Source organism: Nicotiana tomentosiformis, chromosome 5 (genome assembly GCF_000390325.3).
Source record: "Nicotiana tomentosiformis chromosome 5, ASM39032v3, whole genome shotgun sequence".
Taxonomy (NCBI): Eukaryota; Viridiplantae; Streptophyta; class Magnoliopsida; order Solanales; family Solanaceae; genus Nicotiana; species Nicotiana tomentosiformis.
Genome location: NC_090816.1, coordinates 14,147,487 through 14,219,575, shown reverse-complemented (window position 1 = coordinate 14,219,575; position 72,089 = coordinate 14,147,487). Strand labels below are relative to the sequence as shown.

At 40.3% G+C, this 72,089-nt stretch overlaps 2 protein-coding genes across 3 annotated transcripts; both read right to left on the bottom strand.

Annotated features, from left to right (window-relative positions):
* Window positions 1–41,534: 41,534 nt before the first annotated feature.
* Window positions 41,535–46,292, bottom strand: LOC104098105 (uncharacterized). 2 transcript variants are annotated; one of them, XM_009604765.3, is made up of 7 exons: window positions 45,979–46,198; window positions 44,936–45,021; window positions 44,532–44,675; window positions 44,316–44,424; window positions 43,469–43,592; window positions 42,877–43,192; window positions 41,535–41,805 (listed from the first exon to the last, which is right to left on the bottom strand). In XM_009604765.3, exons 1-7 carry the CDS (start codon window positions 46,100–46,102, stop codon window positions 41,701–41,703), a joined length of 1,008 nt encoding a protein of 335 aa, XP_009603060.1. In that variant the 5' UTR covers window positions 46,103–46,198; the 3' UTR covers window positions 41,535–41,700. The 2 variants fall into 2 exon arrangements, with proteins under 2 accessions (XP_009603060.1, XP_070058109.1); XM_070202008.1 differs by lacking the exon at window positions 44,532–44,675 and having other exon boundaries at window positions 45,979–46,292.
* Window positions 46,293–46,915: 623 nt separating this feature from the next.
* LOC104098106 (uncharacterized) lies at window positions 46,916–50,330 on the bottom strand. The gene is made up of 3 exons (XM_009604767.4): window positions 50,037–50,330; window positions 49,729–49,894; window positions 46,916–47,553 (listed from the first exon to the last, which is right to left on the bottom strand). The coding sequence occupies exons 2-3, from the start codon at window positions 49,858–49,860 to the stop codon at window positions 47,104–47,106; spliced, it is 582 nt and encodes a 193-aa protein (XP_009603062.1). The 5' UTR covers window positions 49,861–49,894; window positions 50,037–50,330; the 3' UTR covers window positions 46,916–47,103.
* Between the last annotated feature and the right edge of the window lie 21,759 nt (window positions 50,331–72,089).

Below are 72,089 nucleotides of genomic sequence, written 5' to 3'. Positions count from 1 at the left end.
GAGAAGAGGTTTCTTACTTTCTTTAAGCAACCTACAGTTGAGATGCATCATATTGCTTCATTTAACTTATTAATGATCAGTTTCTTCGACAATTACATATGATAATTTATAAAATATGCATGTATACGGGTAAAACCGAGGGTAATGAGTACCCCAATTTTTCGGTGAGGCTTAGCGAAGCAAGGACATGACTGCAGGGAATCAGAATCAAAGCTAGGAGCCTCTCACATCAAGGCCCAAGCAAAACACCTGCCATCGGAGCCATCGAGACCACGCCCTCGGGTCCTGTTCGAATTTCAAGACCTCGGAGAGCATTACCGAACGACCATATACGATTAACAAAGGGTCGTGATATTCGTATCTAACCAGATATCACGGCATGAATCTCGGTCCGTATCAGCGATAGATCAGTGATTAACGAAAAGGAAGATTTTACCTTTTTTAGAATTGCACTTAGGTTAAAGCTCCCTTATTATATAAAGGGGAAGCTGATTATTCATTAAACACATGGTAACACGCATACCAAGACAATATATATTTGTTTTCTCTGTTCCTAAAAGTTATTCAAAGTTCTTACTTTTGTTCATAAGTTCTTCATAAGTGTTGGCTCGGAACTGAAGGCATGTGTCATGACCCGAAATCTCACCTATCGTGATGGCGCCTATCTCAATACTAGGCAAGCCGAAAATCTCAATAAATCACCATATCTTTTAAATTTAAAAATAAAATAATTAAATTCAGCGAAAGAAATCTCACAATTTCAAATATAACACTCCCAAAATCTGGTGTCACTTAGTACATGAGCATCTAAATGAATACAAAGTCTGACTGATAAATATCACTGTCTGAAATATAGAACAGTACAATAAATAAATAGGAAGGGAATCAAGTCTGCGATCGTCAAGCAGCTACCTTGATAGTCTCCAACAAAAATAACTCTGAATTCTAGCATTCGTCGTATCCGGGAGCACCTGGATCTGCACACAAGGTACACACTGTAGTATGAGTAAAACTAACTCAATAAGTAACAAGACTAACCTCTGGGATGAAAGCAATGACGAGCTCTGCAGGTACAGTCCAATATAAATAATAGTACAAAATGTAGGCATGCTTTCAAATTTAACAGTTATACTCAGTACAATTGAAATAGATCAAAACTACATGATATGAGGAATATGACATCTCAGTAGAAAGACCTCATGTAAATACTGATCATAAATTATCCGGTCACTCGGTACTGTTTATGGCCAATCCAGCCCAGGGTGTTCCAACCCGTATATTAATACACATCGACTGAGAGTCAGTCACCCAGTACCGTATAAGGTCAATCCAGCCCTGGGGTAATTAATCCCCAAATGCAAATGATACGGCCAAGATCCATATCCAGGTAAATTCATTACAATATAAATAAGTAAGGCAAGTCCATACCCTGGGAAAAATCCATCCCAAATATATATATATAATCAGTAAGTAATGCAAGTCCATGCCTTGGGCAACTCGAAACAATATACTTCTGAGAACTCCCAGTCTCTAAATTCATCAAACATATGAATCATCGTAACTGATCCCAACTCCAACACTAGAATATCTTCCATTCACGATATTCCCATGAGGAATACTTTCATAATTCTTTCGTGCCACATAGAAATAATTTGAATATTAGCAGTCTATCAACCAGGTGAGTACTGCAATAACAATGACATCCGTAAATCAAAACACAATGTGCCTTTTGAAATGCACACCCTTCTCAGGGATTACCGAGCAGTTATAACATTCATCTAAATATATAGCCGATTCTGGCAATATACAAATTTCGAAAAATTTTCAATCGACACATATACATTTTTGAATCCATTAGAACTCTTTCGAAAGTCACCCACTATGCTCAAATCTAAATTGCACCGCCCAAACGGGCCGAAAGGCATAAGCCCCATTATCACAACAACCCCTAAAGAAGTAACCATGTCGTAACACCACCAATCAAATTCATACTTCGTGCGCACTACGTTCTTCAAAATAACAATTTAATCATTTCATGATTTTTGTATTTATATAAAGTGCCATGTAACCCGCACTCAGGAATTTCCTTACTCGAGTCATCCTCGATCTCCATCTCTGCGAGTCATAACTGATCCATAAGTATGTCTCCGACCAAAACTAAAATTTAACACATAACCATAAAATTAAATTGTCAATAGCAGGCTCCCCCGCTTGGCTCAAAATCATAGAACAAAACATTCCATAACTCACAATATCCATACTCTATTACTGCCATAATACTGCAGTCAGTTCAACAAAAATTCTTCACAAGCTTAGGTAACACAAAACCATAGAATACTTCAATTCATCTGCTAAGCTCGCCTTCATTCTCGTGACGGTCAAGTCAACTTTCTCAACTAATCCAAACTCAAATATCAACACATATACCCCGCTGGGAGAAAATAAACTCTCTATTCATATCATAAGGAACACACCTATATAGATTATTATGCAAGAGATAACCCACCTGCTTAGTCTCAAATTGCCATCTTGTTATACCCTTTCGCAGCCACAATTACTATGAAATCACTTAATCTTTCTGAGTCCAAACTCATTAACCAGACACGAGAATTTAGTTTTCCCGAAAATTTAACAACGTGAAAGATCTTTTAAAATATTCACACTCGCGATTGTACGTCACATCATGAAAATAAAACACCCCATGGACTTCCTTTAAATTTCAAGGACACACTTCTCGTCACATTCAAATCATCTTAGCACATCCCGCAGTTACATCATACTCATCACAAAGCCATTCCACCGCTCATCGAGCCACAAATTCCACTCGTAGGGACATTACCAGACATATGAGTCCAAATATATAGGTTACAACTGAAGCTACCGAGCCTAAGTTGCGGTCTAAACCTGGCCTCAAGTCCTCCAAACTAGCCCATCACTAGAACACGGAATACACATCTCAAACATCGTTCATGGAATCACAAGCCAGCGATGCACAACTGATACTGAGCGCTCATATACGCATACGAATGCGTGGAAGGAATTTAAAGAGTTATGTTTCAAGCTAAATTAATTTTGCACGATAGAATACAAGAAAGTGAAATTTTCCTAAGGGTTCGGCATCCTCTCGAAGATAAGTATAGACGTCTCCGTACCGATCTGCAAGACTCTACTAAACCTGCTAATGACTGGTGAGACCTATGTTACCTAGAGCTCCGATACCAACTTGTCACGACCCAAAATCTCACCTGTCGTGATGGCGCCTATCTCAATACTAGGAAAGTCAAAAATTTCAATAAACCACCATATCATTTAAATTTGAAAACAAAATAATTAAATTCAGCGGAAGAAATCTCATAATTTCAAATATAACACTCCCAAAACCCGGTGTCACTGAGTACATGAGCATCTAAATGAATACAAAGTCTGACTGATAAATATCACTGTCTGAAATATAGAACAGTACAATAACTAAACAGGAAGGGAATTAAGTCTGCGATCGTCAAGCAGATACCTTGATAGTCTCCAACAGAAATAACTCTGAATTCTAGTAACCGTCGTATCCGGGAGCACCTGGATCTGCACATGAGGTGCAGAGTGTAGTATGAGTACAAGTAACTCAATAAGTAACAAGACTAACCTCTGGGCTGAAAGCAATGACGAGCTCTGCAGGTACAGTCCAGTATAAATAATGGTACGAAATGTAGGCATGCTTTCAAATTTAACATTTAAACTCAGTACAATTGAAATAGATCAATACTGCATGATATGAGAAATATGACATTTTAGTAGAAAGACCTCATATAAAAACTAGTCACAAATTATCCGGTCACTCGGTACTGTTTATGGCCAATCCATCCCAGGGTGTTCCAACCCGTATATAAATACACATCTACTGACAGTCAGTCACCCAATACCGTATAAGGCCAATCCAGCCCTGGGGTAATTTATCCCCATATGCAAATGATGTAGACAAGATCCATGTCCAGGTAAATTCATTACAACCTAAATAAGTAAGGCAAGTCCATGCCCTAGGAAACATCTATCCCATATATATATATATATAATCAGTAAGTAAGGCAAGTCTATGCCTTGGGAAGTCCATCCCGAATAAATATGATCATCTACGCTCACTGGGGTGTACAGACTCCGTAGGGGCTCCTTCAACCCAAGCGTAATACAAAGCCAATGTGGCCTACTGCAGGCGGGCAGTCCCGATCCGTATAATAACAAAGCCTATAAGGCCTGCTGTAGGCTGGCAGCCCCGATCCAGAACAATAATAATGTATAAAGTCATTATGGCCTGCTGAGTTGCGCAGCTCAATCCCATAAATATCCTCATAATGGACAATTATTACTGAGTGTGAAATGTATATTTTTGAACAATTAATTCAACAGCAACACGACCCCATGGGTCCCAAAAATATTGGCACGTAGCCTAAACATGATCTTCAATAAAAGCCTCAGCTCAATTTCCCTAACACGTGAAAAATGTTCAGATAATAACATGATTCTTTAGTTTTACTACTTCACAGGATTTATTCAAGACCCATTTGCCGTGGTGCACATCTACATGTTCGTCACCTATCGTGTGTGTCACCTCCTAACATTTCATATCATACCAAATTCGGGGATTCATACCCTCAGAACCAAGTTTAGGAGTGTTACTTACCTCAAACTGTATAATTCTTTATTCCATTATGCCCTTTCCACGAGAATTGGTCTCCAAAAGTCTCGTATCTAGTCACAATCAATTCGATTTAGTCAATACCAATTATTGCAATAATTTCATACGTAAATATTAATTTTCCAATAAAAATCTGAAATTAACTCAAAATTCGCCTGTGGGGACCACGTCTCAGAACCCGAAAAAATTTATAAAATATGAACGCCCATCCAACCACGAGTCTAACCATATAAATTTCACCAAATTCCGACATCAACTCGACCCTCAAATCTTAAGTTAAACTTTTTGAAGATTTCTACCATTTTCAACTCAATCTTTACCCATTTGAACTCAACAATCTTTCCACAAACCTTATTGGTATGTATAAATAATACTATTATACCCAAGAATCATACTCTTAATCACCCATCTTTACCCAAACTCGAAATGGAAGACTAGGGGTTAGAACCTTACCTATTGGGTGAAGATCTTGTGATATTTCCTTGTTGGATTTCAAAGTTTGAACAAGATATTGATGAACAAAGCACTTGAGCTTCTTCCTCTCTCTAGAACACTCTCCCTTCTCTCTAAAAAATGTCACATATTTGCTCCAAAATGAGTCGCAAAGCCTATTTATCAAAATGGGTTCGGGTTATGAAAATAGAAAAATTAACCCTCCGAAAGTAGGTCTGCGATCGCATAATGGACCGTAGAATGGGTATGCGGGTCGTAAAATGCAATGCAAAATTGATGCCCAGAAATGGGCTTCACTGGACAGGTCTGCGACCATTTTGCGGTCGCATAACTACTTCTGCGATCGCAGAATTGATCGCAGAATCGCACTTTTCCAGACTTTGGTAATTTGGTCATAACGTCTTGTAGAAATGTCCAAATGACGAACAGTTTGAAGCGTTAGAAACTAGACTCAAAGATCTTTCATTTTATAGGTAGATCATCACATAACAATATATATATATATATATATATATATATATATATATATATATATATATATATATATATATATATATATATATATATGCAGATATTCTCGTTCAAAGTTGGGTCTTGTGCAAACTCACTTGAAACTTTAGTCTATTATGAAATTTCCAACTTCCGCATTCGATGCTGAAACCTATCGAATCAAGTCTGATTGACCTCAAATTATGCACACAAGTCATAAATGACATAACATACCTATTCAAATTTCTGGAATCGGATTCCGACCCCGATATCAAAAAAAGTCAACCCCCTAGTTAAACTTTTCAAAAATTCAACTTTCGCCATTTCAAGCTTAATTCTACTATGGACCTCCAAATAATTTTTCGGACACGCTCCTAAGTCCAAAATAATCATACAGAGCTATTGAAATCATCAGACTTCAATTCCGAGGTCGCTTACACATAAGTGAATATACAGTCAACTTTTCCAACTTAAATTTTCAATTATGAGACTAAGTGTCTCAGTTCACTCTGAAATCCTTCCGGACCCGAACCAAAAAACCCGATAAGTTATAAATCAACTGTAAGGCATAAATTGAACAGTAAATAGGGGAACGGGGTTGTGATACTCAAAATTACCGGTCGGGTCATTACATCAGGCTTCTTGTTATGCTTTCAACCGAGTCCGAACCCACTATGATCATTGGTTTGGCTATTTATTCTATCTTTTATTTGCTTATCTAACATCATTAATCATTTATATTGAATTAAATCATATATTCTTAAAACCGCATATAAATTAAATTTTTATCCATTTTTAAGGGTAAACAGTTTGGCGCCCACCGTGGGGCTAAGGATAATAGTGGTAGTTTGATACAAGTTTCCATAACACACTATATTTTACACTTATTCTTTAAGATTTAGATTTCAGATCTAACTAAGATTGTCAAACTCTCAGTCTGCTCACTTGGACGTTGACGCTGAGTCTGGCCATCATGGCGAAAACAACAATATGGTACTTAGCAACGAGGTGCCCCCTAATGATCCTAACGGAGTCCCAGTTGCAGAACTAATCGATGCCAACTCACATATGGCCATCGATGACAATCTGCGGACCGACCCCGAGAACAGCGTTCGCGAAGGAGAACAGCCAACGACTCGAGGTACGCCCGAAGGTGAAGGTGATGGGATCAATCTGCGGGTGATCTTCGAAATGTTACATGCCCAATATGCGGCGATAGCATAGCTACAATATAAAAGCCGCACCCCTAGCAGAGTTGAGCCCGAACCATCCCGTGAAAACACCTGAAGAAGTCAGCAAGTCACAGAAAGTTTGGATGAAGCTGAGTCCGAGACCAACCCCGAGATAATAAAAATTCTTGAGGAACTGACAAAACGGGTGGAATTGAGAGAGAAGAAAATTGAGGCAAACGACAAAAAGATGGAGACCTATAACTCCAGGGTTGATCAAATCCCAGGAGCGCCCCCGATATTAAAAGGTCTAGACTCCATGCAATTTGTCCAAAAACCTTTCCCTCCGAGCGCGGCACCGAAGCCAATCCCGAAGAAGTTCTGTATGCCTAATATTCTGAAGTATAATGAAACATTGGATCCTAACAAGCTTGTGACCTTCTACACGTGTGCCATCAAGGGAAACGACTTAGAAGATGACAAAATCGAGTCGGTTTTGCTGAAAAAGTTCAGAGAAACCTTGTCAAAAGAAGCAATGATATGGTATCACAACTTGCCCCCATATTATATTGATTCGTTTGCAATGCTTGCAGATGCCTTTGTAAAAGCACACGTCGGGGCTATCATGGTCGAGACCAGAAAACCAGACCTTTGCAAAGAAAAAGAAAGAGATGAATAAATACTCAGGGAAATCGTATTAAGGTTTCAAATGGAACGAATGGACTTGCGTCTAGTTGCGGATGATTGGACCATTCAAGTTCACTAAAGTACTCAATCCCCGAAGCTCCTTAGCTTCACAACAGTTGAAATAGAATATTGATAGAATACCCAGCGATAACTTAGGCCGACGTCTATAACAGGTACCAGACAAAAATTAGAGTCGAGGACGATCAGCTCGGGGCCCCCTCCGGGTCAGTTTATTCCGTCAGAACTAATGATAGATCTAAAATAGTCGTCGATCGTGAACCAAGACCAAACAGAGACCGGTATCAACCGTATAACGGAGATCGAAGGGGTAACGAATTTGGGCGTAAACTTGTGAGAAATGAATAAAGGAGCGATCGAGGCCACAGCAAAAATGATTTTGACAGGCCACTCGGGGCCAGGGAGGCACCAAGGTTATCAGAATACAACTTCAATGTCGATGCTGCCAGCATCGTATCTGCTATCGGACGCATCAAAGACACTAAGTGACCTCGACCATTGCAGTCCGACCTTACCCAGAGATATCCTAACTTAATGTGTAAGTATGTGCATCACTCATGGCCATAGAACCGAGGACTGCCGATAGTTAAGGGAATAAGTCGCACGGTTATTCAACAACGGACATCTCTGGGAATTTCTAAGTGATCGAGCCAAAAGTCACTTTAGGAATAGGTACTCCAACAAACAGACCAAACAAGAGGAACCTCAGCATGTCATCAACATGATTATTGGTGTAGTCGACGTCCCACAGGGACGAACGCTAAAGCACACCAAGGTGTCCATCACAAGGGAAAAATGAACCCGAGATCACATACCGGAGGGACCATCACATTCAATGATGAGAGCGTTGAGGGCAGCATGTAACCGCATAATGATGCACTGGTAATATCTGTACTCATAAATAAATCTCGGGTTAAGCGTGTGTTAAATATCATCAGATCGAGGGTCGTAGAGTAGTTGGGTCTACAAGACAAAATAGTGCTTGTTGTCCGGGTTTTAAACGGATTCAATATGGCATGCGAAACTACTAAATGGCAGATAACCCTACAGGTGAACACTGCCAGGACCATTCAGGAAACAAAGTTTTATGTGATTGAAGGGGATATAAGATATAATGCTCTATTTGGAAGGCCATGGATTCACATCATGAGGGCAGTGCCCTCGACACTACAGCAGGCACTGAAGTTCCCCACACCGGGAGGGATCAAAACGGTTTACGGAGAGCGATCGGACATAAAATAAATGTTCGCAGTCGACGATATGATCCCGATGCCCTCACTCTCAACGTCAAAGAACACGAGCCGGTTAGGAAGGAAGAAACTAAATAGTAATCACCGATACCAGCCACGACCAAACCGGAAAAGCAAGAAGCATGTGAGGATGATGATTATGGGATCCCTAGGTCGTTCATCGCCCCTGATGATTCCGATGACAAAAAATCAATGGTCGAAGAGCTGGAGCGAGTCATATTGGTCGAACACTTGCCCGATCGGAAGGTATACCTGGGCACGGGGTTAACTCCCGAGCTCAGAAAAAAACTCATTGAATTCCTTATAGCTAACATGGATTGTTTCGCTTGGTCCCATCTTGATTTGACAGGGATCCCGCCAAAAATAACCACTCATAAGCTGAGCTTGGATCCGAAGTTCCACCCGGTTAAACAGAAGAGTAGGCCTCCATTCGAAGTCAAGCATGCCTTCATCAAAGATAAGGTATCCAAGCTCCTTAAAATAGGTTCCATTCGGGAAGTTAATTACCCAGATTGGTTAGCTAACATAGTGGTAGTGCCTAAAAGGGGGAATGAGTTAAGAATGTGTGTAGATTACAAAGACTTGAACATGGAGTGCCCTAAGGACTCTTTTCCTTTGCCTAACATATATTGCATGATCGATGCGACGTCCGGGCACGAGATACTCAGCTTTCTCGATGCCTACTCCGGGTACAACCAAATCCGGATGGACCCGGGCGATCAAGAAAAAACTTCCTTTATCACTAAATTCAGCACCTTTTGTTATAACGTAATGTTATTCGGACTAAAAAATGTTGGTCCTACCGAGGGATTGAGATCAATCCCGATTAAATCAAGGCTATAGAAGACATCACCGTGGTGGACAATGTCAAGGCCGTTCAGAGGCTAACCAAGCGCATAGTCGCCCTGGGTCGGTTCATATCGAGGTCTTCCGATAAGAGCCGTTGGTTTTTCTCATTATTAAAGAAGAAGAATAACTTTTCTCGGACCCCAGAATGCCAACAAGCTTTGGAAGATCTCAAATGGTACCTTTCGAGTCCACCCTTGCTCCATACTCTGAAGGCGGATGAGTAGTTGTACCTGTACTTAGCGGTATCCGAGGTAGCGATAAGTGGAGTCCTAGTCCGGGAAGAGGAAGTTATGTAATTTCCTATCTATTACGTTAGTAGAACTCTACGCGAGGCTGAAACAAGGTATCCTCACCTGGAAAAATTGGCGCTCGCGTTGCTAAGCGCCTCCAGAAAATTAAAGTCATATTTTCAATGCCACACCATATACGTCGTAACTTCTTACCCACTAAGGAACATAATGCACAAACCCGAGTTCTCGGGTCAGTTGGCCAAATCGGCCATAGAAATTAGCGGGTGCGATATTGAATATCAAGCAGACTTCGTGGCCGACTTTACGACGACCTTAATACCCAAAGTCAAAAAGGAATTGTTGTTAACCTTGGGGACTTCCTCAATAATCTGGACCCTCTTTACGAACGTGTTGCGACCAAACACACTCACGCAAGTATACGTGATCGTCAAGTAATAGAGTGGTGAGTAAAGTATCGTTCCCACGAAGACTTATGATTCACTTTTGACTAATTCAAACTTAAATAGCTTATCGATTCAAGAGATTTCTTACAAAATAGATAATTTTCTAATTTACTAGCTAAAAACTATCAAGTAATGAAATACTAGAAATCAACCACAACACTTAAATAGTTTTGAATAACAATCAATAAGAGATAATATTCCAGGGTCACGAGATATCTAACAATCATGTTGCATTCTTAGCTTAAAATAACTAATTGATTTATCTGGATTGTTGATTGACAGGGTTGATATTACTCATAAGAATCTGTCGAGTCCTTACTCGCCTATTCAAGCTAACTTAATACCTATATGTCTATGGAATTGAGATTAACAAGAACGCATTTACAATTTCTGTATTGCAACCGAACAAGGCAATTAGGTATATGTCTATCCTAATTGCGAATCCGTTCCCCGATGCCCGAGTTTAAGAACTTGCTCTATTTAATTTTATATGCAATCTAGAATTCCCACTTTCGAGTTCAACCCTAGATTCGTAGATAGTATTTCACTGTTAGCTACTCAGCAAAATAGTTAAAATAGAATTAAATAAACAACCCAATATGATAAAATCAACTTCGTCAAATTAAACTTCAAACGTTAACATTCATGTATACCCATGACCCTAGAACAATAGGGTTTTTAGCCACTCATGTTCATACAATCATCAAAAATAATATTTTCAAACATAAAATCAATGAGTACTAGGAAAAGGATGGAAGAATTGATCAAATCCTTGCTTCCAAGTGTTTGGCGCCTCCTCCTTCTCTCTTAATCCAGTCTTCTCCCTCAAAAATAGGTTTAGGTTGGCTTTTATATGAGTTGGGGGAGTCTAGGGGTCGAAATAACCGAGTCTTAGTCGAAAAAGGACACTTTCCCGTCTTGAGAGTCCAGGGCAGCGTGGGGCGCTGGCCCTGGCGCTCAAATATTTTGGCTGCTGTAAATTGCGCCACGCTGGCTGTGGCCCTCAAATCTCACTTTTTGCGTTTTGTCCCGATTTCGCTCCAATTCGCGCCCTTTCATCCCAAATTGCATCCGAATGATCCCTACACATAGAAATACCAAAATTTAGCACAAATAATCATATTAAACATCTCAAATCGTCGAGACATGAGCAAAATGTGAGGCGATATATATCAAAATATGCATACATTAAGCCGATTATCAACACCCCACACTTAGACTCTTGCTCGTCCTCGAGCAATGGAACTATATTAACACCCCCAAAACATACTTAGCACTATGAAAGAGGACTTCACAATTAATTCAATCAAACACCCTACCTTTTGACTATGATCGATGTCGGCAATTAAGCATGAACACATAAATTTCACATTCTTCCCGTTTTTAAATAGCCCAAGTATACTCAATGTTATTCAACCAACTCAATCAACTCAAGCAACCTCTCCACAACCACCTTACCTCAAGAGATGACTCGTTACCACTAAGCATATTCAACTCATGCACTCACCCAACACAAGAAAGTGTACAACATCACCAATCCGTCATGAGATCAAGTGCCCTCACCACAAGCAAAAGAGTGAATATCAAAGTAGTCCACAAATTTAAATATGTCATTGAACATAAATTAAGGACATCATACAATTTGAACAGCATTCACTCACTCTCGCAAAGAATTCATGTGCATCCCGTAGTCGTACCATAAGCTTGCCGGTAGTGTACATCTCTACTAATCTAAGCTAGCTAAATCTAGGATCAATTAGGACTTTAAGGTTGTAGTGTAGGCTAAGGGACGGGTAGGATACATTTAGGAATAGTGACTAACCCCCCTAAGCACTTTAATACACTACACTCACAATTCAAGCATAATTTCTTCTCAACCCATTCACTTGTCATACACCATAACTAACATAGCACTCTTTTCCATCAAGCACCTCTATGGTTTCACTAGCACGAGTGAGAAGGATTAGGAGATGTGTCTTTCTACATTAGTTGAACTTTTGTTTGCTCTTTCTTGTAATTTTTTTTTTTTTGATAAACTCCATACATTGAAGTTCATAAGCTAGTGACCTTTATTCACAATTTTAGTGCACCTTAAGGGCCCTTCCATGGTTCCACTCGAAATCCACTTCCTAATCTCTCACCTTACTTATTTTAGCGACTAAATGCCTTAGGAAGTAAAGGTTCAACAATCTCAAATTAAGAACAACTAGGAGTACGACTTGTAATGTGGTTGCCAAGAAAATGGTCTATAGGCTCAAAGGGGCTAGCAATGGGAAAATTTTATTTGTCAGTGACAAGCACCTTTATAGTCAAGAAAGAAACGCCTATGTCATCTCCTAGACTAGCACAACTTAATGATTTCGCGTAGATTAACACACGGGGCAAGTTTTAGACTACACAGGATAGCACAGAATATCAACAATCCTTACACACACATGGCACTTGACTCACTCAAGACGGTTCTGTGTGACTCTCAGGTCAAGCAAGCATATCAAGTTGAGAATTTTTAAGCAACAATGCACTAGGTGACATACAAGTCAATCAGCTGAGAAAAAGGCATCAAAGAGTAGGCTACTTAATCTACTTGGGCATTACAATTCAAATCATATATGCAGGAAGACAGAGCGCATGCTCTAACTTAACTTGCCAACACCAAACATATCAAAAGGTATCTCCCTTATCCTACTCAAAAGCAAATAAAACAAAATACCCGGTTTGAGCTACACCCTTAGAAAAGAACCAGAGTCCAAAGAAAACCCAAAGGATACTACCTAACTATCAAAAATAAAACAAAAGAAAATCTTTTTGGTATTTTTAATCGGACTTTAATCCCTCAAGAAAATTATTCAACAGATCAATCGTCGGGAAAAGTCCAAGTTTTTGTTAATTTTTTTTTTTTTTTATGTAATCTAGCTAATTAGACTATGTTAGTCTTAACTAAGATAAAAGGTGATAAAAGAGAAAAATAATTAACACTAAAAAAAAATTATACAAGTCAAGGAGTATTCCCCCACCCCACACTTAAACAATGCATAGTCCCCGATGCATAATAAATTCAAAAATAAAGTAAGGTGGAAAGAAAGAACTCTCTGTTAGTCGGAGTCTGCCTCATCAGGATGCCAACCAGCTGCGGCAATGGGCTCATAATCATCTCCTAAGGGTACCAAATCCATTGGTCCCATAACTTCATCATCATCCACATCCTCATTATCAGATTCCTTGTCAGTGTTTTCATCCTCAGACGGATGAACGGGACTGCCTGGTGCCATGCCTAACATCTCCTTGGAAGAACTGGAGAGATCACTTCGCAATCGCGTGCGCTCCTCATCTGACACCCCAAGCCTGCTCATAATAACATTGAGTGATTTGTAAAGATACTTGTTGAAATTTTTGTCCCTTTCATTCCTAGCAGCTTGGGTGAGCTTGGATGTAGACTCTAGCATGGATGTGATGTCTATCAATATTGTGGGTGCCTCCACTACCTCATCATAGCCAGGGTACTCTGGTACCCCACGAGATAGCATGTATTGTGTTAGGATGTTGCCAAAAAAAAACCTTTTGATCCTTCCTCCAAAACAGGTGCGGGCCATCTCCCCAAGCATGAGCTCACCCATATTTATGGGGCGCCCGGTCATCAAAAAGTAGATCACGCACACTCGAGCTCGAGTGCACTCACTATTATGCTCCACGGGCATTAATCTAGCTTGTACAAAGTTTTGCCAGACCTTGGCCGTTTTGTTGATGTCGAACCGGAGCATTTCAAGATGAATATTTCCCTTAGTTCGCGTCCATTTTGCATTAGAATCAATGCCACAAAGTGTGTGACGTATTTCTTGGTAGCGTGGACTTTTGACGAACTTTCGAAGCCTTCGTGGGTTAGGGCTATCAACTCCCAAAAAATGACACAAGGCTTCCCTATCCATTGGAATTTCCTTTCCTCTGACCCACGACTCATCATTTTTCTCATTCCAGTTGGCATATAACTCTCTTACCATGCTGAGATTTGCCGGGCCAGGACATTCGAGGAGCTTATCCATCTTCTTTTCAATCAATGTAGCAAGTACATCTGGGAAGTTCCGTTCTAAAGCCTTCATATTTATCCCTATTTCAGACACTTATCTCCCATATGGAACAAAAGTATCATGCCATTTGATAGCGTCATCCCGAACAAGTTCCACTCGAGGTCGTGGTGGCCTCGTAGACCCGCTAGCCTGTTGCTTTCCCTTGGCTTGTCGGGAAGAGCTCTCGCCTTGCTTGCGTTTCTTTGGAGGGGGAGCAGTAGTGGAGGACTTCCCCACCCATTTTTCTTTAGCGGTATCGTCACGAACCATAGCAACCTATACATGATAAACACAAAGATGAGAATGAATCAAGAGATGTTGCCTAAGGTCATCGTGAGAGGCAAGATGAGCCCACACTTAAAACCGAAGGCTATATATAATCGAATCATAATATTGATTCAATGTACACCAATGTGTCATCACAAGGCTATAGGTACTTAGACTTCCCTATGCCATAAAATTCAATTAGTCTAACATGGTCGTAACTTAACTATGGTGCAAGCATAACAACGCTAAAGTCTACATTACTACACTATTTTAGTACACTAACTACAACTTACAAAAGTTTACAACAAGATACAATACCCCCAAAACATCCCACACTTCGCCCAAACTCATATACAACTACACTCGGCTACTTAGACTTCACCGGTGTTCAAATTTACTCTCTTAAGCATTTTAACAAACACCTTGTGGGCATCAATTTTTGCTCTTCTATTTCAACAATGGTGGGAGAAGCTGGGCCTCCCAAATTTATATAAAATAGAGGGAATTATAGTTTACTACTTCAAACACAACTGCACAACCAATTTTTTGCACCAATTTTGTGTATAATCATTCCACCCACAATAACATCAAAGTATGTTTAAGAGACCTAGGGGATTTGAGGATTGGGGGAGAAAGAAGACTACAAATACTCTAAGAACTTCCAAAATACAAGAAAAGAGATAATAAGAAGAACATACCATAGAGTCTTGAGATGGAATTGAGCAAGGAATATTGAAGAATATGAGAACTTGAGAGAAAAGGGGAGAACAGGAGCGGACAGTGTGTTTTTGGAGAAAGGGGGGGGAGGGGGTTGGGTTTTAGCTATTTTAATTTAGGTGGGGGATGGGTTTGGGTAATTGGGTATGGGTTGGGTTGTGTGTATATGGTTAATTGGGTAGGGTATTTTTAATTAAACAAACAAAACGAAAAAAAATAAAAAATTACATACCTGACCCGCCAGCCCAGCGCCCCACGCTGGGGCTGGCGTTGAAACTTACGAGATACTGCAAAGTGCGCCCCAAGCAGCGTGGGGCGCTGGCCTGGGCGCTCAATTCGCTGAATGTTTATATATATATATATATATATATATATATATAATTCCGACTACCCGAGCACTCAATATATACATTACACACATTCCACGCTATTTCAACCTACAAAGAAAAAAATTATGGCCTATAAAAGAAAAAAAACTATGCTTCGAAAGCGGTAAAAATTGGGTTGCCTCCCAACGAGCGCCTGATTTAACGTCGCGGCACGACTCAACACGTGTTTAAGCATCTGCCAAGTCCACTGAGGTCTTGTGACGTGCAATGTCACCACCCCAATAATGTTTTATTCTCTGGCCATTTACCAAGAAGGTACCACTTCAGCTCGTATCACGCAGTTCCACCGCTCCGTGAGGCCTCACACTTACCACAACAAAAGGACCTGCCCAACGAGACTTAAGCTTTCCAGGGAATAGCTTCAACCTTGAATTGAACAAGAGAACTTCTTGACCCGGCTCAAACTCTCGATGTTGAATGTGCTGGTCATGCCACCTCTTTGTCTTTTCTTTATATAATTTGGCATTTTCATATGCGTGCAATCAAAACTCATCAAGCTCGTTGAGTTGCAGCAACCTATTCTCACCAGCTGAATCCATATCCATATTTAGCTTTTTGATCGCCCAATAAGCTTTATGTTCAAGCTCGACGGGCAAGTGGCATGCCTTCCCATAAACCAACCTGTACGGAGAAGTACCTATGGGAGTATTGTATGCAGTTCGATATGCCCATAATGCATCATCCAGCTTCCCCGCCCAGTCTTTTCTATTTCCACTTACTGTTTTCTCCAGAATCTGCTTTACCTCTCTGTTTGAAACTTCTACTTGACCACTCGTTTGGGGATGATAGGCAGTGGAAACTTTGTGCTTAACTCCATACTTTGCAAGAACATTATTCATCAATTTGTTACAAAAGTGAGTTCCTCCGTCACTTATTAACTCTCTTGGAGTCCCAAAGCGCGTGAAGATGTGCTTCTTTACAAAGCTTACCACTACCTTTGCGTCATTAGTATGAATAGCAATGGCCTCCACCCACTTAGAAACATAGTCGACCGCCACCAAGATGTACCTATGACCATTAGAATATGGGAACGGTCCCATGAAATCAATCCCCCAAACATCAAAAAGCTCTACTGCCAGAATATTTTGCAAAGGCATTTCGTGCTTCCTCGTGATAGTTCCGGTTCTCTGGCATCTGTCACACTTTTTAACAAAGGCATGTGCATCCTTAAACAATTTTGGCCAATAGAAACCTGATTGTAGCACTTTTTGGGTGGTTCTATCCCCACCGTGATGACCTCTATATGGCGAAGCATGACAGCCATGCAATATAGCATTCATCTCTTCCTAAGGAACACACCTTCGCACCAACTGATCTGCGCATTGCCTATATAAGAATGGCTCATCCCACATGTAGAGCCTCACATCATGTAAGAATCTTCTTCTATTATCAGGTGTCAATTCTAGTGGTGTCACCCCACTTGCAATAAAATTCACATAATCCGCATACCATGGGGCTTCACCTGAGGTGACTGCTAATAACTGCTCATCAGGAAATGTTTCTTTGATTGGCCCTCCTTCAGCTACATGGTTCCGACTTTCTAATCTGAACAAGTGATCAGCCACCTGATTTTCTGTCCCTTTTCGATCTCGGATCTCTAAGTCAAATTCTTGCAAGAGGAGGACCCAACGAATCAGCCTCGGCTTGGCATCTTTCTTTTCAAACAAGTATATGATAGTTGAATGATCTGTGTAGACGATAACTTTGGTTCCCACTAGATAAGATCTGAACTTGTCAAATGCCCACACCACTGCAAGCAACTCTTTTTTAGTAACTATATAATTCATCTGAGCTGGATTCATAGTTTTGCTCGCATAATAAATGGAGTGAAATATTGTATCCCTTCTTTGCCCCAAAACAGCTCTGATTGCTATGTCACTTGATCGCACATCAACTCATATGGCAGTCCCCAATCTGGGGCGATGATAATTGGTGCAGTCACCAACCTTCCCTTCAGTTCCTCAAATGCTTTCAGACATGCATCATCAAACTTAAAGGTGACGTCTTTCTCTGGAAGCCTGCACAACGGAGAAGAAATTTTTGAAAAATCTTTAATGAATCGATGATAAAAACCTGCATGGCCCAAGAAACTGCGAATGCCTTTGACGGATGTCGGTGGGGGCAATTTTTCAATCGTCTCCACCTTTGCTTTATCCACCTGCAGACCATTTTTTGATACCTTGTGCCCTAAGACTATACCTTCACGTACCATGAAATGGCACTTTTCCCAGTTTAGTACCAAGTTTGTCTCTTCACACCTAGCAAGCACTTTATCAAGGTTCATTAAACAATTATCAAAAGAACACCCAAACACAGAAAAATCATCCATGAACACTTCCACAAATCTTTCAACCATGTCAGTAAAAATAGCCATCATACACCTTTGAAAAGTCGCAGGTCCATTACAGAGACCAAGGGGCATTCTCTTGAACGCATACGTGCCATACGGACATGTAAATGTGGTTTTTTCTTGGTCCTCTAGGGCTATAGCAATCTGATTATACCCCGAATAACCATCTAGGAAACAGTAGTATTCCTGGCCAGCTAACCTATCAAGCATTTGGTCAATGAAAGGGAGGGGAAAGTGGTCCTTTCGGGTGGCATTGTTCAATTTTCTATAATATATGCAAATTCTCCACCCAGTGACAGTTCTTGTAGGAATTAAGTCATTATTTTCATTAACCACTACAGTTATCCCCCCTTTCTTAGGCACACATTGAATGGGGCTTACCCATTTGCTATCAGAGATTGGGAATACAATACCTGCATCAAGCCACTTAATCACTTCTTTTCTTACCACATCTTTCATGATTGGATTTAGGCGGCGTTGTTGCTCTACACTTTGCTTGTGTCCATCCTCCACGAGAATTTTATGCATGCAGAAAGCTGGACTAATGCCTTTAATGTCAGACATCGTCCACCCAATTGCTCGCTTGTGCTCATGTAGCACTCTCAACAACTTTTCTTCCTGCAATTTAGACAAGTCAGAAGAAACAATAACAGGTAAAGTGTCAGAACTACCCAAATAAGCATATTGAAGGTTAGGGGGTAGGGGTTTAAGCTCCAATTTTGGAGCTTCTTCAATTGACGGCTTTGGAGGAGATCCACTTGGCCTATTCAGGGGTTCAAACGGGTGTATTCCCTGCATGTAAGCACAAGATGCATCTAGGATATGCATCATCTCCTCAACCTTATCATCAATCTCCAAGCTATCGAACCACATGAGTGTTTTTTCTAGAGAATCGTCTAGATATACACTCGTGTCAAGAAGTTTCTCATCCACCTCCACAATAGATATCATAGAGAGCTCCTCATAGTGGCAGTTTGGATCGCTTTGTAGACATTAAAAACTGCTTCCTCGTTGTCCACCCTCATAATCATTTTTCCCTCTCTCACTTTAATTATTGCATCACCAGTAGCCAAGAGAGGTCGTCCCAATATGATTGGAACTTGTTCATCAGCCTCAAAATCTAGAATAATGAAGTCAGCTGGGAAGATAAATTTCCCAATTTGCAGCAATACATCTTCAATCACTCCTTCAGGGCAGGCTATGGACCTATCAGCTAATTGCAACATCACAGTGGTTGGTCTTGGAGCTCGCAGGCCCAATTGCTTAAACAAGGGCAAGGGCATTAGATTTATGTTCGCCCCCAAATCACAAAAAGCACGACCCACGTCAATATTACCAATTCGCACAGGGATGGTGAAGCTACCAGGATCCTTAAGCTTTTGAGGAAGCTTGTTTTGGACCCTTGAAGTGCACTCCTCAGTAAGTGAAACTGTCTCGAACTCAGTCAATTTCCTCTTGTGAGCCACTATATCTTTTATGTACTTAGCATATATTGGAATTTCATGAAGTACATCCACCAATGGAATATTCAATTGAACCTGACTCAACATAGAGAGAAATTTGTTGAACATGCGATCATCATTCTTTTTCTGCAATCTCTGGGGGAAAGGTGGTGGTGGCCTTGCAGCCTCCACTGGCTCTGAACCTGCATCATTTTTCTTTGAATCGTGTATTGCCTTAGGGATCAGCTCCCTCTCAGGTATAGGCTTGTCCTTTCTCCTCTTTGGTACTTCTTCTAGTTCCCTCCCGTTTCTGAATGTAACTGCATTAACTTTAGGGTTCTTCTCTGTATCACTGGGAAGAGCGCCTGTAGGTCTAGTGTTTTGATTTGCTACTAACTGTCCCATTTGCCTCTCAAGATTTCTGAAATCGGTCCTGAGCTGTTGATTATCAAGCAATAACTTTTTCAGCAAGTCATTCGTACACTCTTCTGTTTGTAGGGGTAGTTTCTGAGGTTGATTGAAATTTCCTCGGGGCCTATGCTGATTCTGATTGATTTCCTCCCCATGAGAATTTAGGATGATTCCTCCAATTTGGATTGTAAGTATTCCCATATTGTGTATGTTGATTCATTGGACCTCTGCTCTGTTGCGCCACGTAGTATATAGATTCAGGATTCGTGGGGAACATGTCACTCATATGACTGTCACCACATAGTTCGCAGCAAATAGACATCTGTTGTACATGTTGCATCTGTTTTGTTTGTTGCATTGTCATTTTATTCATCTGATTTGCCAATTTTGCTATATCGGCTCTCATGGCTGAGAAGTCATCAAGCTCAATCAACCCGGCTGCCTTCTGTTTAATTGCCCTTCGTGAGTCCCCATCTCCTTGACAATTATGGTCATTAGCAGTGAAGTTATTTAGCAAGAGTTGTATTTCACTATACGGCCTCGCCATGCAACTATCCCCACAGGCTGAATCAAGATTCATCTTTGATGCCTCATCTAGCCTATCAACAAAAGTGTGACCCAATACCTCATCAGTCTGACAATGATGCGGGCAGTCTCTGAGTAGCTTCTTGTATCTTTCCCAAGCTTGACGAAGTGTCTCGCCATCTCGTTGTTGGAACCCAAGAATTTGACTCCTCAGCGACTTTGTCTTCTTAGTGGGAAAAAACTTGATTAAGAATTTCCTTACTAGATCATCCCAAGAGTGGATTGAGTTCGCGGGCTCCTTTTGCAACCATTCCTTAGCTTCCCCCAACAGTGAAAAGGGAAATAATATCAGCCTGACATAGTCCTTGGAAACGTTCGGATAATTGTAAGTGTCCGTAATTTCCAAGAAATTCTGAATGTGCCTCTGCGGGTCTTTATGAGATAGACCCACATATTGCCCTGTGGACTGAATCAGTTTTACCATATACTGTTTGAGTTCAAAATGCCCCGTGATATCAGGCTTCACAATAGCCTGAGTCATATTCGCAAGATTGGGCCTTGCGGCTTCTATCACCGCGCGCTCTTCATTACCTGCCATCTCTGTTGGCTATGGTTGAACAACTAAGTCCAACTCTCCCTCTATTCTAGTTCTTGTTTCGACTTCCCTCCTCACTCTATGAAGTGTTCGTTCAATTTCTGGATCAAAAGGAAGGATGTTGTTTGCACTTCTACTCCTCCGCATTCAAGAGAAGATCCTGCGTTAAAACAAACAAGGCAAACTGAAAATTAAAGCTTGAACAAATAACTAATAACAGCTTAATTTAGTCAAGTAGCTAATTTCTAAGTCCCCGGCAACGGCGCCAAAAACTTGTTGCGATCAAACACACTCATGCAAGTATACATGGTCGTCAAGTAATAGAGTAGTGAGTAAAGTATCATTCCCACGAAGACTTATAATTCACTTTTGACTAATTCAAACTTAAATAGCTTATCGATTCAAGCGATTTCTTACAAAATAGATAATTTTCTAATTCACTACCTAAAAACTATCAAGTAATGAAATACTAGAAATCAACCACAACACTTAAATAGTTTTGAATAACAATCAATAGGAGATAATATTCCAGGGCCACGAGTTATCTAACAATCATGTTGCATTCTTAGCTTAAAATAACTAATTGATTTATCTGGATTGTTGATTGACAGGGTTGATATTACTCATAAGAATCTATCGAGTCCTTACTCGCTTATTCAAGCTAACTTAATACCTATATGTCTATGGAATTAAGATTAACAAGAACGCATTTACAATTCCTGTATTGCAACCGAGCAAGGCAATTAGGTATATGTCTATCCTAATTGCGAATCCATTCCCCGATGCCCGAGTTTAAGAACTTGCTCTATTTAATTCTATATGCAATCTAGAATTCCCACTTTCGAGTTCAACTCTAGATTCGTAGATAGTATTTCACTGTTAGCTACTCTGCAAAATAATTAAAAACAGAATTAAATAAACAACCCAATATGATAAAATCAACTTCGTCAAATTAAACTTCAAACGTCAACATTCATGTATACCCATGACCCTAGAACAATAAGGGTTTTAGCCACTCATGTTCATACAATCATCAAACATAATGTTTTCAAACATAAAATCAATGAGTACTAGGAAAAGGATGGAAGAATTGATCAAATCCTTGCTTCCAAGTATTTGGCACCTCCTCCTTCTCTCTCAATCCCGTCCTCTCCCTCAAAAATAGGTTTAGGTTGGCTTTTATATGATTTGGGTGCGTCTAGGGGTCGAAATAACCGAGTCTTAGTCGAAAAAGGACACTTTCCCGTCTTGAGCGTCCAGGGCAGCATGGGGCGCTGGCCCTGGCGCTCAAATATTTTGGCTGCTGTAAATTGCGCCACGCTGGCTGTGGCCCTCAAATCTCACTTTTTGTGTTTTTGTCCCGATTCCGCTCCAATTCGTGCCCTTTCATCGCAAATTGCATCTGAATGATCCCTACACATAGAAATACCAAATTTTAGCACAAATAATCATATTAAACATCTCAAATCGTCGAGACATAAGCAAAATGTGAGGCGATATATATCAAAATATGCATACATTAAGCCGATTATCAGGACGGTATCGTGTTGAAGCTGCCTACGGGTAACGTAGTTAGGCAATCTATTAGAACTATGAAATTGACTAACATTTAGGCCGAGATGAGGCCATGATTACAGGTCTCGAATTGGCTAAAAGCCTGGGAGCCGAGGTGGTCGAAGCTAAGTGCGATTCCCTCCTTGTGGTAAATCAAGTCAATAGGATGTTTGAAGTAAAAGAGGAACAAATGCGACGATATTTAGACAAATTATAGGTAACGCTGCATCAATTCAAGGAATGGACCCTGCAGCACGTACCCCAAAATCAAAATAGCGAGGCCGACGCTCTAGCTAATTTGGGGACATCGGTTGATGATGATGAATTCAGCTCAGGAATGGTCGTACAGCTCATGAAATCGATAGTGGAAGAAGGCCATGCCAAAATAAACTCAATAAATTTAACTTGGGATTGAAGAAACAAGTATATAGACTACTTAAAGACTGGGAAATTGCCCTCGGATCCTATAGAATCGAGAGCTCTACGCACGAAGGCTGCCAGGTTCAGCCTATCCGAAGGGACTCTATTCAGAAAAATGATCGACGGCCCGCAAGCCATATGCTTGGGACCGGGAGATACTAAATATGTTTTGAGAGAAGTTCACGAAGGCACCTGCGGGAATCATTCGGGTGTAGAATCTTTGGTTCATAAGATAATCAGGGACAACTATTACTGGATCGATATGGAGAAAGAAGCAAAGAACTTTGTATGAAGATGCGACGGCTGTTCAGAGACACGCACCGATAATCCACCAACTCGGCGAGCTACTACATTCAGTCTTGTCACGTTGGTCGTTCATGAAGTGGGGAATGGACATTGTCGGTCTCCTGCCGTGGGCACCTGGTAAGGCTCAATTCATACAGTTTATGATCGATTATTTCTCTAAATGGGTCGAGGCTCAAGCGTTCGAGAAAGTCGGGGAAAAAAAAGTCATTGACTTTGTTTGGGATATGAATCGGACTAACATTTGTAGGCAACAGCCAAATGAGAATGTGACTATTAGGCCTGAAAGCACGCGTTGCACTCTTTTTTTCTTGAATCGGTTTTGTCCCAAATGGGTTTTCCGGCAAGGTTTTTAACGAGGCAACAGTAAACCGTGCTAACTTAGATTCGAAGACCAGTTTTAAATCCGAGTCAAATTTCGCATCAATAGTATCCGAGCCCTCTCAAGTTCGACCTCGAATACTGGGGGCCATCACCCTCAGGTTAGACTTCTTAGCAAGGAAAGAAGGGAACTTTGTACTTGAACAGCTTAGGCCCGGTGGTTAGGATTTATTATAAGGGTCAAACGGTCAAATAAACCGTACCCGCGTAATCCACCGTAGCCATAATACAAGTTTTTACACGCTTTCGATCATGTACTTTACACATAGAAATGAAAGAAATTTTTCACCTTGCTATTACATATTTTTGCCTTTTAAAGCATCGGGCCTAAGGGTTATCCCTATTCGGGGACTATCGAGACCAAGGGCTAACCCTACCAGAGCCTAAGGGTTACCCCTATTCGGGGACTATAAGCCCAAGGGCTACCCCTGCTCGAGGACTATCGTCCGAAATAAGTTCGGGCATCTCGGGCTACCGAATCTCGGAGGCACAAAACCTATTAAGTAGTGCCTAAACCCAAAAGGCTACGGCCACGGTAAAAAATGGCTCAGAGACGTTCGAAGCCCGTAATCAAAACAGAAGGCCTCCAATAAAAATTCAAAAACAGCCAAAAGGTTACCCTCGACAAAAGCATGTCTAAGAACACTTAACATTCTTGGAAAACTTCCGGTCACTTCGAGTTTTCAAAGCTTTGAGCAAGTAAAAAATTGCATCGAGGTCAGGTTCTGTTTGGACCTCCGAAAAACAAACAACTTATTACTACATTTGATTCTATGCTAAGGCATTAGAAATATTTGCAAGAATAGAAATATTGAACAGATGCTAAAAAAGTTAAAATTTCCCAAAAGGGGAAATTTTATATATTCCGGAATATCTTTACAAAGGCCCAACAAAAACGGCCTCAAAATGAACAACAAATATGTACACAAAAACTAAACAATTCTAAGGCACTCACGCCTGATCTTCACCGGAGCCCGATTCGTCACCAGAATCATTGGGGCTTTCGGATCATTCGGAACCCTCGGAGCCCTCCGTGCCTTCGGGCTCGAATAGTTTCTTCGCCTCGGCCTCAAGGCTTTTAGCCTCTTCGATATCGACCGACATGTCGAAGCCTTGGGCATGGATCTCGCTTCGAGACATCCACCTCACATATTCGGCATTGGCCTTCAGGCGGACCTCGGTTGCTTCAACATCGGCCTTGTATTGGGCCACCATCTCACCGGCATCAGCAGAGGTTGTCCCCATCTTGGACCTCATTGTTTTGAGCTCTTTACCAAGGTCATCCCGTTCTGCGGCGGCCGAGCTCAGCTGTGCTCTGAGATCTTCATTTAGCTGAGCCTGTTTATCAGCTTTCTCCTTTGCCACCTGAAGCTGAACCTCCACCAAAGACAGATTTGCCTAGGAGGTTTCCTTCTCCGAGGCCACCATATCTATCTGGCTCTTCCACCCATCAACCATGACTTGGATCTCGTCCATCTCCTTTCGGAGTTGGTCGATCTGGTCGATCTTCTACTGGACCTGCGAGGTTTTGTCATTAGCCACCACGACTAGTTCCTCGCTTCTAACTTCAAAGACCTTTACCTTTTCAACCAAGTCGGCATGCTCCCGCCTCAGGACCGATGCTTCTTTCTAAGCCCTATCCAGCTCAGCCAGAAGGTCCTTAATGACCCCTTCTTGTTACTCGTTGAGGAGCTTCTACATATCCCTTTTTGGGGCCTTCTCCTTTACCTCGAGCTAATTGATCTCAACCCGGTACCAAAGGAAGATCTCATGATGAAGTACTGAGGCCTGCAAAAAGGTGAAAGACGTGAGAAATATTAAAACCTAAGTAAAGTTCAAAGGGACGTAATGATGCCTTACCCGATTCAGCGCCTGCTTTACCTCATTGAAAAGACACGGCATGTTCACCTCATTCATTTTTGCCTGGTCCTCCTCGGTCACCAGGCATCGGAGGAAGCTGGCTATCCCTATGGGAGCAGATAGAACTCGGGCATCCCTCGGGACGATAAGAATAACTGATCTCTTGCGACCGGGGTCCACACTCGGAACAGGGAACTAATTGATCAATTTAAGGCTCGAACTCGGCCCGCCAACTTTTGAGGGTGTGTCCTTCTTTGGAACTTCCAAGTCACGCAGTCCGGAAAAATCTTCCAAAGCGGATGAGTCCACACCATCAAAAAAGGAATGAATGGGATCGTCCGCGCTACAGACCACTTCATTGGACTTCTCTTTTCCTACTTGAACCTTTTCGAGCATGGACTCGGTGTAGGAGGGCAACCCCATAATCTCTATTATACCGGGCGCTTCCTTTGGAGCGGAACCGGCGTCCCGATGGGTCTCAGCCCCCATATCCACATCGACCTCCCGCATCTGAGGGAGGTCGACCTCACGAATCGTCCCCTCGGTTACTGCCTTCTCTCTGGGAGGGTTCGATCCATAGGCCAAAAAAATATCGTCTTCTTCGGAATCAACCCTGAGCCGAAGAAGCGAATCGAGTCTGGTGCTCGGGAGCCGGAGCTCTTCTTTGGCTTACGAGCTACTCTTTTCTTCGGCTTTATCTCAAAGCTCAGGAAGCCTGAAGTCTCCCTTTTCTTCTTCTTCTTCTTCTTCTTCTCTCCCGCGGCAGCCCCGGGTTGTCTCGTAACGAAGGGGTAAACGGACAAGGATACGTCCATGTCCCCTTCTAAAGGCTTAAGTTCGGTAGTCTTAGGCAAACCTACAAAAGGGGGGGAGAAAAGTCAGTATGATGTAAGTTAAAAGGCATGGTATTAACTATTCAAGGAAAGACCTTACCATGAGAACGGGCCTCCCATAGGCCCTTCAAAATCTTGCGCCATGCGCGCTCGGAATAGGTCATCTGTGTGTAGATGCCCTCGATCCACTCCTTTAGCCAGCGGACCGCATCTGGAACCCGGGCAACAGCTGCGCAACCACAAGTATGAATGAGAAGAAAGAAAATAAAGATAAAATTGACACTTAAGGAGAGACTGCACTTACGAGATGCATTTCACTTCTCAGGGAATAGCATAAACTCGAGAGGGATCAAGTATTCGGTTTTCACCCGAACGAAGCATCCTTGCCAGCCCCGATCTCGGTCTTCATCAATGCTCGAAAAAGGGGCCTTGCCAGCCCGGCGGGTGGGCTTGATTAGTCCCCCTCGAAAAATTTGGGGACTGTTTAAACGGAGTAGATGATCGTTGGTGAACCGACGAGACTCGATCTTGTTCACGAAATAATGAAGGAGGATCACGATCATGCATCAAGACGGATGGATTTACCCGAGGCACACCTCGTACCTCTTGCAAAATTCCAAAACAAACGGGTCCACCAGCACCAGTGTGAAGGGATAAGTGAAAACACTTAAGTACCCCTCCACGTGGGTAGTAATGGCGTCCTCGGCCCGGGGACTACAACATCCTTACCTTCCCAATTACAGTCCCTTCGAAAGAGAAAGAAAATGTGCTTACTTGCAGGAATATTGGGATATAAGCGAAAGAAGTCAAAATCAACTCATAAAGGAGTCAAAAGTGAAAAAGAACCAAAACAGGGCAAAAAGACCAGCAGTGTGGACCGCACAATTCTAGTGAGTCCGTAGAGAGGAGATTCAGAGAATGGTATTTGGGCAAGCTGAAGGAGTGCGGACCGCACCAAAATTGTGCGGCCACAGAATATCAAGTGCGGTTGCACTCACTATTATGCGGTCCGCAGGAGTGATAAATCAAAGAGTTGGATTCAAGTTCAAAATCAAGGAGTGAGGACCGCATTATTTTTATGCGGTGGCACAATCAAAAGCGCGGCCACACTCGTTTTTATGCGGACCACAGAAGCCCCGAAGTTCCAAGCCCAAAAATTCCAAGAATGCGGACCGCACAATAATTATGCGGCCGCAGAAGCTCAATGTACGGATCGCACCAGAATTATGCGCCGCACAACCTCCGCAGGGGCAATTTTGTCAGATATTTTCAGCTTAGTATAAATAGGACTTTTTGTCATTTTTAGGTTAAGTGACGTTGGAGAAGAGCACCTGAGCTGTTTTCTTTGCTATTTTGAGGATTGTGGTACTAGATTAACATCAATACATTAGATTTTCTTTCCCTAATCAATTAATATGCATTTTATCTTAATTTCTTCTTTGATTTCTGTACTTTTCATGAGTAGCTAAATCTTTAGCTAGGGTTGTGACCCAACACTAGTGTGGGTATTTGATGGGTATTTAATTTAGGATTTATTTTTTATTGGGTTAGTGATATTTAGCCTTGTTCGTGATTGAACCCTAGAATCAATGGTTGCAAGCATTGATTCATGCCTATTTGACTTAGCCTCCACTTGAGAAAGAGAGACTAAGTGTAGGAAAACATGGCTAACAAGAAATTGGGGTGAACTCAAGAAATTGATAGCCCCAATTAAAGGGTTAAACCTAGATATAGTAATACCCGACTTGAGCTAATATCACTTGTATTTTACAAATACCCAATTGGACTTGAGAAAGCCAAATTGGGCAAAATCACCCAAACTAGCGAGAGGTATAGAGTGAGTACCCGGATGTGATTGCTACATCACGACCCCAACTAATCAAATTTGTCCTGGAGTTTACAACCTATTAGATAACCACCTAGGTAGAAATCACGATCCTAATCCCTTTAATCATTTGAAAAATCTCAAAACCAAAAATATTGTCCTTAGTTTTATACTTGCAAACAATAAAGTAAAGTAGAAGTAGAACACCAATCAAGTTTGTGGAAGTGTAATTCGAGCCAAAACTTGCAATTAACTTAGATATATACCTAATCCTATATTCTAACTCCCTGTTGATTCGATCCCGACCTTCGTTAGGTTTATTGTTGCATCGACCGCCTCACTACTTAATTGTGGTGTGGGTTTGGCCGAGATCAATTTTTGGTGCCGTTGCCGGGGAGTTAAATGGATGTAGCTATATATCTAGGTATTTGTGTGTTTTGTCTTTCTTTCCTTCCGAGTCACTAATTTTGTTTGTGAATTGCGTTTAGGTACAAAATGGCCCTTAACAACGAGCCCCTCGGAAATTTACCATTGGGGAGGAAGTAGATGATGATCAAGTGGATGAGGTTCATCCCAAGCCTCAAGTAAACGGGCGAGGCCGACCACCTCATGATAATGTCCCAAACCCTCCCCCACCTCCACCAAGAGCAGCGCACCGGGTGTTGCCAAATGAGGGCTATGCAAGTGCAATAGTCTCACCCTGGAATAGGGCGGCAACTTCCAAATAACCAACGTAATGCTTACACTACTTGAGCAGCGGGGTTTCTTCACCGGAGCTCCACACCAAAATGCCTACAAGCATCTCAAGGGTTTCGTCGACACTTGTTGGGGGAGCAAGCAAACAAATGTCTCCGAGGATACACTGCGGTTAAGGCTATTTCCCTCTTCTCTACGGGGAAAGGCTTTAGACTGGTTAGAGAGATTGTCCAATCATTCCATTCACACTTGGGATGAGTTGGCCGAGAAGTTCATTGCCAAATTCTTCTCTCCAAGGCACATGGCTATACTAAGGGATGAAATTCTAGCTTTCAAACAAGAGCCCAATGAGCCTTTGCACGAGATTTGGGAAAGATATCATAACATGATCAAAGATTGCCCGAACAATGATATGACCGAGGCCATGATCCAACAGACCTTCTACAAGAGGATCAACACAACAAATCAGTGTGTGGTAAATCAACTCGCTGGGGGTAACTTCATGAACATGCCTTATTCTGAAGCTTGTGAAATCTTGGATGAGATGGCGGACACCTCTTCGGCGTGGCAAAGTAGAGCCAATGTTCCTCAGGGTGACCCAAATGTTATTCACCTACACACGGAGCTACATGATCATGGGCAAGCTATTGCGGAGTTGACAACCACCATGAACCAATTGGCCAAGGCTCAACTTCAACAGGTTCAAGGGCCGAAACAGGTGAATGTTATGGAAGGGGTGAACATGATGGTAAACAAGAGATGGCAACGAGGTCAACAAGTACAAAACCATCTGGAACAATTTGAGCAAAGTAATAGTGGGTATAATCAAGATGATTCATATGATGAGCAAGATGAAGATGTTCAATATGTCAACAATTATCAAGGTCAAAGAAGCAATGCTCCAAATCAACAACAATGGAGATCACAAGGTAACTAAGGAAATTGGAACAACCAAGGCCACCAAGGAAATTGAAGTGGTGGAAACAACAATAATCAAAGCAATTGGGGTAATCAAGGTAATCAAGGCAATTGAGGAGGAAATAATCAAGGTAATTGGGGTGGCAACAATCAAAGCAATTGGGGAGGCAACAATAATCAAGGGGGTTGGGACAATAGCAATCAAGGAAATCGGGGATCGGACTTTTAGAGGCCCCCGATGTATCAACATCCAAACAACCCGTATCCATATCCGTCGCAAGTTCCTAGTTCTTCCAATAGTGAAATGGGACAGATTGAAAACTTGTTTAAGCAAATGATGGAGAAAAACGCCGACTCTGATGCCCAATTAGCCTCCCCCAACACTTCTATCCGCAACTTGGAGGTTCAACTTGGCCAAATTTCTCGAGCTTTAAATACTCGCCCAAAGGGGGCACTACTTAGTGATATGGTGGTGAACCCGAAAGGTGGGAATACGGGGCATGCAATGGTCGTGACAACAAGAAGTGGGAGAGGTGGAGTTGCTAGTACCTCAAACCAAAGAAGACATGTGGGTGATGATGTGTTGGTGCAAGATGATGATGAGCCAAGCAGTGATGTTCAAGCTAATGAAGAAGAGAGGATTGATATTGATGAAAATATGGAGGAGACGCAAGAAGAAGTGAACCTGTCTAGGGAGCACGTGATTGACATGCCGGGGCCGTTAGTGCCAAAGGATAAGGCACCAATGCCAAGGCCTCCTCCTCCATACCCTCAAAGACTTTCAAAGCAACACAATGAGAATCAATTCAAGAAATTCATTGATATGATGAAAAGTTTGTCCATAAATGTGTCGTTGGTTGAAGCCTTAGAACAAATGCCGGGATATGCCAAGTTCATGAAGGATTTGGTAACAAAGAAGAGATTAATGAATTGTGAAACGATAAAAATGACACATCAAGTGAGTGCTATTGTGCACTCCATGGCTCCAAAGTTGTAATACCCCGGTGCTTTCACAATCTCGTGCACTATTGGGAGTGCCGATTTTACCAAAGCTTTATGTGACATTGGGGCAAGCATTAACTTGATGCCCTATTCTGTGTTCAAAACGTTGGGGATTGGGCAACCAAGACCCACATCCATGAGGTTACAAATGGCGGATCGGACAATGAAAAGGCCATTGGGGATAATTGATGATGTGTTAGTTCGGGTCGACAAGTTCATCCTTCCCGCAGATTTTGTGATACTTGACTGTGAGGTTGACTACAAGGTGCCAATTATTTTGGGGAGACCTTTCCTTGCTACAGGGAAGGCCTTAGTTAATGTAAAAGCTGGCAAGCTCACCTTTCGGGTGGGCGATGAAAAAGTGGCATTCCATGTTTGTAAATCAATGAGGCAGCCAAATAGCAACGAAGTGTGTTCGTTCGTGGATCTTGTGACCGAAGTAATTGTTGATGACACAAGTGTTGTGATAAATGTTGAAGATACCTTAGAAGTTGTGTTGTTGAATCATGATGAGGATGAGAAGGAAGGTTTTGTAGATTGTGTCAATGCTTTGTAAGGAATGGGATCATATACTTATGAGCCCCGAAAACTTTCCTTGGATCTTGAGAACCGGAAGACTCCACCAACAAAGCCCTCAATCGAGGAGCCTCCCACCTTGGAGTTAAAGCCTTTGCCTTTACACCTCAGGTATGAGTTTCTAGGCCCTTGTTCCACTTTACCTGTTATTCTTTCCTCGTGCTTGACTAACGTGCAGGTAGATTCCACCCTTGCAGTGCTCCAAAGGAGGAAGAAAGCAATAGGTTGGACATTGGCGGATATTCGGGTTATAAGCCCCGCCTTTTGCATGCACAAAATCATTTTAGAGGAGGATGTCAAACCCTCCGTGGAACATCAAAGACGATTGAATGAGGCCATGCGAGAGGTAGTAAAGAAAGAGATCATCAAGTGGTTGGATGTCGGGGTTGTTTACCCCATTTCCGATAGTTCATGGACTTTGTCGGTGCAATGTGTACCAAAGAAAGGGGGCATGACTGTGATAACAAATGACAAAAATGAATTGATCCCCACAAGAACTGTCACCTGGTGGAGAGTGTTCATGGATTATAGGAAGCTCAACAAAGTTACTCAGAAAAACCATTTTCCGCTTCCATTTCTTGATCAAATGTTGGATAGGTTAGCCGGACATGCTTATTATTGCTTCCTTGATGGATATTCCAGGTATAACCAGATTCTTATTGCTCCTGAAGACCAAGAGAAGCCCACTTTCACTTGTCCCTATGGCACTTTCGCATTCTCGCGGATGCCATTCGGGTTATGCAATGCACCAATAACTTTTCAACGGTGCATGATGGCCATCTTCACCGATATGGTGGAGGACTTTCTCGAGGTTTTCATGGATGATTTTTCTGTCGTGGGGAATTCTTTTGAAGAGTGCTTGGATCACTTGGATAAGGTATTGGCACGTTGTGAGGAAACTAACTTGATGTTGAATTGGGATAAGTGTTATGGTCGAGAAGGGAATTGTCCTCGGTCACAAAATTTCCAAGAATGTTATTGAGGTTGATAAAGCAAAAATTGAAGTAATATCCAAACTCCCTCCCCCTACTTCCGTAAAGGGAGTGAGGAGCTTTCTAGGTCATGTGGGGTTTTACCGCCGATTCATCAAGGACTTTTCTAAGGTGGTAAACCCCTTGTGCAAACTCTTAGAGAAAGATGCCAAGTTCATTTTCAATGAAAATTGTATGAAAGTATTTGAATTATTAAGTATAAGTTGACTACAACTCCTATTATCACCGCGAATTGGAGCTTACCATTTGAGCTCATGTGTGATGCAAGCGATGTGGCGGTTAGAGCGGTATTGGGGCAATGAATTAACAAGATCTTTCATCCGGTCTACTATGCTGGCAATACTATGAACGAGGCCCAAGTCAACTATACGGTGACCAAGAAAGAACTCCTAGCCATTGTTTTCGCTATGGAGAAGTTCCACCCGTATCTAATGGGTACAAAGGTGATTGTTCACACCGACCATGCGGCACTTTGTTATTTGATGAGCAAAAAAGACTCTAAGGCAAGGTTGATGCGGTGGGTGCTTTTATTGCAAGAGTTTGATCTAGAGATTCAAGACCGCAAGAGTAGTGAGAATCAAGTGGCGGACCACTTGTCCTGATTAGAGGAGGAGGGGAGGCCACATGATGGCCTTGAGATAAATGATTCATTTCCTGACGAACAACTCCTTTCCATTTCTATGACTGGGATGCCATGGTTTGTCGATATGGCCAACTATCTTGTGAGTGGCATTGTTCCGAATGAGTTCTCTTCAAACCAAAGGAAGAAGCTCAAACGGGGCTGCCTGGACTACTATTGGGATGAGCCATATCTCTTCAAAATTTGTACTGATGGTGTTATCCGAAGATGTGTACCAGAAGAAGAACAATTTGGGTATTTTGAAGCTTGTCACTCTTCGCCATATGGTAGTTACCATGGTGGAGCAAGAACTGCTATAAAGGTGCTAAGTTGTGGATTCTATTGGCCTACCCTATACAAGGACGCTAGCAATCTCGTTAAGCATTCTGATGAATACCAAAGGGCCGGTGGGATCTCCAAGAAAAATGAGATGCCTCTCACCACCATCCTATAGATTGATATTTTTGATGTTTGGGGCATTGATTTTATGGGTCCGTTTGTGAGCTCATGTGGGAACGTCTATATATTGGTAGTTGTGGATTACGTGTCCAAATGGGTTGAAGATGTGGCTTTGCCCAACAATGAAGCTCGGAGTATGGTAGCTTTCTTGCAGAAGAACTTATTCACAAGGTTTGGTACTCCAAGGGCCATCATTAGTGGTGGGGGATCACACTTTTGCAACAAAGCTTTTGATACTTTACTCTCCAAGTATTTGGTGTCACTCACAAAGTGTCGACCCCCTATCATCCTCAATCAAGTGGACATGTTGAAGTCTCCAACCGGGAGATCAAGAGTATTCTGTCAAAGACTATGAATGTCAACCGGACAGATTGGTCGAAGAAACTTGAAGATGCTCTTTGGGCTTATAGAACAGCTTACAAAACACCAATTAGTATGTCTCCGTATCGGTTAGTGTTCGGGAAAGCTTGTCACCTTCCGGTGGAACTTGAGCATAAGGCTATGTGGGCGTTGAAGAAGCTTAACCTTGAGTGGGATGTAGCTGCAAATCTTAGGGTGGAGCAATTTAATGAAATTGATGAGTTTCGGTTCCATGCATACTCCAGTTCGTCCTTGTATAAGGACAAGATGAAGTACCTCCATGACAAGTATATCCGGAACAAAGAATTCAAAGAAGGTGATCTTGTTCTTTTGTTCAACTCTCGGTTGCGGATGTTTCCGGGAAAGATGAAATCAAAGTGTAGTGGCCCATTTGAAGTTGTACATGTGACACCCTTTGGTGCTCTAAATTTGAAAAATAAGAATGATGAGGTGTTTAGAGTCAACGGGCACCGGGTTAAACATTACCTTGGCAAGGTTAATGATGGTCAGGTTGTGGCGTTGCTCCATTTCAAGTGATTGATGGTAACATGCGCCGTGTCGCGACGTTAAATCAGGCGCTTCTTGGGAGGCAACCCATGTGTCTTTTTCTTTTTCTTTTCTTCTTCTTTAGATTAGATAGGCTTTGCTTTGTACTAACTAGTTTTGAAGTGTATGCAGGAATGGGTGTGCATTGCAGGAACTGAACATGAACAATTTGGCTAAGTGTCACAAAAGTACGGACCGCACTGCCACTCTGCGGCCGCACAATTTTGTGTGCGGTCGCACAACTAGGAGATGAAAAATACATGGTCTCTGAAGTTTGGCTTGACAAAAATCCTTAACAAAATACGGCCGCACCCATTTTTGTGCGGTCCGCACTCATTGTTGTGTTGTCCGCAGCAATTCTTCACAAGGGCGGGTAATGAGTGCGGACCACACTCAAAATTGTGCGGCCGCACTCCAGGTAAAATTGTGGGCCCGATGGGTAAAAGTATAAATAGGGCCTCCCTCAGCTTTTTACACTTTACGCTCTTTTGAAACCTGAAGCTAAGCTAGCACAGTGCATATCCTCATTTTTTTCAATCTCTCCTCATTTCATCAGTGTTGAATCTCACCTGCATCTTCATTACTGGTATGCTAATTTATTCTTTCAATTTTTCCTTAATTATATTCTTTTGACTAAATATGTCAATGGTTAGTTGTTTGTGCTTAGAATCATGTGGGTAGCCTTTTAAAACGTTAATTAGGTCTGGGTAAGTGACTAATGATGTTTAATTGCTAAAAACTTGAGTAATTTGTGAATAAAATTCCATGAACCCTAAGTCGGTACCGCCTGAATTCAAATTGTGCGGCCACACTCACTTTTGTGCGGTTCGCACCATGAGCTTCTGCGGCCGCACTCACTTTTGTGCGGTCCGCACCATGAGATTCTGCGGCCGCACACATTTTTGTACGGTCCGCAGTTCTCTGAACTAAGGTATCAGTGTGCATGATTTGTGCGGCCGCACTTAAAATTATGTGGTCCGCAGTGGACTTGTGCGGCCGCACTCATTTTTGGTGTGGTCCGCACTGATAAAACATCATAGACCCCAGTAGTCTGAACCTGGGGTTGTGCGGCCGCACTCAAAATTGTGCGGTCAGCACTGGGTAGTTTGTGGTCCGCACTTCCCCTTCTGAGACTGCTTTACTTCAGTTGTTATGCATGCACCTGTGGTTTATAAATCTAACTAACTCTTATCCTTATGCATTGCAGACAATGGTTCGCTCACGTGGTGGAGGAGATACATCGCAATGGAGGGCAGAACCCTCCCAAGGTCAAGGTAAAAGCAACCTACCTCTAGCACTTCAAAGGGTTATAAGTAAGAAAGCTACAACCAACAGACCTCCCGAACCCTCGAAAACTAGTGAGTATGTCCCATCTGGGGAAGCTTCTGAGGGTAACTCCGTGCAATCACAGCCGGAAGCCCAATCACAACAGTTTCCTGGTAGATTCCACCTAGTAGATGAGTCGTCTTCTTCTTCCAGTTCCTCTGATAGTTCGGAAGAGGGTAGTCAAGCCTCTGAGCCCTCTTCCTCACATGCTCCAGCTGATCCAATTAATATGGACGATGATGATGTCCCAGACAATGGGGGGGATACTACAGTATGAGGTTTGGAGAGATCAAAGAGACCAGAGCTATGGGAGGACAGATTCGTCAGTGCTGCTGCCTTTGCTAAATTTAGGGAATGGTGGCCGCATTGGTCACTCACTCTTGAGTGGCAGTTCTTGATGAAAGATCTAGACAAGCACAACCCCAATGTCCTCCGACAATTCTAAGAGTGAAAAGGTTGGAGATGGTTCACCCACACCGTTACGAATGCCAATGAGTATTTGGTCAAGGAATTCTATACCAATGTCGCTCATATCAAAAAGGGTACCAAGGTGACAAAAGTTCAAAATGTGAAAATCAAGTTTGATTCCTGCACCTTGAACAAGTATGTGGGGTTTGAGGAAGTGAAAGCAGTTCAATACCTGGAGAAGCTGGCTATGGATGACGCAGCTCGCCCATGGCTAGCTGAGATTCTGGCTATTCGAGGGTCAGTACCTCCATGGCTCACAGTAGGAGTTCCAATAGTCCGAGCCACCCTAAAGTTTGAAGCAAAAGGGTGGCAAACAATTGTATGTAGCCGCATTGATCCATGCCTCAACAAGAACAATCTTCCACTTCCCCGTGCAGTCTTAGTAGCCTCAATTATGGATGGGTACCCAATTAATGTGGGTGCTATCATGTCCACAAACATCACTCTGGCTGTCCAAAAAGATGAAAGGTCCTACCCATACCCGAACTTCCTCACAGAGTACTTCAAGGACCAAGGGGTGGAGCCAATGCATTATGACACTGAGGTGAAGGACAAGAAGCCTTTCTCTTGGTACTAACTTGAGGGAGCTGACAACCCGAAATTCAAGGGTAAAGCTACTACCTTCACTGGCCAGTCTGAGGAGCCAGCGGTAGTGATTACCGATTCAGCTGTCGAGCCATCCACCACAGCCGGTACTTCTACCGGGACAGTAGTCATGCCATCTTCATCTTCCGGACCACCGGCTTCTGCTAGACTATCAGTGCCATTATCAGTGCTGGCTTCATCTACATATCCTCAGACTGCACTGCAAGTCTCCCAGACATTGGCGAGTCTCAACAACTGGATGCAGGCAGCTACTACAAAGCTGACTGATTTACCTAGTGCTGTTGCAGCACAGTCCTCAGTCCCAGCAGAGCCACAAGTACCTCCGTCAGTGGAGGAAACATTGAAGAAGATTCTGGAGAACTAGAAGACCATTATTGATACTCTAGCAACGCATGGGAAGGTCATTAAAGATTTGGGCAAACATGTCAAGAAGATGCGTAGATCCTATGCATCAAAGAAGTCGGTAGAGAAGCTGAGAAAAGAGGTTGAAAAGATTGCATCTACCGGAGATCTTCCATTGGGCTTGCTTGTGGAGCAGACAGTCCCAGCAGCACAGGCAGCAGCCGGCCAGTCTGAAGAGCCGGTTGCGACTGCACACACTGCTAAGGAGATGATACAGATGCTCAACAACACAGTTGTCCCTCAGCCAAGAGATAATGACATACAGTTAGAGGAGACAGGGGGTGTTGATGATCCCATGAAGACTGAGACCATATAGGGAGTTCTCTTAACTCTCTACCCCTTCCATGTTCTTATTTTTGTTAAGCATTAGGGACAATGCTTATTTTTTATTTGGGGGGTGGTCTATTTTGATTAATTAACATTTGACATTTGGCATGTAATAACTCTGATACTATTTTTCTTTCATTCTTATTTTCCCTTTGGTATGTATATATTCTCCCCATTTGATGTAGATATTCATTTCCCTTATGTATATATTAATTTATCTCGCTTCCCGTAGTTTACTTTATAGCTTCTTTAGTTTGCTTTTCCTTAGTAGTATAACTTCTTATTTACTTTATTATCTTCTTTTTAATTTGTTAGCTTCTTTTTACGTTTTGAGTGAACAATAAGCCTTTGGTTTTCTTAATGCCACGGTTCTTTCCAAAGGTGGATTTTGTGTGAACTGAGTGGCTCTTCCCAATAATGGATGGCGTGACAACCTTCTTAAGGGATTGAGTCCGTTTTCTTTTATGTTTTGACAAAATATAATAGTAATGAATAAAAGTGTCTCGAGCATGCTTCACTTGGTACCAACATATTTACCTCTGACCTTATGGTTAAAAACAAAGTTGTTGGCATAAAATGGCTCTAGTTGTGACCTTTAGACTCTTGTGTTGACTCAAACAGTCATCAAGTAGTTCAATCGAGCCATTTGTGATTCTCAATCTTAGGTAGGGTTGTTGTGGGCCCTCGACTCCGTTCTCTTTAGCAATCCAGCAGTGTGAGAGGTAAGGTATTGAATTGCAAGTCCAAGTTCCCGTGCCAATAGTCTAGAACTTGCCCCAAGTGTTTTTCTAGGTGAAATTCTAAGTGTAGCTTGGATTGAGAAATGATTGTAGGCTCTCCTTGATCCAATTTGAAATTGAAATCTTTCATAGCCTACCAATGTGATAACCCTAGTCAACCCGTTTGAGTTGAAGCCTTTTTCTTTCAATAACCACGTTACAAGCCTTTATCCGTTCTATAGTGGCCCTCTCTTGGCACCCGATCTTTCCTTAGCATTCTTGAGAAATAATGGGCAAATTAGACCTACGTGAAAGATCGAGCTTCCTTGATGAATAGAGTCAACTCTTGATACTCTAGTGTCACATTAGAACTATTATACTCAAAAGGTCAAACCATTGCATTGTTGATAATTCATATGTGTTGTGGGTAATTGTTGATCCCAATTGATGTATGATTAATTCACCCTAAGCCAGCTGATATATCTCTTTTTATAGTGGAGGTGGGAATTGCCTTATTTGCTTGAGGACAAGCAAAAGCTTAAGTTTGAGGGAGTTGATAAGTAAGGATTTTGACCGATTATTTAGCTCTCTTTTACTTGTGATTTAGCTCAAAAATATTTAAAGGCATTCCCGAAAACTAACAAAATGTGCTTACTTGTAGGAATATTGGGATATGAGCCAAAGAAGTTAAAATCAACTCATAAAGGAGTCAAAAGTGAAAAAGAATTAAAACAGGGCAAAAAGGCCAGCAGTGCAGCCGCAGAGAGGAGATTCAGAGAATGGTATTTGGGCAAGCTGAAAGAGTGCGGACCGCACCAAAATTGTACGGCCGCAGAATATCAAGAGCGGCCGCACTCACTATTATGCGGTCCGCAGGAGTGAAGAATCAGAGAGTTGGATTCAAGTTTAAAATCAAGGAGTCCGGACCGCATTATTTTTATGCGGTCGCACAATCAGAAGCACGGCCGCACTCGTTTTTACGCAGACCGCAGAAGCCCCGAAGTTCCAAGCCCAAAAATTCCAAGAATGCGGACCGCACAATAATTGTGCAGCCGCAGAAGCTCAATGTGCGGACCACACCAGAATTATGCGGCCGCACAACCTCTGTAGGGGCAATTTTGTCATATATTTTCAGCTTAGTATAAATAGGACTTTTGTCATTTTTAGGTTAAGTGACGTTGGAGAAGAGCACCTGAGCCGTTTTCTTTTCTATTTTGAGGATTTTTGTACTAGATTAACATCTATACATTAGATTTTCTTTCCCTAATCAATTAATATGCATTTTATCTTAATTTCTTCTTTGATTTTTGTACTTTTCATGAGTAGCTAAATCTTTAGCTAGGGTTGTGACCCAATCCTAGTGTGGGTATTTGATGAGTATTTAATTTAGGGTTTATTTTTTATTGGGTTAGTGATATTTAGCCTTGTTCATGATTAAACCGTAGAATCAATAGTTGCAAGCATTGATTCATGCCTATTTGACTTAGCCTCTATTTGAGAAAGAGACACTAAGTCTAGAAAAATTTGACTAATAAGAAATTGGGGTGAACTCAAGAAATTGATAGCCCCAATTAAAGGGTTAAACATAGAGATAATAATACCCGACTTGAGCTAATATCACTTGTATTGTGCAAATACCCAATTGGACTTGAGAAAGCCAAATTAGGCAAAATCACTCAAACTAACGAGAGGTATAGAGTGAGTACCCGGATGTGATTGCTATATCACGATCCCAACTAATCGAATTTGCCTTGGAGTTTACAACCCATTAGATAACCACCTAGGTAGAAGTCATAACCCTAGTCCCTTTTAATCATTTGAAAAATCTCAAAATCAAAAATATTGTCCTTAGTTTTATACTTGCAAACAATAAAGTAGAAGTAGAAGTAGAACACCAATCAAGTTTGTGGAAGTGTAATTTGAGCCAAAACTTGCAATTAACTTAGATATACACCTAATACCATATTCTAACTCCATGTGGATTCGATCCCGACCTTCGTTGGGTTTATTATTGTATCGACCGCCTCACTACTTAATTGTGGTGTGGGTTTAGCCGAGATCACAGCCCCCGGGAATAAACATTTTCAAGGGAGGCTCGGGGGTTGGTTCGTCGACAGCCACCTCGGGAGCAGCCGTTTCGAGGGCAACTACTTCAGGGGAAACTGCCTCAGTACCGGCGACCGGTTGAGAAGATGAGGAGACAACTTGTTGAGGAACAAATTTAGATGTTTTAGCCATTGTTATCTGGAGAAGTTTGAAGATTTAAAGAAAGAATATAAAGGTTTGAAAGAACGAGTTTGAAGGATGAAGAACAAAGTATGAAGATTTAAAGGAAGTCTTGGTAAAAACCTGAAAATCACTATGAAGATTTAAGGATCAAAAGATGATGGCATGAAGGTTTGAAAGAAGTTTGATGATGGCTAGGAATCTCGAAGGTAAAAGCTTGGTCGAAAAGTAGAAAAAGAACAAAGGATGGAAGCTTTTATAGGGAAGCAGGCGATGCTTCGCATTCGAAGGCAACCAGCCGATAATTGACACGTGATCGAGGTCAGAACGACACGAATGATAGGACGTTTCGGCTCCTTCGTCGTAACGTACGGAGGAAGGAACTGGAGAACATCTATCGTTTCCCACCGTTTCGGCAAACCTATTCTCTGAGAAATGAGGGGACTATCTGTATATGGGTAAAACCGAGTGTAGTGAGTACCCCAATTTCTCGATGAGGCAAAACGAAGCAAGGACATAATTGCAGGGAATCGAAGCCAGGAGCCTCTCGCATCAAGGCCCGAGCAAAACGCATGCCCGTGGAGCCATCGAGACCACGCCCCCGGGTCTGGTTCAAGTTCCAAGACCTCGAAGAGCATTATCGAACGACCACACACGATTAACAAAGGTCGTGATATCTGTATCCAACCGAATATCACGGCGTGAATCTCGACCCGTATCAGCGGTAGATTAGTGATTAGCTAAAAGGAAGATTTTACCTTTTTTAAAATTGTACTTGGGGTAAAACTCCCCTACTGTATAAAGGGGAAGTTAATTATTCATTAAACACATGGTAACACGCATACCAAGGCAATTTACATTTGTTTTCTCTATTCCTAAAAGTTATTCAAAGTTCTTACTTTTGTTCATAAGTTCTTCATAAGTGTTGGCTCGGAACTGAAGGCAGGCTTCTTATTAAGCTTTCAACCGAGTCTGAACCCACTATCATCATTGGTTTGACTATTTAGTCTATCTTATATTTGCTTATCTAACGTCATTAATCGTTTGTATTGAATTAACCCACATATCTTTAAAACTGCGTATAAATTCAATTGTTATCCAGTTTTAAAAGTAAACAATGCACATAAGTGTAAAATATTGAGTTCAAAGTAATAGTCCCTTGGAGATCCATAAGCTTGAGCCAATATGGAGTTTAATCCCTCTGTTGTTTTCCTTTGTCGACACCTTCAAGTTTATAGAAGTCCAAGTGATTCCAGCTGCTGAACATTCTCCTGTGGCAATCGCGGCGGTGACCAATCATTACCAGCCACCTCGCCAACGTCCTCCACAACATATTCCTACACAAGAATTAGGATATCATGAAATCTTCATATAATCATATAATCATTTTGATTTATTTATTAAATCAACAACCTAATAAACAGCTTCATAGCCAAAAGTGTTGCATACCATGAATGAGTACTGAAAAAGAAACTGAAACTTCAAGTATAAAAAAGTAAAACATATAACCAGTGGCGAAGTCAGGAAATTCAATAAGGGTGTTCAAATTTGATACACCCTTTGCCAGTGGGTGTTCAATAAAGGCTATGCAAGGGTGTTCAAAGTCTACTTTTTTTAGCAATAACAAGTAATATTTTACCTTCTACACTATAATTTTTCAGTGAACGTTGTTCAATTGACCACACATAGCTTCGCCCCCGCATTCAGCCCCTGCTTACGAAGTTCAATTTAAAGTTTCCATTTGGTATTGACAATGATTAGGAGAGACTTTTATCTTGTTGCTTGGCTTTCGTACAGAAGAACGAAAGGAGAAATCAAAGCTCTCTAGTTGGGTCAAAAATACTAGCATGCAAAGGAAAGTTGCCCAACAATGTGTGTCTTAATTTTATATAGAAATTATAGAGAACATTGGAATACCTTCAGTCAATATAGGAACCGAAAAAAGAAAAGGTTTGGCAATTTACATCTTGCAGTGCTAAACATAAATCAGAGTATAATACTTCCTGATATGCTAATATCTGTATATTTTCTACCCAATACTAACAGAGCATTCACGCCCTTATGCGACAATTTCTTAGATTACATCAACTGCCACCTTTGTGCACGGACAGCTTACCCCTCTATGAGAAAAGGATCAAATTTACCTTTCGTTATAGTTTCTAGTTTCTATCTAAAATTACCCATGTTGTTATACAATTGGATCAAATATACCCCTTCTCTGTTAACATTGTCCAATGTGGACGAGTAAACGTGATCCAATTGTATAACAGCAGGGTATTTTTAGACAGAAATTATAACGGAGGGTAAACTTGATCTTTTTCTCATAGCAAAGTGACAAATTTAAGCCTTTTCCCTATATACAATGGCAAATATTTTGAAAGAGAAACAAAAACAAGGATGTAACTTACCTTTGTCAGTATTCTTTTCTCAAGTATGTGGTAGCGTCGCTGCCAAATTCTCTGTCCAACCATTGTAGCAACCAAAACACTGTAAAACATGCCAAAGATGGCAAACACTCCTAGCACAATTACAGCTACAATTAATAATACTGGTATCCCAGATTCACCTTCACCTCCAAAGCAATTCCCACATTCACATTCTGTGCAAGAATGATTCCCGGAGCAACATTCACATGTCGTGTTCGAACAATTCTCTGAGCATATGTTAGAATCGATGCAGATATAAGTTGTACTTGTACGATGCGTATGACAGTTCTCACACATTCTGCAATTATATGAAAAAGGAAACAGTATCAAATGAACTCCATTTCCTCAAATGTAGCATGCCAAAAGAACAAAAGGATCAGAAAGAGAACAATTCTCCAGCAACTACAGTTCAAGATGTTAATGCAAAAGATCGAAAAGAAACTAAAAAACTAAAGATGCAAAGACAATCAAGTCAACAAACGGTTACCAACTTGTACGCAGCGCAGTATTAAGGTTATTATGATCTGGAGGCAAATAATAAAAGTTAAAAGAACATAAAACACATGATTTGTACCCAGCGCAAGAGCAACAAGACAACAAATTCTGGCAGGGCTGACCCAATTCATCGCGCACACTTTCATCAAAGCAAGTTAAGAAACAACCAGATATGCCCATCAACGCTAAAAACAACAGTGCCCCTGCACAAAAGCCAACCAATAGCAATAAAATGAACTCTTGTATCATTTAAGAATCGCTATGTACTGAAAATAGTAAACTCAGAATTTTGGATGATGCATATGCATATTAAGAAATATATGCATCAAGTGCTCACGCCTCTTTCATCATGATTGTTCCTACTGTTTTCTATTATCATTTCTGTTTGTTTCAGTTGGGTTTTTTTTTTATAACCAAGAAATTCCTGAGTTAGCTCCTCCAATCCCAACTGTACTCACAAGTCCAAAACTCGGGGGAAGTGAGAGCCCGCCCTTCTACTATTCTCCCAGTTAAATACTAAGCTTTAGTCATTGACAGAGTTTAAGGTCGTGGCGTGTACCTAACCCACACTTTATGTATTACGCCCTTATCACTGAACCACAGCCCTGAGGTTTAAAACTTTGGAATATCTAAGTAGATATTGTTTATCTCATATTCTTCCATCACTCCCAAACCAAATCTCATTTACCAAGGCGACTAAATAAGACATATAAACCCAAAACCAGCAGGGTAATCAGGTCTTTGGGGCCTATTGGTACCGAAGTTACATGTCAACATGGATACGTAACAACTGTATCTAACATGTGGTCGTTTTTTACATCAATCTGGATTGGTCATCCAGTTGGACAAAGAATATTAAGCAGACATAATAGCATTTCGACATACATGCATAAACAAAAATGCTAGTGCGAATGAATATGTTTTACCGCATATGTAATAGAAGCTTAGTTCGCTGCCAAATCCCCAATGCAAACGAAGCCATGACTTCTGATGTGTATCAATCACATATACTAAATATCCCAGTGAAGCTATAACCTGCAAAACAGAAGGTTAGTGATCAGTTGAAGATATTGTCCCCAGTACTATTCAAGTAATTATCAAGAAATGAAGAAAAAAACTGTAGAGAGGGCAACCCCACATACAAGTTGAACTGCGAGAAAGATGACCAAAATGTCTGTGGTCACAAAGAACCTAAATTTTAAGGTTCGCCATTTTCTATGAAGATCGTTAACTCTCAAGTAAAAGGGAGCCTCACAAGTTGTACAATGGGAAAATGCAAATCCTTCCTGTAAAAAGACAACTTTAGAGAACAGGTATATATTCATTCTGATAATTAAAGCTTATGGGTATTTAGTAAGACGTTCCGCCAGCAGTTGCACATACAACAAATGACAGCTTGTAAGCTCACCAATCTGAAAGCTATTCAAGCAAGATACAAGTACAAACGAATACAATTTGATTCCTGATCGTAATCTTTAAAGCATCAATGCATGTCTTATAAGTCCCAAGTTAAGGAAAGCTTAGAGGTAATAAGGCTAAAACATACCTTCACAGCACGCCATTGATCAAGGCATTCTCGGTGAACATACTTTGATGTACCCTTGCACTTACACGGTGCAATAAAATCCATGCCTAAAAAGGAAAAAGTTAAAACAATCATAAGTATCTTGCTTCTCATGCATCAATAAATTCATTAACCAAAAAAAAACACTAATATGCTTTGAACATAACAAACAAGGAAAAACTCAACAAGAACCATTCAGTAAAAGACGTTATCTGCATACAATAACCAAAGAAGAATTTAACAAGAAGCATTGACCAAATGATAACATGCTAACAACTCCTTTCTGTCAAGATGTTTTTCCCTTCATTCATTTGATCTGAACAATTTCAATCAATTAATCAACTTTTTTACCTCAAGTGCAAATCAAGTATTTTTGTTTTTTCCCATAAATAACCCAAATTACTTAGGCTTGACTTTTATCATAGTTCGACTAATTCTTTATGAACTTTAACCTACTGCAACCCTCCTCCTTTAACCAGACTTGGAATAAGCTATGATCTGTGAATATATGTTGAGTTCAATCTGACTATTTCGAATAGAATAAAAGATGTGTGATATAATACACAATGCAACTAACCATCTTCAACCAAACTAAGAGTACCACAACAAAACAAACACCACATCTTCAAACACCCCCCCCCCCCAAAAACCCCCACATGTAAATTTTCGTTCAGTTCAGCCTCTTAGTAATACAGTAACTGCACTTGGGCTGGCTTATAGCTTGAACAGGGGCAAACCCGGTTACTCGGTTCCTATGCAGGTGGAAAATAGCAGGTACTCGTTTGCCCAGTTTGCCGAGCAGTTGAGTACAAGATGGTCCAGACATTACAGTTATCCAAGGCGAGGAGGGGGGCCACATTTGAAAGATGCAGAATCCACTCAATTAAACCATAAAGAAACTACCTTTACACTTAAAATCAAATAAGAATCCAAATAATACATATAAACCAACAAATATTTCAAGCAAGAATTGAAGATTTTCACAAACCCATGAAGTAAAAATGAAGGGGTTATTAAAAACTCACCATCAGTTTCAAGGCAAATACGGCATTGGATATGGTCAACGTTACCAGCTTCAAGGTCCACCTTGCTGGGTTTAGCAATCAAAGGAGGGACTAAAGAAGAAGAAGAATCCAAATAATGAGCCATTTCTTTTGACTTTTTGCTTTTCCCCTCCAATTATCAACAGAAATTGATAAAGAAACTGTACTTAGATAAATTGAGTCTTCATCGTCAAGTTTTCATTTACTGAATTTTAAATTAATAACTTATATATATATATATTTAATGGATTCTTAAAATAAATATAAGATTTGGACTTAAACTACTTGCTTCGGTTGAATTATAATTATAATTCTAAAAAGGAAGAAATAAGGTTATCCCTCCTAAAGTCAATAATATTAATCATCAATAGAACTTGGAATGTCAAGTCTACGGTGATTGGTAGGTCTTTGCCCCTATTCGTGAACGTTTGATAAAGTATACCGAGTCCTCTTTATTAATTATTAATGAAATGAAATTAATCTATTGCTTGACTCTTTCCAATCAATAATGAATTCTATTATCTCTAGTTTGCTAAGTTTACATCTAACTGGTTGGGACAAAAGTTAGAAGGTTGTAATTAAATTTACTCAGTATTGTTAATTGTTCTTTTCTCCTAGGGTATCTTATAAATGTCAATGGTTAGGACTTAGGAGTGTTTATCATTAACTTAACCCAATATTGTCACATATTATCTTTTTAGTGAAAGTTGTCTGAGGTGGCTAAAAAATTTGGGTTTTTCCTGCAGTGTAAGGTGCTACTTTGGGACCATGTGAAAATTAGTAGATCTTCGTGCAGTTTAAAATTTTGTTCTTGATAATATTACTCAAGTTTTCGACAATTGATTTGGTTCATGATCTTCTGGACTAGGACTTGAAATTTCGAAGATAATGCAGAAACACCTTGGCTTATCAATCACCATTTTCATGAACTTAAGAGTGCTTCACTTATGCCATAACTCGAAGTTCTAAGGTACTCTAATGGTGTAAGAAACAGAATTAAAGTACAGGAAGGTGTCAAACTAATACACCATGGTATGCCAATCTAGGCAGTCGTTAGGGTACAAAGTTGCACATTATGAGAGTTTGGAGGTCATAGTGATTGATAGTTTACTTCTTCCTCTTCTTTGGTGGCTGAAGTTCTTCTTCTTCCTCGTCCTCTTCTTCTTCCTCGTCCTCTCCTCCTTCGTCGTCCTCGTCCTCGTCCTCTTCTTCAACAACTTCTTCCTCGCCTTCATCTTCCTCATCATCATCGTCAGGGTTATCTTCTGCATCATCATCATCATCATCATCGTCGCCTTCTGGTTCATCTTCTCCCTCGTCGTTTTCGTCTTCACCATTCTCTTCCGCACCACCTGCCTCTCCTCCCGGACCTTTCTTGGAGGCACCCTTATTGTTGTTGGGGTTAAAGTGCTCCTCACTTTCACCATCTTCATCTTCATCTTCATCCTCGTCCCCGTCTTCGTCACTGTCGTTCTCTGCATCAAGAGGCTTGCTTGGGCAAGATGTGGGATGGTCACCTCTCATTTTAGGGTTCTCCGTAAGTAGCTTCAAGTAGTCCTGAAAGTGTGAATGTGAAAATTGACACTCTGATCTCGTAGTCATCTAGTTTGAGCCATGAAGGGAAAAAGAAAATATACTGTATGAAAAGAATAGGTTTCAAGGGTATTGGATATAGCCTATACCTATTCTATCCTAAAAATTGGTCTATTTTACTTATCATCAAATTTATACCAGAACATATCAAATCAATACAATCTCAAATTGAAAAACATCCTATCAAACTGTTTGATTCAAACATTAGTTGGTTGTTTTTTTAAAAAAAAAGAATTAGTTGATTGTTCATTATTTTGGTGTTTTCAATATTCACAAGATCACCGAGTTGAATACGGAAACACTAGTCATTGCCAACTTAAGTGTGATATTGACACGTTAGTGTTGCTTAGTCTGAGTTGACATACTACCAAAGGCCAAAGGAAAAGTTGTATAGTCTAACAGTCTAATACGTAAAACTGATAAAAATGGGAGCGTTCTACTATGACCAACAACTACTACTACGCTTAAATCGCAAGTTGGGGAAATGTCCTAATATAACCACATCCGTAAAAATCTGGTTGCTCAATGGACATATTAACCGTGGTAGTAACTAGATATGATTACCTATTTAACAGCTTTTGCCAGATCTAATGTGTGGACCCAGATTGATTTCTTAATTGGGCTAGAACCAACATATATTTCGAATAAAGAAATAACCAGATTTACAACAGCTAATTGAAAATTAGTCATAATTTTAAACTAATCGAAATTTAGTTACTTTTTCATGCGAATAAAATCTAAATAAAAAAACTCTTAAAAATTCCAACATAATATGCAGGAGTTCGTGTTTCAACAGAGTACTTTTGTCCAGATTTTATCTTCGTATTACATGGTGCTTACTTTTCAGTCTATTTTTCAATAACCACCCCTAAAAATGGATATGCCATTGCCATATCCATCCTAATGGGTCAGACTCTTCAGGCCCATCTCCTCTCAAACCTACCTGTCCATTGGCTTTTGATATTTGCAGATAGCACAACTAGTGGAATATAGTGTCTATGATATATTCCAACACCACTTTTCACAAAAGATACTTATTCCATCGTCGACTGGACCTCAAATGAGTTAGATTGATGTGATCGACGACGCTAAGTGGGCATTTGGACATAATGGTAAAATTCCAAAGTGAAATATATTTGAAAATAGAGTTCTGACAAAAATATAATTTTTGATTGTTTTGAAATTTTGTGAGTGAGTGAAAATTTTGAAAAATAATTTTTTGTAGTTTTTTAAAATTTCAAAATTGATATTCAAGTGAAAATTGGAATTTTTATGAGCAAATACTAATTTCGAAAAAAGTAAAAACAAAATCGAAAAAAAAAAAAAACCTATGTCTATTCGGGCTCTAAAATTGAAGCTTCCAAACGTCAATATATTCTTCCTTTCTTGTATCTTGCTTTGCATTTTTATCTTTTCTTTCTTGGCTTCTCTACCCAGCTACCAAAATGAAGCAGCTTTCTACCAAAATGAAGCAGCTTTCTACCAAAATGAAGCAGCTTTCTACCAAAACTCGAGTAAATTAAATGCATAAAGAGTTACTCAGGGTATCTGTACTAGTGAAAAGCAGAAATAGTCAAGGTGCGACTCAAACTGCACCGACGCCACTATAATTCAAAAATAAAAACAAAAAAAGAATAAAGAAATAACACCACAAGCAACTTAAAACGTTTGTTCCATAAAACTCAGAGATCAGTTCCTCATCAACACAAACCCAAACACACCTGGATCGGGCCTGGCCTGACCCGGCCCAAAACAAAGAAAAGAGAACAAATGAAAAATCATAGAGACCACTAGTGCAATTTGATCAGCTCTAAAGGACCTCTAAGTTATTAACCCTAACTTCGAGTAGATCTAGAAACTGGCGCATGTTAAGAAAAATCTAAAAATTAACCATACGGCTCATTTTAGCAGAAACCTCTATACTGGAGAATAACAAAACTAACAATATGCGCAAGTTAGCATACGCAGAACACTTTAAAAAAAAAAGGGACGGCGCATGTTAAGAAAAACTACAAATCGACTGTACGGCTCATTTTAGCAGAAAGGATAAAGAAAAGTAACCATGGGCGCAAATTAGCATACACCAGAACACTAAAAAAGGCACAACGTCTGCTCAACATGAAGTAAACGTTATAATACCTGAGTGAGTGTGAGAAGCTGAGCTTTGACTATCATAGATACTACTAGCGAAACCACCAAAGCCTCGCCGGCGTAGGATAGCAAGTTCTGACTCATTATAGCGACGTTGACTGGACCACCGTTAGTCTCCATCGGTACGGTTCGCCGCAAATACACCAACCACCACCTGCAATAACACACCGTTGCAACAGAAGAAGACGACAGAACTCAACTATTTTTCGGAGCTTATTATGTCCAAAAAAAATAAAAATAACTAGTGAAAAAAACAAAGTTGAAAAAGATTTAGCAAATCGGAGCTAGAAACTTACCAGAGAGATAGATCTGAGCTTGGATGAAGCAGATCGGAGAGTTTCAGAAGCTAAAAGATGAAAAAAAATCAGATTAGAAGCGACGTTGATTTCTGACCGTCCGATCAAGCAGGGAATCAATAGAGACCCAGAGATTGTGATAGACAGAGAGGACTCTTCGTTCTGGTGCGTTTGGGTGAAGGGGAGGGTGTTACTGAGGAAGCTGCCCGTAATCTCTCTACAAGGGTTCGGGCAGTTAGGGCAGTGCTTTTCTCTGAAAATATCAGGGCGGTTGAGTCTGCCCGAATTATTTTTTGACAAGTTTCGGTCTTAATTTAAGAGTTTATTAATTATGGCGTCGTAAATAGGATAAAATTATTAAAATTCTAAATTTTGTTAGTAAATGTTGTAAATTAAGATAGCTCGGTAACTCAAAATGAGGAATTAAAGTTATAATTTGCGTTATCATAAAAGGAGAGGAAATGTTTTGTTTCAGAGCAGAAGATTTGTTTCATGAATCAGAGTTGGATAACATATTTAGTTTTTGAACATATTGTGTCAGTGAGATTAAATGTGCTCCAATTTAACAATACTTAAGGGACTAAATATGTTCATGGTTATATTTGAGGGACCAAAATAGACATACCCTCAAAGATAAGGGACAATATTGGTCAAAAACTCACTCAAATAAATTAAATGTTAAGATTGCAAATTTAGACTTTACAAATTCCATTTTCCTAAAGAAATAATCTAGGTGTCGGGGAAAAATTGTTGGTTTTAAGTTCTGCCAAAAGTGTATGTTATATGAATTTTTTAAAGTTTTTAATTAACACTTAAAATAGATTAAATATAAACTAAAAAATTATAGTTGAATGTTATCGAAGTTGTGTAAGATTCAAAGAAAAGAATGTGAAAATTAAAGCAATTTATTTTGACTATCAATCCATAACAATATATTTACATAATTATATCAAGAAACTCTTTATTATAAAACATATTTTATATAAGTTATAGTCGGGGAAAGAGAGAGAGAAAATTTACAAAGTATCAAATGATGTTATATACAACAAATGAGCTTGCAAAACTTTAGCCCACACTCTTGATATATCCTTCATTGAAAGTGTTTAAGTACTAGAGAACAGATTAGCCCTACAAAAACTATTAAGCTAAATCTAAAACAAGCTTTAATAATAGGGATTTTTACCTTCCTATACTATATATGAAACATATTTACCCTCCCTAATTATGTTTTAACTTGGTCTCGTCGATGGACTGGAGCGGCCTTGGCCATTTGGTTTCCTTGATGCGGCCGATGGCCGATACTCATTACATCAACATTGAAGTTAAATTTAAATAGTCTCGGGGCGTCTCTGCCCCCAAATGATCTCTCGAAACCGTTCTTACTCGACATGCCTCGATTGGTAGGTCCTTGATTGCTTCTCTTGTCGTTCCTGGTCGGGTGCCGACCAGGTCCGTTTCTCCTTCTAGCCGAGCTGTATGGCTGATTCCGATCTCGGGTTGCCCTTGGCTCCTGATCCATAATTCCTTTAGACTTGTTGTTTGCTCTATTGGGGTAAACATACCCCGAGAGGGGCCCCAGCTGGTCTTCCTCGACTCTGATCTTTGACTGGTAACTGTTATGAACATTGGTCCAAGTAACCTCGGGTACTCCACCAAGTTTTGCTTCAATTGTTGAGAAGCAATAGAACTTCGGGGGTTGATCCCCTGCTTGAGTCAACGCCTGAACGGCTCAATTATGTGTAATCTGGGGCAGGTCTATCCGTTCCATCTAGAACCTCGACACGAATTCCCTAAGCATCTCGTTGTCCCTTTGCTTGACTTTGAAGAGGTCCGATTTCCTCGTCTCGACCTTGATAGCATTGATATGAGCTTTAACGAAGGCATCTACAAGAATAACAAATGAATCAATAGAATTTGGAGGTAAGTTTGGACTTTAACGAAGGCATCTACAGGCATAACAAATGAATCAATAGAATTTGGAGGTAAGTTATGGTACCATATCATTGCCGCTTTGGATAAGGTTTTCCCAAATTTATTCAACAACACCGACTCGATCTCGTCGTATTCCATGTCGTTGCTTTTTATTGTGCACGTGTAGGAGGTTACATGCTCGTTTGGATCTGTGATCCCGTTATATTTGGGAATATCGAACATTCGAAATCTCTTCGGAATCGGCTTCGATGCCGCACTCGGGGGAAAGGTTTCTGAATAAACTTTTTGGAATCCGATCCTTTCAATATTGGAGGCGCTCTCGGGATCTGATCGACCCTTGAATTGTAAGTTTTCACCTTCATATCATTTGTCTCTATCTTCTTTTCGCCATACTCCACCCGTTTTGTTAGTGCTTCAAGAATTTTCATCACCTCGGAAGTCTCTCCGAGTCCGAACTCATATGGTTCTACGACGATCTGTTCATCTCTTCGAGCGTCTTCTCTAACCCGCTCAGGTTTGATCGTGTTCTTTGCATGATTTTGAGTGCAGTTGTGCTATTGCCACTTGATGAGCTTGTAGCATTTTAAATATCAATCGTAAGCTTACTCCATCACCTTTCCCTTCGGGCACTTCTAGAGCTAATGACCGGGGTGCTCCGCGCATGCTATTCTCGGGATCACATAATTTTCACTAAAAGTTTTTTTCTTCTGGTAAACTATGATACGTCGTTGATACCGGGTGGGATTAGCGCCGTAATATCCGGTTAAGGGCGGATTTTCGGCCCCTCTCTTGTCCTTTCCAACCGTCTTTCCTTTAGTCTTGGTTCTTTATTTTGCTCGAATTTGATTCTTTCCATATTTGGCCGTGTCCGGTTCTTGGGCCATCATTCATCCTCCCCGAGCTCTGATCTATGGGAGCCCTCGGCTTTACCCGAGGTCATATCGGATCGCACTGTCCTCTCGTTTCTTTATCGGGAGTAACTTTATCCCCAATTTTACCCGTACACGCTGTATATGTACATCCAACCAAAAAAAGGAGTGTTAGAAGGACAAAGGACCATAAGAAGTGTTAAAAGTTGAGGAATGATCTATGAAATCGATCCCCAAGTTAGAAAGTGAAAATTAAGCACTTGAAGTTGAAGGGCAGGAGAAAAAACACTTACACAAAATTACCATCATTTTTTCATTCCAATTAACAGCACTTGCCTCACCAGGAGCCACCACTGCAAAGATGAAGAAACGTTATTTTAGTGATGCAATTCTTAAACTGTTATAACCATTTAAGAAAAACAAGGAACAAATGATAAAGAGCAAAGCAGAACCAAAATTACATACAAAAGAGACTGTCAAGTCGAAGACAGTAAATGCAGGCAATTACCGAATTACTAGCACAACGTTTCCACTATTGTCGTTTGCCACCCATTGCACAATTCGAATAGTTTGAAGACTATACTTTGCTTCCATTTTCAGATTATCAGGTATACATCCTAATTCCTAAGCATTCATTATGTTCAAAGAGATAGATTTATTTTTTGAAGAAATGATAAAAGTAGAGAATTATTAGGTAAGGGAGGTGGATGGTGTGAAAACGGTATGGTTATATAATTTTTGAAACTTGTGACTTTAAACATACTATACATTTGTGTAACTAAGAAACTTATAGCTAGAATCACATGAGCTGAGACGATTAGTTTCAGTAGTCGATTTAAAACTTGAATTTTTTTGTAAAAAGTAACAACAACCAATTCACTCATCTCGTATGTTTTTTTCAGTTAGTTGATCCACTCAATTCCCCTACGTGGGACCGCTTGTTAGTAGCTAAATTGGACTATTTTCTTTATCTCTTTCTCCCTTTTAAGAATCGGAATGCATGGCATTCTTTGCAAAAAAAAAAAAAAAATTACATGATACTTTAATTATTAAAACATCTATTATATAGCATTCTAATTTACCAAAAACGTTAATTATATAGCATTCTCCTGGTTAGATGGAGTTAAAGTTAAATGTTGAAAAACTTACATGGTATATGTTTGATCAAAAATATAGATCTTGGTTCAACTAATTAAATTTATACAAATAAGGATTAATCTTGGTTAATAATAATATCATAAAGACGAAATTCTCGGTAATATGAAAAATAGCACATAGATCTATTCCGAAAGTTATGATGATGCACAATAATGACAATATTCAAGAACCCAAACAGAAATAATATAGCATTAAATAATAATGAATAACAATAAATGACACTTATGTAAATAAAACGAATGAGACACTGGAGAAAGGATGAAATATGTGGACCAGAATCTTAGTGAAAAGGTTGTTTTTGTAGGCCTGCAATAAGGCAAGATTCTCTCTATAAAGTTAAAGTGTATTTTATAAATGAATCTCTCTCCCCTCCTATCATTATGTCTCTTACTATTTATAGGGAACATATTCCTAGAAATCCTAAATAGTACAAGTGCAGAGAATATCCATTAGAATATTCTCTTTAATGTCATATCTTGAAATTAGCCGTTATAACTTCAAGGGTATTCGACATTGGCATCGATCTTTGATGACTCCTCGACCTCAGTCCTTGCTGACTCTTCGACCACAACCTTCATTGTTCTTTAAACTACTTCGACACGTGGCGGCCTGGGAATATTTAGCTAATGCCATCCTGACTTAAGTATTCTTGAGATAGAATTTGACCCATACAGTTAGTCCCTCCGCTTATTGAGGCCGACTTCGCGGGCAGGTTCGATGAGTGGATCATGTTGTTGTTGGTCGAGCTAATCAAACGGACTACACGAGTCGTGGTTGTTACGACAAGCTGGCGACATGGCCCTCTATGGGCCGCACAATTCAAATGTTTCGAATTTCCTGGGTGATTTACTGGAGTTATGTTGTCCACGGGTTAGGATGACATCATGATGTCATGCATCATTATGACGCATATTTCCGATGCGTCGCTTTGTTTCGTGTGTGACCTTTGTTTAGAGTTGCTGCTTTGGTTATGGTGCCAATCATGATGAACTATTTTTTGGTTTTGGTTCCATGAATTTTATAAATAGAGATCCTTGAACTTGATTTTGGAGTTTAAACCCTCTAATTTCGAAACACTATACCTTTCTCTTATTCTCTTGTTCTCTGTATTTCTTTTCTCTGTTTCATTGACCTATATTGTTCCTCATTCCCTCTCGTTTGTCACTCTCCTCCACTAACGTTGAAGCATGTCTAACGTATCTTCTGATGCGGGTTAGGGGAGTCGTGTTGCTCCCTTGGTAGTGGTGTTCCCCTCCCATGGGGAGAGCGTTTCTGCCATTACTGAGGATGAAACCTTCCCGTTGGCGGAGGAAATAATCCCACGCAACGATGACGATAAAGGAATTAGCGGAGCTCAAGGCCAAATTCGGTCTTCCCAATCATATCGAGTTGATCCTGGCCGATGGGGACACAGTACAGGAGCCCGAAACCAAAGTGTGGTCTTTTTGGACTCAAATAACGAAAATATGTGGAAAAAAATAACTGATTACCATTTTATATATAGCACGGTTATTTATCATGTTATACCTTAACGATACGTTTATCCGTTAAAGTATAACGCATGTAATATATGTGCTATACTCAGTATTTACAGTTATAATAATTGACTGCATAGCGCATCAATGATATGCGCTATGCATCCTTCACTTTTCTCCTTATTTTTCTTGTCTTTTGCATTATACGAAGTAGTATTTGTTTCACTATTAAACAATCTAAAATCTTAAAGCAAAATTTGCCCTTTTGTTCGAAGTCAAAGAGAAGATATCACTTTACCAACTTCTTGCGACTAACTTCTTACCAACAATATGTTGCCAACCCATTACTCGAAAGTCGAAACTCATATTCATTCAGTTAGTGGCATAATTCTTTTCGTGTCCTATGATAATCAACAAAAAGATCATGTGAAATTAGATAAATAAAAGTAGGGGCAGGTGGTGAGGAAGCTCTTATTTTAAAAAGGTAGAGATATATTTTTGAAAAAATATTCTCACATTTTAACGTCCACATACTCAAATCCAAGAGTAGAGTAACTCATATTCAAGATTTAAATTGAGAAAGCAGTTGGTGTAATTAGAGAACTTGTACACGTCAACGTCAAAGATTGTGATGGAATAATAAGTATTTTTTTCATCTTTAATTAGAGGTCTCGCTTTCAACCCTGGGTATAAAATCGTCTTTGGTAGGAAACGCTTTACCCCCAAAGTGGGACTTTCCGGCACAAATCTGAATTCGTCAAAGCCCCAAAGCAAGTATTAGATATCGGGTGAGAAACTATTTTTTTTTTAAACTCGCATGAAGCTAGCAATTTAATCTCTCTGTCTGTCCGTAAATATGACAATTGATTGTTTTCTAGTTATCCAACAAATAGGATGAGCTGAATATTGAGAGCGATGATCAAAATAGGGAAAACAAAAAAACAAAAAAGTTAAAGTGTGCAGAAAATTAAAAAAAAAAAATTAATGTGTATGTTAGAATTGAGGGGATTATGTGCTACTTATTTAAAAGTTGAAACCCATTATAAATTTTTTCTTTTGTAATTATATATATATTAAGTGATGATATCACTGTACTTTAATTTGATCATGACATAACAATCTTGGGAGTTTTTTCAAGGCTTACAATCCCGTTTAAAATTATCTTAATTTTGAATTATAATAACGTTACCTCAATACCTTCTCGGTTAAGCTTGTGGCACAAGGCTTGCCTAAGTTTGGAACTTGGAAGTTGGGACTTTGGGTATTAATTATTTAGTCACTTGTAGCCATTTCCACAATCCCATGGTCTAAAAAAATTTAATGCTTTGTTAGTTTCAAACTTAGCATATAAAATATATTTTTCATATATAAATTTATTCGGTATGATTCGATATTTTTTCGGTTTATTTTTATAAAATTAAAAACCTACCCTATTATTTGGTACGATTATAAATTTATATAAAAACCTACGATTTTGTTAAAACAACCTTAAAAATCGACTTTAACTGGGTTGGTAAATTTGTCTTTGAACAAAAAGACAAATTTTGCTTTAAGTGAATCAAATACTACTTATGTATAATGCAAGCGACAAGAAAAATAAGGAGAGAAGTGAAGGATATATAGCGCATATCATTAATGCGCTATGCAGTCAATTATTATAACTGCAAATATTGAGTATAACACATATATTATATGCGCTATACCTTAACGGACAAACGTGCCTTTAAGGTATAGCGCGGTAAATAACCGCCCTATATATAAAATAATAGTCAGTTATTTTTTCATCTATTTTTGTCGTTTGAGTCCAAAAAGACCACACTTTGGTTTCGGGTATTGCGCCCTCTACACCTACCCCTTCCAAATTGGCTATTCTTTCCCCCTCCTTCCGCTGGTGGAGGAGTTTTGTTGCCACTACGGCGTGTCACTGCTCAGCTCGCACCATTTGTTTATAAAATTATAAAGATGCTCACTAAGTTTGCCGAGCTGGCCGGGGTTGAACTGATGCTGCGACACCTAATACATTTATTTGCCCCTAGATTTTATAGGGGAACAATGTTGAACCTTTGCCACCGAAGGGGCAAAAGCCTGGTGGTAAAAATGGACGACAAGGCGAGTCATAAATTCTGGTTTGACTTCTTTTTTGTCAGAACCGAGGACGTTGTGGCTAATATCAACGGTTTCCTTGAGGCTTAGAACTATACTCGTAACTACCTGGTTTCTACTCTATGTTCGGTCATGAATTCTGACTTCTCGCCTTCTTCTTTTGCAGCCAAGACCTCGCCTCCTCCTTTGGCCGCTCACATCTCTAACTGGGTCAAGCGGCTCCTTCCCCATATCGTAGGAATCCACAATTGGCCGAGTTTCTTCAAGAGATTCAAACTTGTTCTTCCTTCGACAGGTGGTTTCCTTACTTTTGACTGTGGCTTGCTCCCATTGTATAGATTTGTTTTGCTAACTTGAGGTATTTTTCTCAGGCGATGGGTCTTCTCGGAGAAGTCGGGCACCGATACCTTCTTTTCGATGGAAGGCTATTGTGCCCTCAGCTTCCGTACCGGTCGCGACTTCCATGTATTTCGTACAGGTCTCCTCCTCGACTGTCGAAGTTTGAGAGCCTGTTTCCGTTCCACCTGCTGCATCGACTCAACTTTCTTCACTAGTCGATGAGGACGACTTCTCTCTTGACGATAATGGTTTAATGCCTCGCAAGAAGAGATCTGTGGATGTGGGGGAGAGAGGCCGGTAGCCGTAGATTTGGAGGATTGTGTCTTTGTTCTTCGAGAGATGGCCACAGTGCATATTAGAGAAAGCCCCGAGGAGGGCCCCGAGGCTCCACACTTGGAAGAGATGAGCATGCATCCTGCGGAGGACACCACCGAGGGAAAGGTGCATAATGACAACCCTGCACTTCCGAGACAATAAGGGGCCTCATCTTCTGGGGTCGCGGCGAAAGTTTCTCCTATGACTGAAGTCAAAGGGAAGGTCGTCATAGAGGAGGATGTCGAATCTGACTCTGACATGGACCCAGATGAGCTGAGAATGATCGATGAGGGGCTCACTCAACTAGAGGTGAGGTTGGAAGGAGGCTCCAAGACTATTGCGGTCCTAATGGATCGTAATCTTCTTGTGAATACCAAGGAGATAGTCCCCTCCCTCGGTCCTCTTTGTTCTGAAATTGAGGGTACGACCCTCGAGACTATAAATGACAACACCTTATTAAACAACATTGCTGGTCTCACCCTTCGGTTATGTACATTTGTTGTCCGTTCGTTTCCTTACGTTTTGCTCTTTTCCGTAGTCTCTAATCCCTTTCGTTCATTTTGCAGATGATCGTTCTGGATATCGAGAGTGCTCGATGGGAGCAGAAACATAAATACATTTATGTGAAGTTGAAGGATAAGTATTTCAAATGTCTTGAGAAGTAGCGGAAGCTCCATTGTCGACTCCGTGAAAGCGGCAATGTGCGCCAGCTAAGGGAGGATTAGAAGAAAAGGGATGAGGATATGATGTGGGTAGTAGAAAAGTGCAGCGTCCTAGAAGGGACGTTGAGGAGCAAAGAGGAAGAGCTTGAGCTTAGTAGAGGGGTAGAAACCCAATACAGTCATCTCCAAGACCAAGTGGTCCTGCTACGGAGCTAACTTAAGGAGTGTTAATTCAGGGCGGAGGCTTTTAGTGGCGAGGTCGCTAAGAAGATGGAGGAGCTAGAGAAGGTGGAGTCCGCTCGGTCAGAGGCTCGAAGGAGGGCGAAATATCTTGAAGTGGCGAACCGAACTCTTTGTTCTGAACGAGAAAATGATTTGTCGATGGCGAAGCTTAATGAAGAGCGACTTGACGAAAGGATTAGGGAGCTAAAGAAATATACCTCTAATCTCTATGACTGGGTTGCCGCTCTGGAGGCTGAGAAGGCCAAATTACTTGTGTGGCCTTCTTCATCTACGACTTCTGGCTTCCCCAACGTTCCTTGCGAGTTATATGAAGAGTGGATTCATGCCAAGGCCCGACTAGACGTTCTGCGTGAGTTACACATAGCGGGTTTTATTCCTGTCGTGGACTTTAAGGATGCTCGGGTCAAGACCTGTGAGGCTCGGGTCGCTTGTGGCTATGACCCGACTATGCCTCATCCTGGTGAAAAAGGTGGGGATGACGAGGAAGCTATAGATCGTCTTGTGGACGAGGCCTAGTATAATTCCATATACCCTTCGTGCGAGGATGGGGAAGACATTGGAGGTCAGGCTGACAAGGGTGTCGCAGGTCGTGATGGTGGTGGCCAATAGTAGTTTTTTGATTTTTCTATCTTTTTGTGTACTTTTTTTGGCGTCTTCATGAGCCTTTTGTAAGAAATTTTTGCTTATAAATATCGGAGTTGGTTTTGCTTTCATCTGCACCTTTATCTATTTGTTGTGGTTTGTTTCTGCACTTTTCATGTTTCACTCCGTCGTACTTTTGTTGTTATTGTATACATCAAATCTTGTCGAAATGCGAGAATGGTGTTATTCGAACTTGGTCAAATTTTCTCCCTTTTTAACTTGCGGCCGAGGGCCAGTGGGTGTTCTTCGAACAGGGTCGAACTTGACCTTTAGTAAATCGAGGTCGAGGGCCGATAGGTATTTTCGAACTGAGCCGAACTTGACCTTTTATTTAGATCGCGGCCGAGAGCCGATAGGTGTTATTTGAACTGGGTCAAACTTAACCTTTTATTAAATCGTGGTAGAGAGCCGTTAGGTGTTGTTCGAACTGAGTCGAACTTATCATTTTATTAGTCTTGACCGAGGGCCGGTAGGTGTTGTTCGAGCGAGGTCAAACGTGACCTTGTATTAGTCGTGGCCGGGGGCCGTTAGGTGTTGTTCGAGTGGAATCGAACATAACCTTTCCGTAGTCATGGCCGAGAGCCGATAGGTGTTGTTCGAGCATGGTCGAACATAACCTTTTGTTAAATCGTGGATGAGGGCCGATAGGTGTTGTTCGAACATGATCAAACATAACCTTAACACAAAAAAGGTGTCATGATAAACGTAAGTTTCTTATTACTTCGACTTTTTGCTTTGGTTACATACTTGTAGAGAGTTACAAATTTTGGGTGTTGGTTGGCGTTCCAGTCCCAGTCTACCTAGTCCCTTCATTGTTTGATTTGGAGAGTATCGAGGAGTCGAGCAATGAAAGAGTAAAAATGGTCCCTCCCCCGCGTACTTCGACTCGAAGTGCTTCCTTTGCCGCCTCATTAAAAACCTCCACTATTAAAAAATCTGGTTTTAGCGACGGACAAATTCTGTAGCTAAACATAAAAATCCGTCGCTAATATCATTTAGTGACGGATTAGCGACAGATTATCAAGAAATTATGCTAGCTACAAGCGAATTAGCGATAGATTAGCGACGATGTTTGTAGCTAATTCCAGTTTTTTTGTAGTGCTCCTTGAGAAAACCCAAATAGGATAAAACTCAAGTAAGGGAAAAATAATACGACTTGGGGGACACTTTCTCTTAGAAGTTGAAGTATTTGAGATGGATGATGTTCCAATTGTTTGGTAATTGCTTTCCTTTTATTGTCTCTAATTGGAATGAACCCTTATTTGTTTTGGCTGTGATTTTGTACGGACCGTCCTAGTTTGATCCCAGTTTGCATTCCCGTGGGTCTTTACTGGCTTGAGTTTTGGCTTTTAGCACATAGTCATCGACTTTAAGCTGCCGGACCTTTGCTTTCTTGTTGTAATAACGTTCTGCTTTCCATTTTTGGGCAACCATTCTTATGTAAGACATATCTCTTTGTTTGTCGATTTTGTCGAGTTCCTGCTTTCTACTCTCATCATTACCCGTACAACTTTCGTAGGAGTACCTTAGGCTGGGTTTTCCGACCTCGACCGGTATTACTGCCTCGGTCCCATAGACCAAAGAGTAGGGCGTCTCTCCTGTGCTCATCTTCGAAGTTGTTCGGTACGCCCATAATACTTCTGGCAGTATTTTCGAACCACACACCCTTGGCGTCTTCGAGCTTTTTTGTTACACCCCATATTTTTGTACATAAGAGTATGTCATAAGACAATTGATGTAAGCTCAAAAATGAGATCATTTTTAAAAGTACATAAAGTTAATCATCTTACCTTGAAAGTTACAAATCTTTAAGATCATGAATAACAAGTGCCAAGAGGGTTGGAAAGCTTAGAAGCTAAACGAAAAATAAGTTTCGCCGAAAGTCGATAAGTTTGGAATGTTATAACATGTACTTTGGGGTGAGACTATGGTTCTTTACATGATAATGAGGTTATGTTATAAGTTATTTTAGTCGTATGATAGTCGGGTGTTACGTTTTGAAGTCAAGCGAGTTGCAGAACAAAAGTTGGCAAAGGTCATCACAAGTTACATTCATAGTGTGCTGAAAATTAGGTAAAATGTAGCAGAGCTTTTCTCCTAATATACTTGGATTTATAGGATTATCCACATATCAAATTGAATATCTAAGAATCTAGGTTCTAACGCATTAAACCGTTCGTCGATACGACATCGAAGTAGAGAGATATTCATATTTTTGCAAGACTGTGCAAGTAGCTTCCAATGGGACCCACTTAGGCGATGGTCGACCTACTTCACTTTAAAAACGATTTGGACGACCTTTATTTCTTATTTTTCAACACAACCTAATTCCTACACTCCTCCTAACCCTCCTAAACCGATACCATATGGGTTTGAAGTGATTATACCATATTTCAACATCAAAAGTTAGTACTAGTGAAGAACAACACCTCTCTGAGGTTGTGTTGTCATTGAGGATAATTGTGGGCTGTGTTTGGCTGAAATTTCAAGTTGTTGCTACTGGATAAGGTGAGTATAACAGCCTACTAATTGTTCTTAAGCTTGCTTGTATGTTGGTTAAGTTGTAAGGATGATAAACTACAAGATAATATTTGGATTAGCTTGAGATGTTGTTGTTCTTGATGTATTGATTTGAATATTGCTCTTATGGACTTTAAGTGGATGGAAATTATGAAAAATAATTTGGCTATGATATTGTTAGTATAATTATATTGGTTTACGTGTCAATCTTGTGAGGAAATTGGTAGCTAGAAAAGAAATGTCGATAAAGCACTTGGAAGTGTTCCACAGTGATGTTATCTTGTGTTAGGCTATTTCGGATAACTATGAAATTGACTAAAAGGTTGAAAATCCTTTAAAAGGTATTGGTTATTATACTGGATATAATACTAAGTTCAAGAATGAATGATAATGTGGTTGAAGGGTGCTAAAGGGATTCAATCCGAGCTTGCCGCTTGTCGTGATAAGTTGATGACTTGTTAATAAAATATTTTGTACCCTATTGTTGATGTTGATCGTATTGTATTGCCCTGGTTATTGTTGTTGGTATATGGTATTGGAGGAAGCCCTTGTTACAGGAGAGATGCTGCCTAAATTTACATAAATGAGCTACTAGTTTAGGTTGCAGACTTAGACTTTACTCAGCATTGATTTTGAGTTGAGTTGTTTGAAATATTGCTTGGAAGGTATTAAGGAGTAAACAGAGTTAAGGTATGTTAAGGCTATCCCTTCTTTTCTTTTGGCATTATCCATATGATAAAAACAAAACGAGCAAACACGCAACTTTCACAAATGACTCTATTCTTAGAAGTACTAGGGGTGCCTTTGTTCGTGATTCCCCATGCGTCCTATTATTATATCGTCAGTTCGTGGGTCTCAGAAAATACGTTACTTGATAATGTTTATTTCATGATATTAACCGATGGCATATTGATCTTATGACATCCCGAGAGATCTTATTGACTTACTTCCTATGTATTGCATTCATTTATACATATACATTAACCCATGACCAGATGGCGTTATATATGCGTATATCATATTTATATGTGTTATGGGTAAAGGTTACGGCGTTATATATACACCACCACCTAATCAGCTGGTATACATTGATGATTTCGCCCACTAAAGCTGAGATGATATGATGGGATGCCCTCAGGGGCTTGATGATGTTTTGTATGCATATACCTATGCATTATATGACATTTATATGCATATACATGACACTATAAATATTTCATGATTCACTGAGCTATTCAGACCTACAGGTTGAGTCCCTTACTCCATGTTTCTTTCATGTCTTTTATATACTATTTTTCATGCCTTACATACTCGGTACTTTATTTGTACTAACGTCCCTTTTGCCTGAGGATACTGTATTGCATGCCTGTAGGTCCCGATAGCTAGGTTGACAGTCCTCCTAGTAGGCTATTAGCTAAGCGGAAGGTGTTGGTGCACTCCACTTGCTCTGAAGTTGCCTATTTTGTCAGTATGCTTTGGACATGTATAGATTGGTATAGCGGGGCCATGTCCCAACCTTTTATGACATTTATGTACTCTTAGAGGCTTGTAGACATATGCCATGTATATGGATGATTTTATGACCTTGTCGGCCTATATTTTGAGTGTACAAATGATCATTTCGGTCCTATAGGCCCGTATATCACATGTATAAGTTTGTATTCCATGTTGGGCCGTTCTATGTCAAGTATTCCCTTATGTTTTATCCTGGTTATCTCATGACGAACTTTCCTGCTCATTTACCCATGATAGTATGATAAGAAAGATATGTTACGTAGGTACTCGTTTGAGTAAGGCACTGGGTGCCCGTCGCGGCCCATTGGTTTGGGTCGTGACAAAACTTGGTGTCAAAGTAGTTCTTTCCTAGGGAGTCTACAAGTCGTGTCTAGTAGAGTCTTGTTTATGGGTGTGTTGTGCACCATACTTATAAGCATGAGGCTACATGGCATTTAGGACTGTCACTCTTTCTTCTTATTCTAGATCGTGTGGTAGAGCTCAGTTGTAAGAATTCAAACTCCTAAATTCTATTTTATCTATAATACAACGATACCTACATCCAGAAAGACAGTTGGCAAGAGATTGAATGTGGTTGTGGAAGAGTTGAGTCAGAGGAACTCAATTTTGCATCATGCTTATGTTGAGTAAATGTGAGTTCATCAACAGATCATGTGTGTACTAAGTCGTGTAAGCTTCTTGATAATGAGCCATAAGGCATGAATATCTATCCACCCATATGATAAAAAGCAATAAGAGAATCAGAAGGTAGATACAAGTTTCAACAAGTAAAAGAATCAATGTGAAGAAGGGTACGAGGTACCCAGTTAGTGAATGTTATCAGTAATTACAATTCAGGCAGAGAAATATAAGCATTCTGAGTTACTTTCAACAGTAATAGAGATATATACAATTGGCAACACACATCTCAGTTATGACCTATGGGATCTAACAAATATAGTTTAAGAGAAGAATGAGATATCAGGACCCAACTGTGGTTAGAGTACCCAATATGGTAGATGGATTGTTATCATTAGCTAACATTTCTGAAGGATAGTGCAAATGTGATAATAGTTCTCAATGTGAGACACCCAGATGGTGCACTCTAGAATAGTACAGTTAGATATGAATACTAGACTGTTCAAAAAGTTCAGAAGATAGGCAGTGGAATCCTAGAAGGGAAAAATATTTACATTAGTATGACTCCCGTCCCTAGTGAAAAAAAAAGAGAATGTTAGGCGTACCGAATAACCAGTGAGATGAAGCAAGGGGAGCTAAAAATGAAAGAAAATTTTGTTGAATTTTTCAGAATAAAGTGATAGACGTAAATATTAGCTGGAGAATAAAAAGAAAGTAAATGAAGCATTATGAGTAAGACAAGTGAAGGAAAAGACAAGAGGTGACATGCCTTGAGACAATAAAATTGTATAAGCCATAAAGTCATACCCTCATTTCGAGAAATGAGTTGGTGACTCGAACGTGATTACCAGGAGGCTAAGTTAGACGACGGAGTAATAGAAATCAGTATGGGCTAGTGAACAAGATAATATGAACATGAATTAGGTATCAGAAGATTTGATAATAGTTGGCATCGTGAGAATTTCAGAGATAGAATCCCGGCAATAATAGAATGGACAACAAAAGAATAACCTTTAAAGTTTATTCAGGAAGACGCTTCCCTAAAGTAAGCACTGTGAGCAGAGTTAAGCTTAAAGGACTAAGTGCCAGTTACACTAGGTTTCACCCTCGTGCATAAGAAATTCAGTTATCCTTGGTAAAGAAGGGTTACCGCAAGGCGAGTAAGAGTCAGTGAAGATGTAAAAAGATGGCAAAAATGAAGAGGTAAAACATTTATAGGTAAATCTTCATAGCATTAAATGTTAGTACTCCTCTAAAGGGGGGAAGATGGTGTGATATGGTATTAAGTTAGAGTTATGTGGTTTAGGTAACTATGGAATAATAAAGGAAGAATACGGTAAAAAGGTGAAAAAAATGAGATTGCATTTATTCAGATCCTACAGATATGTTACGACTCCAGAACATTATACAAGCACGAAGCCGTGGAAAGGCGGTAAGGGTTCCCACCCAGGATGTTATTGATAAATAGGTGCGAATGGACACTTGACACATCAGGAGCAAGTGTAAGAGGTAAGTTAAGACAAAGGACATATCCCAAGAGGGGTTACGCGCAATATAGATATGAGAATGGACTAACGAGTAGCTTGTAGATGATTCAGGAAGAGACTAGTTAATGGCTAGATAAGAGGATATAGACAAATCAACAGATTGTGCAAGATAAACATAGTGAATTCAGTCTCGCAGATATGACGTCGTAATCCTTGAGAAATATTCAGATATGAGTTGGGGTAGTTAAAGGTATCGTATAAGTGTTACAAAAATAAAAGAGAGTGCCACTGGGAAGACAGTCAAAATTTTTTGTTCAGAAGCAACCCTACAAGCACACGGGTGCGGAGGAAAGTAACTAGGGATAATAATAGGCAAGCAAGAACATCAAAAATTCCGTCAGGTATATGATGTAATAAGCTCACAGCTTTAAAAGAGTCAGAGGGTCTCCCCTAAATATTAAAACGAAAGGCTAGCTGGGGAAATAAGGAAGAAGGCTTCAACCTAAGCATAGCAACTTGAAGAATAAATGGTCTTGTAACAACAGTCTCACTACAATATTGTATACACTCCATAAGAAAGTGGCACCTATCGTGGCTAATGAACGGGGAAAAAAATCAAAGGTGATATTTGAGATCATATGGGTTACATGAAATTCCAGTATTAGTGGGTAATAAGATAAGCCAAGTATTCATGCAATAAGTGGCAGAATGATCAGGAAAAGTAATTACCTACATTTAAAGACAGCTGAGAAGGCACGAAGGGAAATCTATGGTGCTAGCAAGTTAAAGGAAGGTTGCGAGTAGTATAAATAGATATATGTAGGTCGCAAGATAAAGTATCGTAGAGCGACAAGGTTTTAGGTAATAGGAGTAAGGATAAGAAAAGGTGAGTGAGAAGGTGACGAGAATGGGTAAGTCCTCGGGATTAAACCCATCAAAACAAGAGAACTGATGGTTTCCGTAAGTTATAGAAAGGTCAGTATAACTTGAATAAACTCAGAGGAGTCTAAGACTAGGTGAATTTAGAAAATATGGAATGCTTCCATGGTAGTAGAATAAGGGTGTAATTATGATGGATAAGAGGATGACACTTAGGCCTTTGATTGAGTAATGATTTAAAGAAAAGGTATTTCATAAATTGCACAAGATTAGAATACCCTCATAAGATGAATCACATTGGGAATGAAATATGGTTTTTGAAGTATAGTATTGTACCTAGGTGGATTAGGCAAATAACTTCAGATGTTCCCCAATGAGATGTGAGCCCTAGTGACAATGTATTACATAAGAGGTTTCAAGTTATCAGTGGTAGATTATGGATCAACATTAAGGTGAATCAACAATGGATGGATAAAAGTTATAAAGTATGAGATGCGATTTGGCCTTCATTCTTAAGATGAATAGTAATGAGGAATAATTAAGGAAATTACATTTATACATATAGGATAAGCAGCGAGAGAGTAACCTGGATTTGGGTAGCAGATCTCGGCAATAATAAACTGAAGTAAATGTTATAGTATAGTATAACCTACCTAGATGTAGTAAAGCCATAAGCGTAGATTGCCGAGGCTATGATATGATATATATCAATAGTCGTAAGTTTGACAAAGAACCGAGCGAAGAACTTCAATACATTTATAGATTCCAGAGGGACATCTTGTCATAATTCGGTATATGTTCACAAAGTGAGGCCTAGAGATTGGCTAAAAGCTGGAGGAAAAAGGAAATAAGAGTCGCATAGGCACACATACAAGGACAAAGTCGTAAAACTGCATGATAAAAGGTAGAAATAGTTACGAGATTGAAAAAATTCTGACCACAAGTTGTAGTGTGAGAAAGAGGCCTAAAGGGAGGAATGCCCTGGCCTATGGATTAATTCACAGAACACTTGCCTAGATGGCAAGGACAATATTAAAGTATTTCCAAGAGCTATAGGTTATGATATTGATAAGCGCATCAGTCAACATTCGAGGACCAATGTTCCAAAGGGGGAATAATGTTACACCCCGTGTTTTCGTACGTAAGAGTACGTCGTAAGACAATTGGTGTAAGCTAAAAAATAAGATCATTTTTGAAAGTACATAAAGTAAGTTAATAATGTTAACTTGGAGGTTACATATCTTTAATATTATGAATAACAAGTACCAAGAGGGTTGGAAAGCTTAGAAGCTAAATGAAAAATAAGTTTCGTCGAAAGTCGATAAGTTTGGAATGCTATAACATGTACTTTGGGGTGAGACTAGGGTTCTTAACATGATAATGAGGTTATGTTATGAGCTATTTTAGTCGTATGATAGTCGAGTGTTACGTTTTGAAGTCAAGCGAGTTGCGGAACAAAAGTTGGCAAAGGTCATCACAAGTTACATTCATAGTGTGCTGAAAATTAGGTAAAATGTAGCAGAGCTTTTCTCCTAATATACTTGGATTTATAGGATTATCCACATATCAAATTGAATATCTACGAGTCTATTTTCTAACTAATTAAATCGTTTGTCAATACGACATCGGAGTAGAGAGATATTTGTATTTTTGTGAAAACTGTGCAAGCAGCTCCCAATGGGACCCACTTAGGCGGTGGTCGACCTACTTCACTTTAAAAATGATTTGGACGACCTTTATTCCTCATTTTGTAACCCAACCTCGTGCCTACACTCCTCCTAACCCTCCTAAATATATACCATAAGGGATTGAAGTGATTACACCATATTTCAATATCAATAGTTAGTTCTAGTGAAGAACAACACCTCTCTGAGGTTGTGTTGTCATTGAGGATAATTGTGGACTGTGTTTGGATAAAATTTCAAGTTGTTGCTACTGGATAAGGTGAGTATAACAACCTAAAAATTGTGCTTAATCTTGCTTGTATGTTGGTTAAGTTTTTAGGATGATAAACTACAAGATAATATTTGGATTAGCTTGATATGTTGTTGTTCTTGATGTATTGATTTGAATATTACTCTTATGGACTTTAAGTGGATGGAAATTATGGAAAATAAGTTAGTTATGATATTGTTAGTATAATTATGTTGGTTTACATGTCAATCTTGTTGAAGAAATTGGTAACTAGAAAAGAAATGGCTATAAAGCACTTGAAAGTGTTCCACAATGATGTTATCTTGTGTTAGGCTATTTCGGATAACTTTGAAATTGAGTACAAGGTTGGAAATCCTTTAAAAGGTATTGGTTATTATATTGATTATATTACTAAGTTCAAGATTGAATGATAATGGGGTTGAAGGGTGGTAAAGGGATTCAATCCGAGCTTGCCACTCGTCGTGATATGTTGATGACTTGTTAATGAAATATTATGTACCCTATTATTGATGTTGTTCTTGTTGTATTGCTTTGGTTGTTGTTATTGTTGTTGGTATATGGTATTAGAGAAGGCCCTTATTATAGGGGAGATGCTGCCCAAATTTACATAAACGAGCTACTAGTTTAAGTTGCAGACTTAGCCTTTACTCAACACTGATTTAGAGTTGAGTTGTTTGAAAAATTTCTTGGAAGGTATTAAGGAATCAATGGAGTTAAAGTATGTTAAGGCTATCCCTTCTTTCCTTTTGGCATGATCCATATGATAAAAACAAAATGATAAAATACGCAACTTTCACAAATGACTCTATTCTTAGAAGTACTAGGGGTGCCTTTGTTCGTGATTCCCCACGTGTCATATTATTATATCGCATGTTAATGGGTCTCAGAAAATATGTAATTTGATAAAGTTTATTTTATGATATTAATCGAAGGCATATTGATCTTATTGACTTACTTCTTATGCATTGCATTCATTTGTACATGTACATTGATCCATGACCAGATGGCGTTATATACGCGTACATCATATTTATATAGGGTATGGTTAATAGTTACGACGTTAAATACGCACCATCACCTGATCAGTTGGTATACACTGATATGATGGGATGCCCTCAGGGGCTTGACGATGTTATGTACTCATATACTTATTCATGATATGAAATTTATACGCATATACATTACACTATAAATGTTTCATGATTCACTGAGCTATTCAGACTTACAGGTTGAGTCCTTTACTCCATGTTTCTTTCATCTCTTTTATATACTACTTTTCATGCCTTATATACTCGGTACTTTATTTGTACTGACACCCCTTTTGCCTGGAGACGCTGTATTTCATGCCTGCAAGTCCCGATAGACAGGTTGACAGTCCTCCTAGTAGGCTATTAGCTTAGCGAAAGGTGTTGGTGCACTCCACTTGCTCCGGAGTTGCCTATTTTGTCAGTATGCTTTGGATATGTATAGATTGGTATAACAGGGCCCTGTCCCGGCCTTTTATGATATTTCTGTACTCTTAGAGACTTGTAGACATATGTCATGTATATGGATGATTTTATGTCCTTGTCGACCTATGTTTTGAGTGTACAAATGATCATTTTGATTCTATAGGCTCATATATCACATGTATAAGTTTGTATTCCATGTTGGGTCATCCTATTTCGAGTATGCCCTTATGTTTTATCCTGGTTATCTTATGACAGTCTTTCTAGCTCATTTACCCATGATAGTATGATAAGAAAGATATGTTACGTAGGTACTCGGTTGAGTAAGGCACTGGGTGCCCGTCGCAAACCCATTGGTTTGGGTCGTGACATTTTTCTTCATGATGTTTAGTATGGACTTGTTGGAGGACTCTGCTTATTCGTTTCCCTCTGGGTGATAAGGGGTTGAAAGTATCCTCTTGATATGTTATTTTTTGAATAATTCAATGGTTTTCTTTCCCGTGAACTGGGGTCTGTTGTCACAGCTGATCTCTTTGGGTAGACCGAATCGGCAGATGATGTTCCTCCATATAAAAGTGATTACCTCTTGTTCCTGTATTTGGGAGAACGCTCCTGCTTCTACCCATTTAGAGAAATAGTCAGTTAAAACCAAAAGGAATCATCTATTACCTTGCCCTGCTAGGAGGGAGCCCATGATGTCCATTCCTCATTTGATGAACGGCCACGGGGAGGTGACCGAGTGGAGGTGCTCGCCTACTTGGTGAATCATTGGGGCGTACTTTTGGCATTGTTCATATTTTCTCACGAAGTGTGAGGCATCCTTTTTCATGGTGGGCCAATAGTATCCCACCCGTATAAGGCATCTAACGGGTGCTCGACTGCCGGAGTGAGCACCGCAATGGCCTTCATGGACTTCTTTGAGGACGCGTTGGGTCTGGTTTGGGCTCAATCATTTTGCTAGAGTGCCGCCGTAAGTCCTTTTGTACAGGCCGCTATGGAGGAGACTGTATCTGGCTGCTTGCATTCTTAGTTTCTTGGATTATTGTTGTCTGGAATTGTGTTGTCCTGTAAATAGGCGATAATACGATTGCGCCAATCCTAAGTTAAGCTTGCGGTTCTTACCTCGATTTGGTCTAGTGATGATTTTAAAAGGTGGACTACACTTTTATCCCCGGTCGTGATGCTTTTGGTAGCTGTGTCTAGTTTGGCGAGGCCGTCCGCATTAGCATTCTGCGCGCGTAGAATCTGGTCGAGTTGGCATTCGTCGAACTCAGGCAGTAGCTTGCAGATCTCGGTCCGATATTTTTGCAACTTTTGTTCCTTGATTTGGAAAGTCCCTGTGACTTGGTTGACTACAAGCTGGGAGTCACAGCGGAGTTTTAACCGCTTCGCCCCATAGTCAAGTGCTAGCCTCAACCCTGGAATTACGGCCTCATATACTCGGTGTCGTTGTTATTCATATTCGGGCACCTTATGGACTAGCGAATTACTTCGCCTATAGGGACCTCGAGTACGAGTCCCAGTTCGAATCCTGATGCATTAGATGCGCCATCGGTGTATAGGACCCAGAGGTCTTGTGTTTGGAGGGAAGCTTGGACGTCTTCCTTTTCAACTTCAGGCATTTTATTTGCACTGAAGTCTACGATGAAGTCAGTGAGCACCTGCGACTTTATCGCCGTTCGCGGCTGGTATTTGATATCATGCCCGCTTACTTCGATGGCCCACTTGGCCAGCCTCCCTGATAGATCGGGTTTATGCAAAATGCTCCTTAGGGGAAAGGTTGTAACGACCGAAATAGGATGGCATTGGAAATAGGGTATATGCTTTTGTGAAGCTACAACCAATCCCAGAGCCAATTTTTTGAGGTGCGGGTACCTCGTCTCGGCATCGATGAGTGTTTTGCTAATATAATA

Excerpts from the sequence above, each read along its gene's own strand:
- LOC104098106 (XM_009604767.4), bottom strand. The coding sequence starts at position 49,860 with ATGGAGACTAACGGTGGTCCAGTCAACGTCGCTATAATGAGTCAGAAC. Across the intron at positions 47,554-49,728 it reads AGCTTCTCACACTCACTCAG|GACTACTTGAAGCTACTTAC; the intron begins GTATTATAACGT and ends TCACACTTTCAG.
- LOC104098105 (XM_009604765.3), bottom strand. The coding sequence starts at position 46,102 with ATGGCTCATTATTTGGATTCTTCTTCTTCTTTAGTCCCTCCTTTGATT. Across the intron at positions 45,022-45,978 it reads TATTTGCCTTGAAACTGATG|GCATGGATTTTATTGCACCG; the intron begins GTGAGTTTTTAA and ends TTTCCTTTTTAG. Across the intron at positions 43,593-44,315 it reads AAGCTTCTATTACATATGCG|GGGCACTGTTGTTTTTAGCG; the intron begins GTAAAACATATT and ends GCTTTTGTGCAG.